We start from the raw sequence: 72,089 nt of genomic DNA on the forward strand, positions 1-72,089 counted from the left end.
GCAGGAAGGGGAAGTACTACTCCTTTTCTCCTCTTTAAATTAAAAAAAAAAGACCCACCAGAACCTCTAGAATTAAACCTTGAAGCATCAGGATGTCGATGACCTAGAGGATGTGCTACGACTTCTGTTCCTAAACAGCTTGTTATCATTTATGGGTGTTAGCGTTTTTTCGTAAGAAGGTCAGTGAGTGTTGGCCTTTGCCGCCCATATCCAGCTCCCACATCCTCCACACAGACCAGACCCGGGGGCTCTGTGCCCCCACGCCGGCTGTCATGGCGGGGGGGAGGGAAGGGGGTGATTTGCACCAGCAGTTGCTGGCCTGCGATGATCCCACCAAGGCAGGCACTCAGACTCCCTTCATTGGAGCTAACAGAACAAAGAGAGTAGTACAGGTAGTGTTACATCCCTTCAGACGCTGGGAACTCCGAGCTGTGCAGCATCGAGTGGGCAGCTGCTGAGCGTGCAGCAGGGCCCGTATGCGGAAAAATTACCCCATTTTGGTCATTCAAGCTATGACAAGATTCTTCTTAAAAGAAAACAGCTCTTTACACCGTTCCTGCTGCAGAACAGAACGGATGTTCAGGCCGGGCCTGCTCCCCGCGACTCCCCTGTCTGCAACGCTCTTCCAGCCCGGATCGCTACCGGCGGGGGTGAGGAGGGAGGCGGGCAGCGGCCCCAGCGATGCCGCCTCCCCTCGGCCCCGGCCCGCTCCCGCCCCGCCTGTGCTGCCGGGGGCGCCGCCGGGCGGGGCGGGCCCGGCGTCCGCCGTCTCCTGGCAACAGCGCGAGTCGCGCGCTGGCGTCACCGAGCCGCGCCGGGCGCCACCGCCCCTGCGCCTGCGCCGCTGGCCGACTGCCGGGGCGAGGCCTCGCTCCGGTCCCCGTCGGGAGGCGGCGGCAGCAAGCAGGATGCCGGGGCGCTGGGGTGAGGTCGCTGGTGGGGCCCCTCCGTCCGCGGCTCCTCGGGGGTTGCCGCGCGGCCCGCAGTCACGGCGCCCTATGAGGGGCGCAAGGCCCGGGCCCGCGCCGGGGCAGGCCGTTGGGTGCGGGCGCCATGAGCAAAGCCCGGCCGCCCCGCCTTGAGCCGCGTCCGTCGGGGCGGGAAGGGTCGAGCGGCGCTTACCCGCAAGCACGGCGGCCTCGGGGAAGGGCGTGGGGAGCGGGCCCCGCCCCGCTACCCCCCCACCCCCTCCGCGCCGGGCGGTGCGGGCGTGACGCAGCCGGGCTGGTGCGTGCGGCCTATCTCGAGCCCGGCCGTTAAACGGCCGAGTGAGAGCGGGTGCCGTGCCCCGGCCCTCAGGGGCTGGCGGCCGCGCCGCCTCGGCTCGTTTCGGAGAGGCCGGGAAGGGAGAAGGGTCGTGGTGTACCCGACCCGTCTGTGTCAGATCGCCAAGAACATACGAACGGAAACATTTCTGCAGGCGTCGCTGCAGGGTTGTTTTTTGTTTGCTTGGGTTTTTGTGTCCAAACTTCTCTGTGATGTGATCTTACGTTGGCGGTTCAGTAGGGTCACGCCCTGAGGCCCCTGCGCCCTCAGGAAGGCTGCTATTTTACACACTGAAAATGGAAGATGTGGAATGAGCAGTGTTCGAAGGGTGGAGGGTTGTGCTGTGGGGAGTTTGTGCTTCAAGTGTATCTTCTGGGCGTGTGCTCACCAAACACAAGGTCTAGATAGCAGGAGAGGAGGTGATTGGAGGGTAATTTGGAAGGAGAAAAGTGACTTGGGTGGGAACACATCTGTCTAAGAATAGAAATTGGTGAAAAGTCAAACATTAAATTGGAAGTTTACTGTCTTGTGTGAAATACCAGAGTAGTTCATATAATGCTCTGATATGAACTCGCTTTCTGTGTGCTGTGTTTTTCTTACACCGTGGCAAGATCTTGACAGCTGTGAACTGTGTTCCTGAACAGTTTTATGCCCAAAGGCGGCTATGTGTACATGCAGGATGAAGTTCTGTTTTGCTGCGATGTCTCTCATAAGGTGTTTGTAATACACCTAGATTCAGGTTATTACATATTTAAGTTAAGGTTGATATTGTGTAATTAGCTCGCCATTGCAGACCCCTATCTGTAGAAGTGTTAAAAAAAGGTGCAGGACTACTGGTTTGCATTACGTGTGACAAAGTCTGTACAGATAGAAATAATTTGCATGCCTCTGCTATTTCAAGACGTGTAGAGCAAAGAGAAATTTTGGGAGAATGGCAAATAAGAGGGATCAAGGGGAGGAGATGATTGAAGACTCAGAAATCAGAAGGCATAGACATCGGGTAGACTCAGAAGGCACAGAGCAGATCCTTTGGGTAGATCCTTACCTTTTGGGGAAAAAGATACGAGTGCAAAGGAAAGGTGAAGTAAGTTGAAGTTGGAAAGGTTTGAACAAGTCAGTTCTGTAACACATCCTGAAGTTTAGTGTTTTGTGCAGATAGGGAGACTTCTAAATTAGTTTATACTGACGTGGATTTCTTGGCTTACCAGTTTAAGAATGCAGTGGGAGTTCTTTTGACCTGCCAACGTCAGTCTGATGTAAGAAAGCGAATTTCTAATGTAATGTCTGTGTATAGACATACATTGATATGCTTATTTGTAGACATTCTGACTTTCATATGCACAAATATTTAGGAAAAACAAAGATTTTCATAAATTGTCATCTTATGATTTTCTTTTCCATTCCATTGGATGTATTTATATGTGTGTGCTGGAGCTGCTAAAATATCTGCCTGGAAAATTATCTCTATTTAATACAAGTATTGCTGTAAGCAAAATAATACGTTTTTCATAAGTTGTTAATGCCACATTCCAGTCTCTTTTAAGTGTTCTGCTTTGTTTCTGATTTGACTGTTTGTGTTACTGTAGAATAATTAGACTGGTTAGTGGGCAGCTAAACTCTTACGCTAAAAAATGAGGGAGTAGCCATTCACAGACAACATGTAACTCTCAAATATTTTTAGCAGAGCCTCTACAAGTGAATGAGAACTTCTTTCTATGGAACTGAGGTGAAGAACTTCAGCATGGGTCAACAAATTTCAAACCACACACAAACTGTAATTAACAAGTTGCCAGAAAAAGTAGCAAAGCATGCCTCTTTGGTTCAAGAAAGTGGTTTCCTAACGTATGAAGAGTTTCTGGGAAGAGTAGCTGAACTTAATGATGTGTAAGCCTTACTTTGTTTCCTTCTTTTTTTCATGTTTTACAGAGACCTTGTATGCAATATATTCTCCTGTGCTGGCTAAGCCAGAACTAGCCATCTGGTTTTGAAATGTTTCCTTCGGTTCTTAAAACTTTTATAATGGTTGTAATTACACTTCAAAACCAAAGCCATTTTTTTTCCTTAAATTCACTTTTCTCCAATACGCTTTTTCCAGCAAGTGTTGCTTCTTTCTTAGATGTTCACAAGAGGTAGGTGTTTAGCAGTATCTTTTTGTTAGTGTTACCTGTCTCCCTTACTCTTACGCCTTCCACCAGCCACCTATAGATGCAGTACTGCTTCCTCTCTGCCCATCACTTTTGGTAAGAGGCGGCAATACGAGCCCTGTAAAGACGGTACAGCAACACTAGGAAGGTAGTACCTGAGACAGAACCATTTGTGATCCTCTCTCCCGCTTCTGTGGACATGCAGCGCTGTTCCTCATTAAACATGAGATATGCCTTGCTATCTGAAACCAGTGACCAAGATAATCCCAATCAAAAGGCTGCAAAACTAAAACTTTTCATAGCCTGCCTTCTGTTTGACTGATACATTGATGGTAAAAGAAATGAACGAAAAAGGAGAGTTGTCATTTTTACCCAATATTTGTAGTATAAAATGATATGAAGTGGAAATGTATGTGCTGAAAAGGGTCTTTGTAGTGTGTGGCTTTTGGTAGTGTTTGATGTTTAACAATAATGTGAATTTGTATTCCGTTTAGAAATTGTCTTGTACAGTGCCATACTTTTTTGAATGACCTTCAAGAACAAGCTGTTTTCTGGGTAGACATATAAATAGATTTTGAAGAACACTACTTTGTGTTTTGCCTGAGCTTCTAAGCATTTCTTGGTATAATTAGCTCCAAAAGAGCATTGTTATTCAAGTGCTTTTCTTTACAGTGTTTACTTCAACTTGATTGTAACATAGCTTGTTCTGATTCTTACGGAGTAGACCTTTGTGTCAGTGTTCCATTAAAAAAATTACAACCCCCCCAAAATCTCAGGGTTACCTGAAGCTTTCACCTGACTGCTTCATTATTAATATATGCTAACAAAAATACACCTCATTTGCACGTGTTGGTACTTGCATGCTTTTTTTTTTGCATACATGGTAAGGAAATAAGCTTTTTAGATTGGACCACAAGATTGTATGATTCTTGTAACAAACAGTGAAAGTATATATAAATTAAAATATCTAAAGGACACTTGCTGATGCTGGAACAAAAGACTTGCACATAATTTTCTGAAATTTACTGTGCAATTTAAAGTGAAATGAACTGTATTTTATATTTAATGACATGCTATGTTCATTACTCTTTAGTTTCATGTCTCCGGGTAGTATTGATAAAATCTTAAGGATAAAGAGCACATAGGTGAACAATAAATAATACCGCAGTGGCTGAGGTTGCTGATATTTGCCTGTCTAACACATGATGTAAAACTGATGTTTCTTTATTTCAGTACTGCAAAATTGGCTTCTGGACAAGACAAACATCTGTTATTTGAAGTGCAGCCTGGTTCTGATTCTTCTGCTTTCTGGAAGGTGGTCGTTCGGATAATATGTACTAAAGTAAGATTGTTGAAAATTTTAATTTGGTGGGGGTTTTGTGTACAGATATTTGAGTACTGTCACTTTTACTGGTAAAATCCAACACCTGCTGCATATATTTTGAGTATATATTTTGATATAGATGATGTATTCAAGGATACTATTTGAGATAAATTTTCTAAATTCTAAGTTTTTGCAAAAAGCAGGTTAACAAAAAACATTTTCATAACTAAATCTAAAGGAATGATATTTTCCAATGGAGCGCTTACAACCCATTAGTTATGAATTCAGATGGTTTGTGAGGTCAAGTCGCGCTAATCAAATAGTACAACAAACTGGGAACTATATAGTTTGATAGTAGTAGAAGTCAGTCAGCAATGCCAAGCATTATTAGTTCAGCTAGTGTAACTGTAAATATTCCTTAGAAAACCAATCTAAAAGTTAAATGTTTAACTTAGTTTAAAGACCATGACAAAAGTTACTAAGTTTGCTCTTTCTGATGAGATTTTTCCCCTCTGTATCCTATCAAGTAACATCCTTAAATGGTCGGGAATCCACTGAGCAATCTTAACATGCAGTTTCAGTCAAGCCTACTCTTAAACTTTGTTTGAAACTAACAGTTTGTAATTTTCTGTTCGCTCTTGGTTTTCATTAAGGCAGCCATCATTGTAGGCTATTTTAAGTTCAAATATGAAATGACTGATTATTCCTTTCTTTGTTCTAAGTTTAGGCCAGTTTTTTAGGCATTAGATTGGTACTCACAACTTAATCCATTTGAGTAGTGATGGTAGTTGTCTTGCCCTAAAAATGTAGTCCTAACTGTGGTATTCCTTATGATGAAACAGCTGTGTTTGAAGGTCTTAACTCTTATTGAAGCAGGCTGCAATTTGCTAATACTGTGATGGACACTGGGGAAGGTGGCTACTGCTATGAGAATTGCAGTGCATTAAAAGAGTTTTGAGCAATGTCAAGTAAAAATCTGATACATAATTGTAAACAATTCTTATATCTTAAAGATAAATAAAACAAGTGGCATCGTGGAAGCTTCCAGAATCTTGAACTTGTATCAATTCATTCAACTTTATAAAGACATCACCAGTCAAGCAGCAGGAGTTCTTGCACAGAGTGGTACTTCTGAAGAAGCTGATGAGAGTTTGATGTCTGTGTCATCTTGTCAGGCCAGCTTGTGGATGGGAAGGTATTTTGATATACTCTAGCTTCTGACCACAGCTACAACATAAATATTTTGGAAGTTGTGTGTAAAACCCGAACTGCAAGCACCTAATGATCAAAACTGTACGCTCTTGGCAGATGCAGACTTTGTATCATCACAAACATGAATAGCATGCCTTCTCTTGTACCAAGAGAGCTATGGTATACTTGGGTGAAATTCTGTTGGTGCTAACATACCTTAGCTTCAACACAATTGTTGTGATGGTCAGTTATAATATAAACATGGTATATGTGGAATCTCCTGAATAAGGAAACAGGAGGAAATGGAATCAGCTGCCGCTACAAATCTAGGGGTTTTGACAGTGTTTGTTTAAACAGGTCTTGTTATTGTTCCACTTAAACTTTCTCTTCCTCTTTTACATTTTGGCACGTGAAGGTTCCCATCTGTTGCCACTAGAAACTCATCAATTATGGAAATAATTTAACTTGTAAGACTGGAAAAATGTGAACTGTCTCACACATGTTGACATCCTGCTTTGTTAATTAGAGGAAAAGCAAAAGACTGAGGTCAACACCTGCAATAACTTCAGTTCAAACGGAATGTAACAGCAAGGAGCTTTCCCTATGTGGAAATGTTGCTACTAGTAATTCCTTACTTTTAACTTTCTGAATTAGTTCAGAGTTCTAACTTGGTTTTAAGCGAGGTAGAGATAGGGTTTACAAGAAAAAGTAGTAGGTAGTATAATTCTCTCTATCAACCAGTGAAGAGCTGGTAGCCGGGTGTTTTATCAAACAAGTTGCTGAGCTAGTTAACTGTGTTTAGAATGTCGCAGTCCAGCTGTTAGAATGAGAAAGGGGACGGCTATGTTGTCATTCTACACGTAGAGCCCTTTTTTTTTTTTTTTTTAAGTCAATGGATTGCATAATATATTCTTTTCATTTAATTTCCTATTTCTGTTGTTTGGGAACAAATAATCTTAAATTACTGGCCATTGTGAGTTAGCAAATTGTGAACATGTTTAGGAAAGCATATTTTCCTGCTCTTTCTCAAAGATATATGGTTATGCTGCAACACACGTATATCTGGAAATGGCCTCTTACTTCAAACAAACAAAACAAAAAAACCCTCCAGATGCTTAGCAAAACAACTTCATATATTGCTAAAGTCAATGAGTAGATACAAGGTTTCCTAGGTGAATTTCTTTTTCAGTTTTCACACTTTGAGATGGGGGTGATGAGCATCCTTGGTGTTTGTAAACTTCATTGCTTGAGGTAGTATTAGTGACAAATAACAACAACAAAGTATACTTTTCTAATATGCTGGTAGTGTGCTGGAATTTAGTAAGCTTGTATCTTATCCAAGTTTTTCAAGTCATTATGGAAAATACAGGCTGAAGCACCTTCAAGTATTTTACACTGAATAAATCTTCCGTTTTTTTTTCTGTTATATCCTCCCATTTGCCTAAATTCTTCTCACCTTTAGACATTTCTCAGCTGAGCTGTCACTGTCCAAAAATAGCAAATATTATCTGTTTCATTCTTCTTCTTATCTTAACTTCTTCCACTGGAGTAACACCCCCTTTCTCCAGAACATCCACTTCCTTTTTGGAGCATTCCAAAATATCTGTAAGTGTTTTATGCTTTCTGATAAAGAAGAGACAAGCATTTCCTTAGTTTGTCACTCTTGTATTTTACCATTTCTTCAGAAACTTAGTCCTATGGCTAAATCTTAGGTTCCAGAAACTTTATAAATAGGGCATCCGTTTTAAATATAATTGGTTGTATGTACACCAGCAAATCTCAAAAATTGAAGTGTTATCAAAGGTTAGTACTCAGAGTTGCATGGGGAAGGGGAATGAAAGGGAGCAGGTCCAAAGAACATAGCTAATCAAAAGATAGGGTTTTTTTGGAAACTGTTGTCCTCACTGTGTGCAAATCACCATCTGTAATCCTACAAAAATAATCTAACATTCTAAAGTAATTTCTCAAAAAGCAAATTGAAAAGAAAATCCCAAGGACCTACCGAAGAATAAAACAGTGTGCTAATTGCTGTTTATTAGCTGGCTAATCTGTACAGTTAAAAAAATTACTCTCTATTTGACAAGCTCCCAAGATACCTAAGCAAAACCAGGCTGGTCAATAGTCATTAAGGTGGGCTGTCTCCTGAGAAGCCATTCTTTCTAGAATGCTTCCTCTGGGCCCCAAGTCACAGAAGAGATTCCCAAGTCAGGACTTTTGGAAAACCTAAAAATTTCAGAACACTTAGTTGGCTGTCTTGGAAGCGAGCCATGACTATAAAATTAGGGAACTTGACATGTCTAGTTAGAGCAGTGAAAGCTGAGGATTCTTCGTGCCTTTTCACATTTGAGAAGTCTTGCTAATGCAAATATTTGAGACACTACTGTTAGGAACTTTAGATACAGATATCTATTATTTGGGGAAAAGAATGAAGACACATAAAATGAAAATGTCTGTCCTGGGGGTGGTCTAATTTTTAATCTCTTTCTTTTTTTTTTTTCTTTCTTTCTTTCTTTCTTTTTTTTTTTTTTTAACCCCAACAAGAACACCCATAAGCTTAATGGGAAAAGCTGTGGTAACCGTCAATTTGAGGGAGAGTCTTAATTTGGAGGAACAATCATGAGGAGTGTATTGCAAGCCAGAACCGGCCTTTTCAATCTAATGAGCAGTTTAGCTCTTGGCATTTTGATGGCATGTGAAATTAGTGAACATGCATTCTTGTAGTGATCCTCTCAACGTGCATGTTTTTATCTAGGATATAAGCCAGTACACAGAAGTTTGACAAAGTTCATTATGTAATAGTTCAGACTGACACTCTGAAAAGAAGGCAGATTCTTCTCCTGCATTTATTTTAAACAGTGTTTCTGTTCTTTTTGCCCAGTCATGTGAACAGTTACAACTTCTTTCACTTCCTTGTTGGTACGAAAAAGGATTTGCATAACCCTTTGCAACACCAAAAGCACCACATGACACAAAAAATAAATGCATATTCTAACTTAGTTTAGTTCACTTACTGCTGTTTGTTGGTGGCTTGAAGTTATATCTGCTGACATAGGCTGGGAGGATGTAATTAGTCCGTTCACAAAATTACATGTTCCTTGCAGATAAGCACAGGCACTTCTTTCTATCCATCACTAATTAACACGAAAAATGTAGTAACTAGTGTGGTTACTAGGGCATAAATATAAAACTTAGTAGTTATCTGGAAGAAAATACTGTCTTCTCTTCTGCAGGGTTAAGCAGTTGACAGATGAAGAAGAATGTTGCATCTGCATGGATGGGCGTGCTGATTTAATCTTGCCGTGTGCTCACAGTTTCTGCCAGAAATGCATTGATAAATGGTAATACATATTAAAGGATATTCGTTATTTTATAGTATGTACTGTTTACCTAACATGTTTCAGTGTGGTCTGACAGATTCCTTAGTTCCCGTATAAGTTAATGTCTGAAGATATTTGCAACCTAATGTACATATGGTACATAACAAGCTTGAATAAAATCAGACTGCAGCAGAAGGAAAGAAGGATTTCAGAATTTGTAAACATTTTAGAAAGAATTTAATTTTGGAAAATGTTGTGTGAAAGTGCTTTTCAGCATTTGTTTTGTAATTTCTTATCTCTGTTCTTGTAAAATTAAATTATTCTTGCTCCAAAACTAGAGAAGACAGGGTGTGTGCTAATGTTGGCACGCTATGCTTCACGAAATCTCACGAAAAGCTTCTTTTTAAGGAAAAAATCAATAGTTTGTAAGACTATGCAAATACGAAGACAAGTTGGACTGTCTTATCACTAATTTGGGAAATAACTAACGCAGGGATTTTTTTCCATATATTATGCTTTCACTTGAAATAAATAGCATACAATTTACTAATTTAAATATATTAGATTTTTCCAGGAAAAGATTTCTTCTCAGTAGCAACACCTTCAAATTTATGTAGAATGTATCTTACAATATATGTTCAGCTTCATAGTGAACTGAACAGCTTTGCAGCTTCTGCATCTGCCTGATACACCATTTGTTAGAAAACTGAGAGAGAAAAATTGCTTTGTGGAGGGAGCGTAGCTCTTCTCTGACCATGCAGAAGACCTACAAGGATTGGGCAGGTGTTCGGGCAGTCTAGCATTAGGTGATACTGATATTCTCAGTTAAAAGCTTTTTTTGACTAGTTAATACAAATGATTTTACATCTAAGTCGCATAATTTGTGCATAAGAATTTGTTTTGTGGCTTCTTCAAAGCCTTATCAAGGAAGTTACTCTTAGAACACCATGCTCCCACAAGGAAAAACACCTAGTAAAAATCACTTGATCTCAGAGTATAACCAGCCATCTCTTTTCTGGGAATATATTTTAACATCTGTCAGCAATTCAGGGCTTAGTTTAGCGTCTGCTGGAGAGTGGATTATATTCTGCTTTGGTTAATGAATCAGCTGAAATCTTAACTATGTTCCAGTTGTACCATTCTTTTTTTGGTATTCAATTTTTAAGGTTCATCTCTTCTTAACCTAGACATAAAATAGAGGCTCCCAGCTCAGAAGCATAATTGTTTGGAACCATTGAGTTAGTTGGTGGAGGGGGATGGGGCCCTGAGGGACCAATTCTAAACTTCAATGGGCTCAATGACGCAGGAAAGGGGTTCTTTTTTCTCTCTATACAGGAAGCTTATGGGGACTGGTTTCTGAAATATCTCAGCTGAGTATCTGAAGATAGGAAGAATTAGACCATGGGTTTCCATTTAAACTTTCTGGACAGGTAGCTAGGTGCATTCTCTTTAACCTGAGAAAACTTGATTATAAGGAACATGTTGCCAAATTTATTACTCGAAGAATGGAGCTGCATTCAGAATTGTTGGCCAATCTTCCTCACAAAGAAAAGTTTTTAAACAAACCATAACCTTCTGGAGAAGCACCTGATTTTTCTACATGGAACTAGCTGAACATTTAAAAGACAGGAGCCCTCCCAGGCGGCCTGAATTATTATTTTATGAGTACACATCTGCCAGCCACCTTTAACATGTCCTTGTTACGTGTTACTCTGACAGTTTTTGACTTGTATTTGTCAAATATATAGGTGGTCTAATCCAGTTAACCTGATCATTCTTGAAGTTCTCACTGGGTTGTTTGTTGGTTTTGTTTTTGTTTTTTTTTTTTTCTATTTGGGGGCTCTTTTGGCTTTTTTTTTTTGGCCAGGAAGAGATCGTCAATGAAAACTATTCATTTCTCTGGCTTCCTAACAGGAGTGATCGTCACAGAAGCTGTCCTGTCTGCCGTCGGCAAGTGACTGGGGCAAGTGATTCTTGGGTGGTCTCAGAGGCACCTACAGAAGATGATATTGCTACTTATATATTTAACATGGTAGATGAGGTGGGCCAGCCTCACAGACCCTGACACTGGCCAATAAGCTGGTAACACCAGAAGCACTTGAAGCTTTCATTTTCACGAACATCTGGTTTTACTTCTCGTCGTTCATCCATGGTCTGTCTTTTACTTCTCTTCTTGGCTGCTGTGAATCTACGCTGCTCTTATAAAACACCGGGTGTATGAGACAGTGTGTGTGCAGTCTTAATTATTAATCTGTACTTTCAGTAAACTCTTTGATTATTAACAAAGTTTATTTTAACAACAACTTTTGATACTAATTAACAGTTCGACTACACGTAATTTATAACAGCACAACTGCTAACTGCTGTTTGAACATCACAGTGCACTGCTACAGAAGATGAACCATGTCAGATGGCTTGACCTCACAGTGCTTATCTTTAAAAGTAATCTCTTTTAGTTTTATGACAAATGTGAATAAAGTTGATTTAGCACTAGGGATTATTTTTGTAATTTTACTGCTGAAACTTGAAGATGTCCTACTGCCTGTTCTTCAGTAGCCAGTTATTGCTGCTTTTAGTGTTTACAGATACTGATTTCAATCTGATCTGTTAGGAGTTTTAGTATTAATTATTTTAAATCTGTTTTGGAGAGTGTAGGCAGCTCTGTAAATGTACTTGTGCACTTCCCTTTCTTCTTCTAACAAGATTAACTTTTAGAATATTTTTTTTTAAATATGATATTTAGAACAGTCTTATTAGCTTGGAAACATTAAACAGTTTCATACACAATCCTAAAAAAAGTAAATCAGTTTCTTTGTAGTTTTTTGATCAAATTATTTTTAAACATCTGAAGAGAATTACTTTATTTGAGTTAGCAGTTAAGGTGTAGGTTAGCCTGATGCTGTGGTTTTATCTGCTTCCCTTGAGTTTTTGAAGTGATGAAATCAGAAGTATAAGGTATATGAAGAGTTATAAGGTGATAATCTAAGTCAGGGTGCTGTGCTTTATATCTACAAGTGCAATATGCTTTTATGTAGCAGAGAGAAACTTCTACTTTAATAATAATGTTGCTTGCAGTGAGATGTGCATGTGACAACTTGGGAAAAGGAGTATCACAACTGGAGGGCAACAGTACATTTTTGTGTCTAGCAGAGTAAAATCTTCGAAGAACTGAGTTTAGACAGTCTAAAATAAATTGTTCATATTCAGGAAACCCATCTTAAGCCTCCTTTGCATAAATAGTTTTATGGAAATCAACTGCTATTGTAGAGAATCAATTAAGGATTTTTTTTTAATATATATTAACAACTACTACTCTTTTAACTTGAGGCTACTGAGTGAGAAATACTCAAGTGTAGCAGTCAAGGGAATATCAGCATCAATCTTGCTTACTGCATTTTTAATTACCATACTTGTTAAGATTCGATGATGCTATAAGGCTAAGGCCTTTTATCACACACAGGTTCTGAACTAAAAGACATGCACATGTAGATATGCACATTTGGGTTATTTTTCTTAATTGGCTCCAAAATAATTTAACTACACCGGGGACCGGATCTTGGGAATTTCTCTTTTATACTTATATTTGTTAAGGAATGTGCATAGCATATGGCACCCATTTGAGCTTGACTTATGGCACAGTTGTCAAATTTATCATAGACATTATGACAGGTAAGCAACATACTCTCCTGGAGTGTATCATCTAAAAACCAGTATGGCTTAGTGTGTAAATCTGTATTTAACAATTGAAAAAAACATTTATGAATGTATATAGCTTAGAACTAATTTTTTCCCTTTGTTAATCCTTTGATATCAATGAGAGATTCTTCAGAAAATATATGGACTGTTTGATTGCATAAAGGCAATTATTATTTGGGCTGAAAATTGTTACTGGTCCAGGATTTTCCATTAAAATATTTGCAAATATTTCTAATCACACACCAGTTTAGTTTCTGTTTGCTTTTTGAGCTTGCATCGCTCCATGTTCAGAACTTTAAAATAACCTCTGAATTTTTTAAACTTTTTGTATCACTGGAACAGAAGGAGCGTCTAAATTAAAGCTTCAAGCTAACTTTATTTTTCAAGTATTTCAAGAATTATACTTCTGAACTGAGATTTTATAAGTTGACTTTCTGCTGAGCACTTACATGAACTTCTTTAAATGTAATTTTGTAATGATGCAAACAGGTTGTTAATTGCAGCATAATGACACTTGCAATTACAATATAAACTAAGGCAAAAATTATTTAAACGGTGAAAAAGTAAACTTTGTATTATTCTGTACAGCTTTTTTTAATTAAGTTGCTGTAATTCACACTGCTGTGATGTAGGTACTGTAATGTGTGCCTTGTAAAATATATGTACTGTATGTTATATGGCATAATAGATACATTAACACTAAAAATCTAGTAATTTGGTACTGGTTGGTATTACCTAGTCTGAAGTGCTACATTTAGCAAACAGTTTTGGAAAAGGAAAAGAAATCGCACTGGCAGGGACATGGCAATGAGTTCCAGAAGCTAGACCTTGAAAATGTGAATTACTACGAATAGCTGTCGGTGGGGGGCATTAGAACAAACTAAACTTTCTTGCATTAAGTGAAGATTTCTTACAGGTTTAATGTGAAATTGCAATTTAAACATTATAGATTGTATTAATAGCTAAGGACATTCCAGTATATTAAATTTTGTGTATGAATTGTGCAATAAAGTTACTTTGGAAGAAATGTCAAAGTTGTTTTAAGCTTAAGGAATCTCTTGGCTTTAATACCACAAAAGTCTGAAAACTGAATTTTAATCTAAATATAATTCATTTGTATGGGTGGTGTGGTTCAAGGTATGCCATTATGAGCCTGATGTCTCTTAAGCTTTGAAGTCTGATATTACCAAGGTAGCTTAAATGCAGTCCTGCAAAAAAGACTCACTCTGATTCTTCTATATTTCTTTTGTTAAAACAAATAAATTGGAACATTTTGCAATGATGGGAAAAATTAAACAGACAACTGTACTTAAAAGGACAGTATTGAGGAACAGGTTTCTTTGGGGAAAGAATTTTTTTTTGTTGTTTTCTAAAGAACTGTTATTTACTTTTTCCCCAAGTTATTCCATCATGTTCCTGATAGTATTTTAAAGCTTAAGAATGCTAAGGTTTGGAGTATTCTCAGAGTTTTCCTGTTTAATAAGAATTGAAATATATAATTAATGTAACTGTTTCCTCTGTCTAGTTACTTGGTTTATCTGTTTGGATCTTTTGAAGCCAAGTGAGAAATGGGAGAGGAATTCAGTAGCAGATCAGGAAATTGAAATTGGAAAATTTGCCAGTTGACAGACACACCAGGAGGTAGGTGTACTTGAGGAATTCACAGATGTTTATATTTACTAAGTTTCAGGTTTAGACACCATATTAATGTAATGTGCATGTTTCTTTTTTTAGTGGGAATTGGTGTGTTTAACTTGTATATCTTTCCTTTGAAGAGAATTCTGTGTATAATTATAGAGGTTTTCTAATCCATACTCATTCCAGTTCTGGAAACACAAGGCAGTCAGTGAGATCTCTTGTGCTGTAGGTTTGAGCTGAAGTGTTAAATGCCATCCCTGTGTAGCTGTGTGTGCCAGATGCATTATTTTTAGAAGGAACATCTTAGTTGTGGTTCTTTGTGCTTTGTGTCCTGCTGAATCGTGGAACAGTAGCCTCCTCAGGGAACCTTAAAGATGCTTAATGTAGGTGGGAGCTGTATGTTCACCTGTCTGGCCTTAATTCTTGACACTGCATATACATAATTCTTTAATTTTGTATCCACCAAATACACATGCTCTGTAATGGAAGTAATATTGTGACTAATATCACAGTGGTGAATTAGGTTTTTTGTTTTTCTGTTGTTAAAACATTCTTGAAGATAACTTACCACAAAGTTTTATCCTCACCTGTTTTAAGTGGGTGAATGGAATTCTGCTTTCTTGTGTGTCTCAAAAATCAGTAATTTCAAAACTGAATTTTAATTGTCATTTCTTCAGATGTTTGGTTCTAAGTCCTAGAATTTATCATACAGTAACATGCTCTAAAGACTGAACATTCTTTTTCTGTTGCTATGTGTAGCACGGAACAGTGTTCTTTTCCGGTAACTGCAGTCTATGCTCACCAGATAATGTGTTTTGTGGTGAACCAGCTGTGTTCCAATGAATGCTATATCTGTTACAGATCTAACAACACATTCTGCTTTTGTATCTGAGCTGTCAAGATGTTAATTAGCAGATGATTGATGACCTATTGCTTACATCACTAACCTAACTATCGCGGTTAAAATATTAAACACTGGGCATGGGTTTTATAGGCCTGAAAAAAAAGTACCAGTTTTGTGAACTTGGATGGAACTTTACCCAGTGTGAGTCGGGTGGAATGAAGAATAGTATCCAACAGGTAATAAAATAAGCACTCTTCTCTGGCTCAAATTGCTATTTAAAAATACAAGGTGTTTTTATGAATTAGGCTTAAATTAGCTAGAAACCTGTCCTTCTGAAATTTGATTGCATGTGGAACAAGGTAGGGTTTTGATACAACAGTCTCTGCTTCCATACTAATGTGATTCCAACCCACATTAATAGACCTAACAAAAAATACTTTTTATGTGAGATGGTACCCATTAGTCATGGTGAATGAGCTACCGGTGTTGGTGTTTCACTAGTATATATACTATTTTCTATGCTGCTTAACATTTATATTTAGTGCTTTGAGAGGTATGGGAGGCAAATACTTGTTCTTCAGGTACAGATTCACCTGTACTCTTGTGCTTCATGAGTGCTGCTCGCAAACAGAAATAAAAGCTTTGTGTACAGAAAGACACACACATTTTAATCTTCATCTAAAAATCTTTATTACATTTCCTACTGAAGAAAGTAATTTGTGTTAAACTTTTTCCTCAAAAAGGAAATACATCTTGACTGTCTATGTTGATACTATTTATTTCAATTTGACAGTTGTTGGCTTCTTAGCTGTGTTCTTTTTGGCTGTTCTATGTATTACTTAAATTGTTTTAACTGTGTGTGTCAGAACTGCTTTCCTGCTCCCAAATTCAGGTATTTTGACTTTTCAGTTTAATATCAAGATGAGACTCCAGGAGCAGGTGCCATGCACTGTACCCTGATGCCCAGTTTGGGTGAGCAGGGAACCAGGGCACCAAGAGACAGCGGGGGCAGCCCTGCAATACAGTTTCACATCAGGACTTAATGCCAGGTGCTCTGGCCTTAACAAACAAATCAGAACAGTTGGTTTTCATTAACACTGAATTGCTCTAAGGCAGCTAGGCTTTTAGCTCCTTCTCCTAAATCTTATTGTCTGGCTCTGGCTCTGCTGGTTTGGCTTTTTTTTCCATTTTCATGCTGTGGTAGTCCTTAATTTTGGTATAGGCGTCTGTACTGCTAACAGTTTAATTGCATAGGTTTTTAGTTCTATTTAAATGTGGAGATTTTGAGCAGTTACAATTTTATTGAAAGATATACACGCGCAAAAACCCTAACAGTATTTGTTTATAATTTATTTATTATTGTAATGTTTAATGCTTCTACAAGAGGCAAAAGATAAACATCATTTAACCCAGGCACAGAAAGAAAAAGCAGTTTTTACAGATATCCCTCCCTCCACCCACCTTTTTCAGACTAAGATTTTAACTAGGCAAGCAGAACAGAAAGGTTTAGCCACAAGTAAAGAACAATGATATGAGAAGATAAGGTAGCTCTGGGGTGAGAAAAAAATTGTATTATCCAGTGTCAAAGCAAATGCCTTAGGTTTGCTAACGTAACATAACAGCATGGAAAAGCATCACTAGAAATTGTTCAGATAGATACGTTGTAAACATTACATAACCATAATTAACCATTTTAGGTGAAAGTATAAAATGCTCAGATTTAAGGAAGTCTTGAATAATGCTTGAACCTCAACACCAATGAAGTGATGACAAAATATGGGATATTCTCCCATTCTGAAGCAGCACCTGCCCCAGTCACCACCCACAATGATGTTCTAGTCCCTTTCTCTTTGAGTAAGACACAAGCTGTGGTGTAACTAGGTTTGATCTCAACAGTGGTAGGGGGGATCAGCAACTGCCTTGTTTTGCATTTGAGTGAGTGTGTACAACAGGAATTTGGATGTCAGTAACACTTCAACACTGGGTCTGCCCTTCATTACATACATAGCCTAAGACTACAAGGTTATTTTGAACAGCCATACATTAGAACAAAAGTGCAACTTTAAACAAAACAACAACAAAAACACAAACCAAAACCAAAACAAAGCTGAAGTTTAAGAACTGAACTTGAGAATAAATTTTGCCTAATTAAAAGATGACCAAAACAGATGTAGGAGTGGAAGCTTGAAAGGATGCTGTTTTCCCTAAATTGTAACACTTTTAGCAGCACACAGGGAAGCACAGAAAGTAGAACTTGTGGTCACAGCCACTTGTGTGTTATTGTTGTTATTGTCAAAATCCTGATTACTGTCCAGTAACTGAATATTCAAATCCAGGTGGGATTTTTTCTTTAATATGAGCTATAGACATATTAGAACCTGATGTGTTTGAGGTAAAGAAAGCTTGAAAGGTATGAAACATACATGAATTTGGTATAACATTAAGAAAACTAAAAAATCTAAGTAACAGCAAAAGCAGCACTAATAGCACTCTTCAGGTGAAACAACCCAGGTAAAACAATGTTTATCAGATGACAATACTTCCAATTTAAATTCTTCAAACCAAGCATGTTGCTTATTTAGCCTGGACGCAGATGCTTTTCTCAGGTAAATAATACTGTGTTGATAATAACTTATTAGTAAGTTGTACTAATGAAAACAAGGTGTCTGCATTTTATGCAGCTAAAATGCTGGACCCACCCTTTTCAGACTTCATCCTAAGAAAATTACACTTGCCAATTCTGATAGTACATTATATGAGCCACTAAAGTTTCTAACAGTGAGACCAATAGGCATTGCTGGCTAAGAACTTTGGACAATTTTATTACCATACAGTTGAGCAGTGTAGCATGGTTTCACACAATTTTTAGCTGCACAAGGAATACAAAATCTGGCAGTAGTTGAACACTGCAGACTTTAGGCTAGGTCACTGGAGAGCTAAAGTAAAGTCTCCCACCACCTGTCTGTAACCATATTTTGGATGAAGAACATCTGCAATCACTGCAGCTTCCTATGCATGACACTGGCTAACTGTAACGGAGACTGGATGGCCAGAACTCCTCCCATGCCTCAGTTTCCCTCGGAGCAGCCTTACTTCCAGGCTGCTGTAGGATTAATGTCTTATAGGGCTGCACAGCTATAGGAGGTGATAGGGAATTCCTTCTTCCCTTACTTCGGTGCCATTTCCCTGCAATCACCATTCTGGACAGCAGGTCCATCAAAAAAGCATCCTTGTAGGTATTGCTTTGAACTGCCACAGCCTGAGGAGAGAGTGTATGTCTTCAATGCATATATACATTTATGCCATTAATGAGTTGTTGGGTACTGGTGATGTCACCACTACTACTTCTGGCTGCATTTACAAGGGAAAGTGAGACCTGATCAGCTCTTGAAAGGAAGGGTGTAGGTGCCCAAGTCCCAGGAGAAGGGCCTGGCCTAAGAAAAACAAGTGGCACAAGATGTCTGATGTAGTAAAACATGCAGGGTTCTAGGTCTAGTGAGGCTTGATTGGCAAGTATTGATTATTTGCTTTTTATGCATTAATTTTGAATTACTGATGCCTAACCTCCCTTTGCATGTTAGATACCCAGATCTCCAACCATAGGGTCACGATCCTAGCTTAGGGGACTACGGGCCTTCAAATTAAGTAGTGTAATGTTGGAGTTAAAGGCATCAACATCCTCTGCTGCCCCTTGCCTTAAGTTTTTTTTGATGTGAAACTACATGCAGGTTCTACAACACATAGATGCTATCATGTTACTACCTTTAATCCTTTCTGAATAAGTGGTACTGTCTTAAGAAGGATGATCAAAAAGAAAAAAAATTGAAAGTGATAGATAATTCCAGTAGCTATATTTTACTAGCTACTCCATCATAATAAATAAAGAGTTTAACATAACATGATTTGAAATGACATATTTCAAGTGGGCTAGCTTCTGTATAAATAGACAGTTTGACTTCTCATTCAACTCTAATTGACTAAAATACAAACTAACACATATGTGTAAAAATATGTCAGAAGTAGGACCAGAACCTAGGTCTGGAGTTTCTACCGCTGATTCATAAGAACACTTCCTTTGTTCAAGTAAAAAATTTCTCTTTACATGCAACCAGAATTATCTGCATAAATTTCACGGAATCACAGAATTTTCAGAGTTGGAAGGGACCTCTAGAGATCATCCAGTCCAACTCCCCTGCTAAAGCAGGATTGCCAAGAGCACATTATTCAGGACTGCATCCAGGCGGGTCTTGAAAATCTCCAGAGAAGGGGACTCCACAACCTCCCTGGGCAGCCTGGTCCAGTGCTCTGTCAAAGTAATTACTCTTTCTTTGTAATTACTACAAAGTAATTACAGAGTAATTACTCTTTCCGAGTAATTTGAACCGGCATAGCCACATATTCCCATTACAAAGCAATAAAAAAGTGTTCTCAACTTTCAAGGCAAAGTTTTCATGATATTATTAGACTCTATTACAGTGTACAGTGGTGATGATTTTGACACAATGTTTTCTACTTACTAGATTAAAAAGCATTAATCTGCTGTTCTTCACAAACATCCTACATGACACCAGGAAGGAATTAATTAGTCATTAAGCAAGACTACAGGATTTTGTTTTTTCTTGTTTTCCAGTATAACTGCTGAAACATTAAGATAAAAACTGTCAGAACTCCTTCCAGAATGAAAGGGTAGCCTCAAAATTATGCACCTCATACAAACAGCTAATGAATAAAGGGTTAAACTTACAAGTGCTAAATGCCATGACTGCTACTGAGAGGAGCGGGACAAAAACAGGTGCATGGCTACTGTCAGCATCTGCAGGATCCTACAGTGCGTATCACAGATGCGCTATGAATATTCTCTGTTGTTTTCCAAACTACAATATAGTGCACAGTTAAGACAGTATGAAACAAATATTACATGATTCCGAATTGGCATTTAATATTTACAGCAATCTTACAAAGCCTAATGTTTGTAGAAACTGAAATTTTTGCAATGAGAACAATGCAATAAAAGATAACAGCAAACGCTGTTTACCTTCCATAGATACTCTATTTTTCAGTGTACTGTTCAGTTATGTCTTGGTAGCATCAAAGACAGACGATTCAATATTAATTAGCATCTTATGCTGCTTAGGAGTGAAATGTTCTGGTTTCTTTGAGTTTGCAACTACTTTGACAGAGTAGAAATCTCTTCTGTTCTCATAGCATCAGACAGGAAACTAAGTTCATTGCACAGTGTTTCATACCTGAAGGCCATCCGGATCTGTGCAACGTTTGTCTTTCGAATGTCATTTCCCTCAGGCCCTTCTTTACAGTAATTCACCCCTAAGAATTTCTGTTTTTCCTGTGAATGGGATTAAACGTAAGAAGGAAGAAGTCAGTTCAACTGCTTTGATTTATTGTATAACTAAGGATTTGTTAGTTGAATGACTCCAGTGCAAGTGAAAAGAGCAGCTTCAAACAGCTGGCCAGCTGAGTCATAAACAGATTTGTAGATTTTAAGGCCAAAGTTTATATTTATAATAAATGTACTCAGCAGTGCACTCAGTCTGGCTTGCTAAAACCCTTTGTGCTAGTATTCGGTCTTCTGCATCTTTCATGTGAGAGGTCAAGAAGAGGTGTAGGTTTCTTTTGTTAGTTAATGTTGCACAAGAGGAAAATTAGTAGTTGTCACTAGAGAATACTGGAAGGAGCAATGAAATATACTTGTAAAGCCCCCTTGTATACCAGCTCCTTGAGAGGAACATTTGAAAATGACACTGAAGAGACGATGCTCTAAAATAAATCCTAGAGAAAGCCATGGATGTATAGAATTTTAAAGCCAAAAGTGAATTTAATCTAATCTGACTGCCTATCCAAACCAGCATATTTTCTGTAGTACTCCCTTCTAAGCAAAAACATGACTTGCTTATGATAGGCGGTTTGTTTTTACTCAATGCAAGACATGATGTATAAAATTCCTGGCAAAGGGATATCACCCAAATAATTAAAAGTTTGGGACTGGAGGCAGAACTGAGTATAAACAGGCACCTGGTCTCTGCATGTTTTGGGAATGCCAAAACAAAGCTAATGAAGAAAAATGTAACATTAATACTGTTATTAATATAAGACTGCATAGCAGGTAGTTTGTGAATATTTCTGGAAAAGAGGATAGGGATGTGCACAAATACATCACACAAGCTACTTACTATTCAATTTTTAGACTATTGACTTCGCAGTTCCTACATGCCCTAATATTCACAAAAGAGATTTTTTCAGCCGTCATTACCTTATCTGACAATCCACTCTGTAGTACGCTGTTTCTTGCTATTTCACATAAATCACAGGTACTTAGTTTCCACACCTGGGCTGCAATAGCATATTCTTCCATGAGAGCTTCCTGTGTCACCAAAATATGTTTAATAATAAATTATATGTAAATAAGATGTAAATGGCAATATGTACTCATTACTAATTAAGGCTCTTACACATGCTCTTTAGATAGCTGTGAAAAATTAGAGGTTTAAGACTTTAACATCACAATTACTAACGAACAGAATTGTTTATTTCAAATTTCCCAAGGGCAACTGTTAAATAACTAATAGGCACCGGGTATCCAGTTATCTTAGTCTAAGAAATCGCAGCCTGCAGTCCAGATCCTTAGAGGCATTTATTAGGCAATTTCAAATGAGATCTCCGGGTATATAAACACCTTGGAGGATCTAGTAATAAATTTTTAATGATTATGTACATGGACAGATAGCAGGGCAATTTCTCATTTCTGACCTTCCGCACATGGAGGTTGGGTCTGACTCTAGTGGGCTGTCACAGCTGAGGAGCTTCACACTATGTGTAACTCAGCTGGTGCTGCATTACAGCTGTGCAGAAAGCCCCCACAAAAGCTCTGTCTTTTCTAGCAAAGCCATGTCATGGGCCAGAAGCAAGCCCGGGTGAAGCCCACCAGAGCTCAGCTTGTCTTCAGAACACAGACAATTGAGCAATGGACAGGCCACTCTAGGGCACAGCATGACTCAAGTCAGTGCCAACTGCAAAACTGGGGCATGAAAACCAGTGACCAGTCATTTCTGTCCTGCCAGGCCACCCGAGGGCAAGAATCAGTTTCAGTTCACTGAGCAAACAGCTCATACGTCATCTCAGAGATTGCACATTGTGTTTTTTAATGTACTTCCCCAGATTTATTAGTAAGGAAACTGGACTTTCCTGGCACTCTAGAGGATTGTTTATGAAGGCTCAAACCTCCCTTCAGCCTCATCCTTCATTCTATACTTCAACAGCCAACACTAGAGAGGCAAGAGTACAAAAGAAACATAATTAGGAAATCAGACATTTCCCTCTGAAACCTAACAGTGAGTAGTAGACTGAGAATGAAGAAGAATAATGAATGAAGTGACTGAAAGACATGAAACTCTATTATCCTAAGCAATGATATAAAATAGCTTTCAGGTCATTCTGCACCTATGTGGTACTGTTGCCAAATTTAAAGACAAGTGCTTTTTGCAATTCTTACCTTTGTATAATGAAACTGCATAGGGTCATCTGTGGAGAGTGAGACATGAAGTCCCTTATGTAGAAATTCGCGGAGTGGATTTTTTGAGTACTCCAGGAATAGGCTGTTGTTACTAAGTGGAGACATAGCAATGGGTATTTGTGCAAGATAATACAGATACTGGAGGACAGGACTCTGCAAAACAAAACACGGTCGGCATTTAATGGTACTATGGGATAATGAAAAAAACAAGGATTTCCCTTGGATAAAATGGAAACAGCATTACAGAGGGAGGACTAAGACCAAAAAAAATTTGGGTTGAGACTAAACTCTGACTTCTTTAGAAAATATTTAAAAGTCTGAATTTTAAATGTTGCTGATCTTTATAAAAATAATTTATATCCTTCAACACATATGTCAACTTATTTTAAAAATATGGTAAATACTACTGTAGATTAGTAAATACATACGACTGTTAAGGGCACTGCATTTGATACTAACTGCATACCTTCCCCCAAAACCTGAAAGTCACAGATAACAGATGTGCAAGAACTGCTAAGCAATTTTTTATTTTCAAAAGTGCAGTCCAATAGGTACATTTTAGGACCAGAAGAAGTTTTAATTCGTAAGACATCATCTGTTGCTATTGCACATAATATAAATAATCTGTGGTCACCCCATCTTTATTACTATTTTTGGCTTAACCAACCTGTGAACAAGTGCCATTAATAATAATTATAATAAATAATAAATTATAATAATAAATAATAATATCATCATCATCCTCCTATGCTATTCCAGCTTATCCTACCAGGCTAAGCAGGAGAGAGTGAAAAGAATACTTTGGTCACATACAACCTTAGTACTACTCTGTGCCTAATTTTAGGAATTACTGATTCTGAGCATAACATCAGACATGATTTTAGGCAAAATTTTTCTCTGTTCTTGGATATGTTGAAAAATACAGAGAGAATTTTCCAGTATTAACCAGAAAATCCAACTTATAAGAGAAGTCTTTCCAAAATACTTCAATAAACTCAGGTCAAGTCTGCCACCCACTGACCAATTATTTTAATTACAAAACAGTGGCCTGGGGATGAGTTGTGCAAGTTTTATTAACTGATACGCCAGGAATGATAACATTTGTCCTGTCATAACAATCAAGTTGTATATAAAATATTGCTGTGTTACATGGATTTGTTAAATTTCTTGATCAAGTGATCCCAGTTACTGTAGACAGAAGTAAACTTCTGAATGAACCTTGAAGTACAGGGTTCTGGCCAGGGGAAATGACCTTTGTCCCTGTACAGAAGAAACTACGCTTTCCTTAAATTCTTCAGGGACCTAAACCAGGGAGTAGGAAAAAACTGCTTAGGCTTGTTACATGTAATTTTATCTCTCCTTGGAGTAACCAAAAACAGGTGCCGCCGAGTCCTTGGCACATCTGAACAGTTGATCTTCCCTATAAAGACACAGCTTTAAAGTATTCACTTAGGAAAAGCTGTATTTTTGTAGCTTAAATAAAAAATAGGAAGTTCAGCTGAGCTTATTTATTTCTGAACAAAGTGAAGAATTACTTGTGCCTTACTACAAAAATGAATTTGGGGCTGCCCAGATAAAGTCACTTTGGCGACTGCTGTTTGAACCAGTGATTGATGGCTAAGCAGATAGTGACTAGTTTAGGTGAGCAACCAAGCGATACCTTCTTCAAGAGCAGTCCGTGAGAGATGTTGTCTGCTGTCAGAAAGGCAGATACAAGGTGCGTGATAGACCCAGCTTCTCCACAGTGAGGTCGGAACAGAAAAGTACACATGCCTCTTTCCCTGAGGAGATTAAAAGCAAGTTCCACTAACAAAAACCACACTATTCTTCATCTGTTTTGTATACAATTATCATTAATATGGGAATTAGGAAATAAAAAAGTTATACATTCTCATACAGTTTGATGTGACATCTAATCAGGCCTACCTGTGGGCTGCGGTTAAAAGGGGCAGGTCCCTCTACGCAAGCCCCTTCCACTACCTGGCATATTTGTGTCTTCCTTCTTCTTTCCTTCCCTAGTTACATCTCATTTAGGAATTATTTAGCTACTGGGTGAACAGTTATTTCACTGATTTCATTTGAGGAAACCGGCAGGTGGAAAGCTCAGTGAACTGATGCAACCTGTGGCTGCGAAATTCCTAGATTCAAAGCAAGGGAAGAAGTGGAAGCACATTGCCAAGAGTTAGTTAGCACTACCTAGTGGGATGACAACCTGCCATCTCACCAGGTTAAGTGCAGCATAAAACCACACCCTCAGTAGCACAGAGATGATCTAAGAGTGTTAGTTATTACACTAGATTTCACACTGTCATTTCTAGAATTATTTTATCATCTATATTAAAAATGATGCTGGGGTTTAGGTTATAATGGAGCCTGTTCTTCAGTGCAGACAAATGTCCCCTAAGTATCTGGAGATGCTCAAAACAAAGAATTTCAACAAGGAGTGCTAGCATGTAAGGCAGTTCTAGGATGGATGCTTAGTAATGTTTCTTCTGAAAATAGATGTGAGGATGTAATCCATCCTTGCTGAGTTCACTAATACTACCAAGAGTATAAAAAAGTCTTGTGGTGCCTCAAATACTCAGTATGTTTAACAGGGTGAACAGTCTTACTGACTCATTGATGAGTTGTGCCATTATCTCACCTAGCTGTAAGAATATTTAATGATTATCTAGGGAGATTTTCAAACAGTAGTTAAAATGATCTTGAGGTAAAAAAAAAAAAAGCATAAATTCTGACAGAATTTCAGTCTTTGGAAAAGAAAAAAAATGTAGATTACAAAGAATGTAAAGGAAGTCAGGAGAAAGGGATGACTTAGATATCTGCTGTACTGTGTCCTTTCCATTATAGAACTAAAAGTAACAAGTAGGCCTGTTTTTTGCAGGTACAAGGTAATCTAAGCTGAATGTTTTTATTTTGAGTTTTGGTTATATAGGGCGGTAGAGAAAGAAACGCTTGAGGTAGCAGTGGGAGAGAAAAATTAACATTTTGAATGTTAATTTGGATAAGACCTGTTAAAATGACAAATCTGTGTACCTCCTATAAGAAAATCCCAACACGTTTTATAAGTAATAACGAACCAAATCCTTGCAAAGTAAGTCATGACACCATAATACCAATGGATGACCTCACTGTGCCTCAATTTGAGTCAGTTGTACAGATCACTTAGTGAGTCAGCCATGAAGTCAGGAACATAACCTCACATTGAATTTCAGGCTTTACTGAGCCTGATACCAAAATCTGCTTTTACAGTCAGGATATTACATTCAGTATCATAACTCCCTGCATTACTTGCCAGCCATCGGTCTCAAAATCAGTAAAACTGAATGAGTCAGCAAGCATGTTAAGTTAGTAAGTTAGCTAGATATGCAGTTCATAATTATGTCCTCCTTTGTCTATCTTTGATAACAGCAGCAGCCCTTAAACCAATATTTCACCACGTAACTTTATATCTCTTAAATTACCAGGAGACAGCAAGCTACCAAGTGGTATATTATATTTGGAAATCCACTGTGAATCCAAGCAAAGGTCAACAAGTCAATTTTGTGGGGTTTCTTCTTTTGTTTGATATATTCAGGTTTAAGGAATTCACAGAACAAAAATACACACAAATGTCAAAGAAAGATACTAGCCTGATGCCTTTACAATTTCTGAATATTTCATTTTAATTCATTTTGCAGTTAGTGCTTTCAGAATATCTCACGTAGTCCTCTTGGACTCTTTAAAATAATTCAAGATAACCTTTGCTTCAAAAGATACATGATCTAGACTCTAACTTAGATTGAGACCAAGATTATTGATTTTTCTTTCTGGAAGCTTGTAAAAGAGAAAAATGACTACTTACTTCCTAAGGTTGTTTAGCAACATGATGTTCACATACATATAGTACAAATAATAGCTATATGGGGGATTCTTCTCACTGGTCCAGAGGTCAGGGTTAAGGCTCTTGTCAGAGAACATATGTCCACTATGTTTGGATTCATCATCAACACTGTCAAAGCCAGTCACCTGTTGGGAGAAGAGAGTCACAGAAATCAGTGTTTTCAAGAAGCAAACTTCAACATTACTTACTCTTGCTTCAGGACTTGCTTTTACAAAGCATCTAGTCTTTAATTTCCCTCCTTACGCTAGTAGTCCTGCTGCTCTGCTCTCCTACCATAGCATGCAGACAGCAGGAATAATGTGTTTTCTCAGAGGAAGTTTCACCCATTTTTTTATTCTGAGACAAATAGGAGGCCCAAGTGCTCAAAAGTCTTCAGACTGCTGGGGGGGGCAGATGGGGCATAAGCCTGTTAAGACTCCCTCAGATCCAGATCATAATCCTTGAAACTCATCTGCTTTGTTATTTGAAAAGCAGCTGAAGGCCAGAGGCTCCCAGGAATCCTCAGAGTTCTGGTTTGGGGCATACTCAGAAATATCTCTTTTAATCATGTCCCACCAGCTACATCCCCACCTCTCTCCTGAGTCCCATCATGATCTACACAATGTTTCCTTTCAGTTGCCTCCTTTTTGGAGGCCAGTCCCAGGGGCAATCTTAAAGTACACTTCCTGGATTATGATGTTCCCTCTGCACGAGAGCACGTCAACATTTTTTGGTCATTCTTTATAGAGAGGATTACTGAGAGGACAAATAAATAGCTGTTGAGCTGCTTCAGAGGAAATAAATGGCAACTATTTGACAACAGGACCTTACCCAGGCTTTTATTAAATTGTGTGTCAGGGCTTTCAAACAATAATACAAGTAATATATGGAGAGGGAAGCTTTTTTAATGTCTGCAAACAGCTGTAGACAAACAAAATTTATGAGTAGGAGACGATCCATTTCATGTGAGACAGAAAATCCAAACATACTTACATATTTGAGGAAAAGGTGCAATTCTTTGTGGTCTTTGGGATTGATTGTTGCTTCAAACAAAGGTACAAAAATGTTCTCCAACATCTTCCCAAAACTAGGCAGAATATTTTTTGACCTAAATATGTCACTGAAGGGGAAAAAATATACAAAGTTGTGACCATTCCTAAATCAGCTTATATTTTTCCTCACTTTCCTATTTTCTGTTATTTGTGCATATTCTACAGCTTCAGTTCTACCAGGATTCGGAAATTCAAAGCTTATGTCAGGGCAGGGATCATCTCTGTGCTGTTTCCTGCACTGCCCAGCACTTTGCTTCATCCAGGTTCTGCTGAAGCTCCCAAGTGCTCCAAAATTATAGACAATATATGCAGGGATAGATGCTGTCTCAAGAACAGCAACCCTTTCCCTTACAGCAATCCAAGTACTAATAGGGGAGATAAGGAATTACCTCTTGTGAAAGATTCTGTTTTCCAAAGTTATAACCACTCCAAATGAAAGAATGTTCTGCTTTAGTGAGTCTCTCAGAAAAGAGGGATAGTACTGCAGTGTGTCATTAAATGCATGACTTAATGAAAGTGTTGATTCCACTATGTACACAAGAAATTGCTGTGTAAGAAATTAAAGGAGAGGAACTTCCTCCCTAATGAGAAACACACTCTGGGGGATATATGTGACCATGACAGCCCCTTCTCTACTCATACTGCAACTGTGCAATTTCAAAACATGAAGCTCAGCTATTAAGGGTGAAAAAATTATCATGGGAGACTGTATTACAATATACAGTCTTAGAAACAAAGAACCATTTAATAAAGTCCCAAAGGATGCTTAAAATCTAAGAAAAACTGTTACTTGATACTGATTTAAGCTTGCAAATCAGCAATCTGGGTTTCCTTTCCAAGTTCACTGCCATTTAGTCACTAATCTTGAGGAAGTTTGACGATAACAGTTTTACAGAGCATTTTCTACTCCTTTATATGGAATTCAAGAGTCGATTTATTTTCATTACTAAATTATATTTTAAATTGCCTTTGACTGCAGCTTAATTTTACCCAGTTGTCATTTTTGGGTTTAGTATCTTCAGACTTACAAATAATACACAGTAGTTTTGAGTAACCTCATAAAGAGTAGATCAAACCCCACCTCCTGTCTTCCACCCCCAGACTGTCAGGGAAACTGCAGCAATGGCCAAGAATAAATTTCCCAGGCTGCTGCTTATAAAGAGAACTACAGGACAGCTCATAAACCATCTAAAAAATATCAGAAATTAAAACAAATGATTGCTATGGTTTCAAACCATTAAAATTACCAAGAGTTCCTGAATACTTACTAGATTCTGGGAACCTGAATTATCCAGCGCATATTAGGGGAATAAACTTTATGCTTAATGAACCATTTTGCCAAGTTCAGCCATTCATCTGGAGACCGTCCATAAATGGATAAGCGGGGTTCTGTGTACTGGTACTTACTTTCTTCTAGTTCACGGGCTACTTCCTATTAAGTAATAAATATATTTGCATTAATAAGGACACTGAAGATTGTTTACAGCTAGTAGTATATTTATTATTGTATTTTCCTCAGACCAGACACCCTTTAAAGATAAAGGGAATCTCTTGTCTATTAATCCACTATTTTATTTTAGACATCCACATATTCTACTAGCAAGCCATCTCAGGTATCATTTGAGTATAACCAACTGTAACACCTAGATTTAGAGGACAATATTCTTGTGCAGTTATTACTAACACCTTCATAAGACATATGTTTAAAATTGGTAAATCAGAATTATACAATTTAAACTGTAGTAAATGACTAGATAAAACATGCAGACCAATGGAGAAGCTGACCCAGAATCAGTGGTAGTAAGCAATTTTAAGGCTATTAATTTTAGACAAGCACTTCTCTACATCTAAGAAGACCTGACATCTAGATCATGAAAACTACTAATTCTTTTGTTGTGAGAAATTAATTTGAAGCCTGTGCATGCACGTGCAAAGATAGATTTATACAGAGGCGCTTCCCTAGCAGCCACCACTAACCAACTACATCCTAACAAAATATTAAGCCAGTGAACTGACACATGGCTGCTCTCCATTAGTTTGAAACTGCACACAACTCTACTTTGAATTCATACACAGGTTATGCGTATGAGTTTCTAACTCATAAAATTATTTAGAAAGCAGCAGTGGCTGACTTAGCAGAGGTCTTTCTCTGATGAATTGCTAGAGCAAGCCCAATACTGGGAATCACTTAACCATAGCGTTAGCTCTAGATATAATTATGGCATTACAAATCTTCTACAAACCTTCATTACTCTACAGCTGGAAAAGCTTGAAACTTATTTACCTTGACCATACGAGCAAAATATTCACCACCAATGTAGTTCTCAGTTTTCAAATACAAGTCCCTCAGCTCACTGGCACCAACTGGATTGTACTTGGAATTGAATTTGTCAAATCGATGAAACGTTTGACGACCCTGGAGAAGGAAAAAACCCAAATAACCATGGTTTTAAGTACATACCATAGTTTATAAAATAAATTGCCTCACAATAAAAGGCACAGAAAAGAAAAAGCCTATGCTAACTTCCTTCAAACATGCAAAGTAATACACGAGTTCAAACTCCAATTTAATAAGTTATCATGCAAAACTGCAGAAATCAGAATTTCACACTTAGGAAACTTAGCTTTTTCTCGTTTCTCATTTTAATAGACTTACTGCATGGACATCTAAAGAGTCTACAGTGAGGTCATAAGGGTCCATGTGAAGGCTTTCAAAGACTTGCTTTAAAGTCATCTTCTTGCCTTTTTTCTCTGCAACAATCCTGTCGGGCTCCGTTTGATATGTGTGCTTAATAAACCTCAGTAAGTGTTTCTGGTTCATGCAAGCAGCAGCATGGATATGAGTATCAACCTGAAATCAAAAGGTTATTCGTGCTCATCATCCATATAGATATACATAAATTAGCAAAGTATCTATATTAGTGACAACAATGACTAAAGCCTCCTAAAATATTCCTTAAGTATCAGATGGATTAGTGCCTAAGTAAGTCGAAATGTTTCAGAACCCTGAGATTTTGCTTTTGGAGGAATTATTCAATAAGCAGAACTACAAATAAAATAGCTATCAATTAATACTTTCCTATTTAAATAAGAACCTTTTCAACAAGTTAAGATACATAAGTGCAAATCACAGGACCTGGGTTCAGATTAAATTTGCTACTTCCTTAAAGGACACTCTAACCGTTTAGTATCCTTATATTTCATCCAGGAATCGATGATGCGTTGCTAGTTATAGACTGTAGTTAGAACCATCCTCTCTGATTGAAAGGGCCTGGAATTCTCAGCCATTTCCAAAAGCATAATTCATTTTTGTATTTCAACCACATGGAACATCTTTGGTCACTAGAACTGCAAAACATACATCTGAGAGATTTCATTACTACTTTTTCCAAATTTAACTATAATACAGCAACTCATAATGCTGACAGATTTTTCAGTTTCTTCAGATCTCTTTACACGTTAAGGGAAGTGCAAGCTTCACAGAAGGGCTGAGAGTACTCCTTCAGTTTTTTGCTGAAGTCCCATTTAAAAAAAAAAATTGACAAGAACCAGATGGTTGCCACAGGTATGCTTTCCTTTTGCTCAGAAGCTTGCACTGCTATTTGAGCAGCCTGTATTAGAACACAATCCAAAGAAACAACTGATGAGATTTGGGGGTTGGTTTGTAGATTCAGGTTTTCCCTTCAGTATGTGTAATTCCTTAGGTGCCTCCAGGAGGTATGTAAAATGAATCCCTTGCAGTTCCTTGCAGTCAAGAGTTTACTATCTTAACTACACTGATAAAGAATAGAAGAAAACCAGGTATATTCCCCAACTAATTGTTTGAAAAGGCAGGTAATACTAATTGCAGTTCCTAACGACCAAGTACCTGAAAAGGAAGAACAGGTCTTGGCTTGGGTAACAGCACGGCATAGCAATATCCAGTGTGTGGAGCTGCTGCTCCAGGGTCCGTTTGCTTGAATTTCCTTAAGAAATCCTGATTGAACAACAAAACAGCCTAATGCATGTCCTAGGCAAAACAATGAAACTACTCTACCAACAAATTCCTATCAATTTAAAACCAAACCAAACCAAATCACTGTTTTGATTAGATTCCACAGTTGACATATAATGAGCACAATGGCCCTGGGGACAGTGTGACAGACTCTGAAAGTGCCTTCAAGTCCAGACTGCCAAATCCTAGCAGAAGCAGTTTCAGCCCACCCAGAAGCCACAGTGCTGCAGCCCATCTGCTAAGCTTCCCATTTCCCTCCAGCCCAGGCCCTACCTGGACACAGATGGCCGTGAGCACAGGCACGTGGTCAGAAGCAATCGCCAACTTTCACTATTTTCAACATCTACCTTGTGCACCAGCTGCCTTGTACTGGAGACAAGTCTTACAAGACCAACTGGCAGAACGGTTCTGCAGAAGGAGTAGGAAGCAAGATAGTTTGTAATACAAGTTTCAAGATGATATATAACAGGGACAGGACGGTTCAGATAAGTCTGAAAAGCACCACGCAGTACTGTCCTATATATCGGTAGGAGATGGTTTGGAATCATTATGAGTAACACTTTACCATGAAGTCTTATGTGAAACTGTAGTGGGAAGGGCTGCTCTGACTCCTCATACAGAGTAAGAAAAGAGCTTCACAGCAGAAATAAAACATATTCTTGCTTCTGCACAACACTGGTAATACAGCTGTCAGAATGCACCCAGTTTTGCTGTCTACATTTAAAGGTTTAAATAAACCAAATACCAACAACATTCCCAAGAAATGTCACAAGAGGAAATAGGAGCTGGAAAACCCACAGTGCCGTGTGACTGTAAAAATGAAACTTATTTGGCTTTCAAGGTGCAATTTGAGTTAATTTGATCAACTGTATGCAAGTATTTGTACCTCCAAAAGAGACAACGAGGCAGAGGGGTCTTTTCAATCTCACGAGCAATGATGTAACAAGATCCAAAGGCTGGATGCTGACATTAGATACAAGTTCCTAAAGATACTGATTACATTGGAACAGTTTGAACCCACTGCACTGTGCTTTTTAAAATGCGAGTAACTGGCATTCCCAGGGTCACATTCCCAACAAGAGCCGTGTAGCCTGTATTCTGGAAGTCACACTACTAGGAATTCTCAGATAAACCAGCTATAAGGAGTCACTGAACCTCCATCTCTGCAAGGACTCTTGTGTCCTGGAAACTGCAAACATGGACACATACAACATGAGACCAGCATGCTCCCCTTTGCGTAGTGACTATGTCTGCAGCTTTCAGATTCCACCAACAGAAGTAGTTGACATCCTGATCTGCTTTTAAGGATCAGTAGGAAACAGATCACAGATCACCTGAATAAGCGCAATGTAAACCTCAGCTTATGCTATGACATACAGTCCACAGAAACACCACTGTTTTACTTGGCACATGTAGTCATTTAATTTGCAGTTTATACACACAGAAGCTGTTGCAGCCTTCTAAGGGTAAATCTATCTCCATGTGAATGTTAATAGCATGACTAAAGACCAGGATATAAACATTAACACTTAATTGTTAATCGCTGCCTAGCTCAAATGTGCTACAGGCTTTAAAGCTAAATGAAAAAGCAAGAAATGTATTACTGTTTTGAAGTACACAACATGAAGTACATTACTAATGCACAGTAAACAATGCTGTGTCTAAAATAGTAAAAACAGCTCCACTTAACATATTATTACACTCCTCAGCGTAGTTGTATAGACATTTGAACCCAAGTGCATTACATATATGCTTACTCAGTTTAATAAAGGTCTTCTGTTTTAGAAACAAATATTGTTTACTATAAACTCTTCCTGGACCAGTGAAATACTACAAACCACTAGGCTTGATCAACTTCAATGGGAGAATGACATAACAGTTAATAGATGCCCTATAAGGTCTAAACATTCATGAAAAGCAAGTCATAAGCATAGAATACCGGGTGTAGGGAACCTAAGTAAGTGTAGTTTATTGAATTTCAGAATGCAGTAGTTCCAGTGATGGCTCGGCTACGGGAATTAATGAGTTTTGGAAAAAACAAAACAAAACAAAACCACTTCCTCTTTATTTAAATCAACATGAATTGACTACTGTTAGGAGAGCAAGGACAAAAAGCAAGGAGACGTGTTTCTTTTGTTTGCTTGTATGCAAGGATCACATGACACAGTAGTAACCACATTTCTTTTGAAGTCCTGCTTCCCTTTGAGAAGTAATTCTCTCAAGTGTGCTTCTGCAATTCAGTAAGCTCCTGTGAAATCTCTTCCAGTGCCCACAAGCATGTCACACACATAGCTCTATAGCTGAGCTAACCACATCAGGCTTATTCTCTGAGAACCAAGATTTTACTTTTTTTTTCCCCCCTTCTCCCTCTCCCTAAATATATTTATCTCTCAACAGTAAAAAGACTTTCCTGGAGTGTCTTTCATACTTTTTCCAGAGAATATGCAGTACTTTGGCTACCTTTTTTAACTACCCGGTATATTTTGACTTTTAGAAGAACAGCGACTTCAGTAACAACAAAACTCTCAGAGTATCACACAGCTTTTTCTTCATTGTTCCTTAGAAGCAATGCAACGTTTTGGAAGGTTTTAATGACTTGAGCTTTGACCTACCCTAGCACATAGTTAATTAGTGTGTAGGCTTTTGTGCATTTTCACAATTCAGGCTGCAATCCTATCTAAATGAAGCATCTAAACACAGAATTCTTAGACATGGCTTATATGGTCTGATTTGATTAGGGATTTTTTTATTATTACTACTACTTTTATTTGCTAAGAAATTGTTACTAATTTCATTGTTATTATGAAAGTAATCTACTAAAAGAATTTGAACAGACTAAGTTCATATAAGGCTGACAAATGCCCCCTTTGCCTCCTCCCTGCCACCAAAAAAAACAAAACCAGTACCATTTGAAGCTGTTTTTATTTTGTTCTTCATACAATACATGAAGTAAGCTGAGGCTTTTCTGGGCCACACATAACAAGCCTTTACCACAAGGTCTATTTGCTTCTATTTGCAAACATTCTGTTTGCATTTCCAAATTTGTTACAATGCCTCTCCAGCCCAGTTTCCCCTTAGTGGAAAACCACCTTGGTTGCATGCCCTTAGCCAAATTTCCTGGTGCAGTTCTTATTCTCCCCTCCCCCCAGGAGGAAACCTTTTACTCAAGGTCACATTAATCTTCCATGAAAAGAAGAAACACAATAACTGACAGAAGCCTATCTTGGAACATATAATATGCCTTCAGTGAACCCACCTTTTTAACAAATAAAAAGAATTGTTAACACAAAGGTTTCCTTAATTCTTTTCATTCCATCATCTCATTCAAGCAATGGTGGACATCAGTTTTCTTGCAATTAAAGGACGGTAAAATTCCTTTCACTTAGCAATTCTCCATGTAATGAAGCCAGCCTGTCCTCCTCTGCACCTTCTCAGTTTAAGCTAGCCCTTTCCTTTCCTTATTGAACCTGACTGCCCATGCCATTCTGCCTGCAGGCTTTGTAGATGAAAATGCTTGTGCTTCTTAGTCAAGATAGTTACACCTGTGTACAACTTACAACTGGAAGGAATTCCCGTGGCCCTCAAAAGCACATCTCACCAGCACCAACTTCCCTAAACCACTCTGGCTACCTCACATTCCTGCATTGCTTCTCTTTCCTTCCACTGTCTCTCAAATCTCCACAAAACATCCATCACAGATCTATTTTATGGATGCTTATCTGTGCATATCAGAAATAGAGTGATGCGCTGAATTAGGCATGTGCTCTAGATTCAGAGTGATAACTGGTAAATACAGCAAAAACAAATGCCAAGGTGTTGTGGTTTGGGCAACCCTTTTAATGATAGTGAACTTTTCCAGTGCATAGATTAGTAGTATCCACAGCTGCAAAGTACCTGATTTTCTAAACACATGCACTTTAACTTGCAAATACTTCTACCCCAATAGCTATGGGCTTCATGAACTCAACACTGAATCCTCTGTAACCTTTACATCAATGCTGGATTGAAGGGAAATAATTCCACACCCCGCTGCTAGACTCCCTGCTCACCAAACTGCATTAGCTCTTCAGCTAGGATGCAACAGCTTTATACAATGAGCTTGATTCTTTCCTTGCAGCTCTGTAATAGGCATGAGAGGCAGAATACACAAAATACTCTTGCCCTAGGGTAGCACAGTAATGCTCCTGGCAGCTGAAATAATCCCTAGAGCTGGGCAGAGCCCCTGAGGAGCTTGTCTAAATCATACTTCTGCTGTTCAGAGCAACCCAGAAACCGGGAGAGACAGAAGATACGAATCCCTGTGTCTCCAGCTTCTTGTTTAGCTGTACTCATTGCAAAACGCACAGAATCAAGCCCTATAATGTCTGTATTTACACAAATACAGAAACACACTGCTGTGAAGAGAAACAAATTTTTCTGTTCTTCTAATTACTAAAAGAAAGGACAGAAGAAAAGCTTTCTTTATGGTCGCTGCAGAATTTTTGCATTATAATGGTTGATGGCTTTCCACCTGATCGTTTTGTGCTCACTTGCAAGACTGAGGGTAGACACAAGCATTTACCTCAGCATCTCTGCAAGACAGGAGGGGAGAAGTAGTATGCACAGTGCGTTCAAAGCACAAAATACAGCTTTACAGCCAGTTAACAGTGGTAAGGCACCAGTGGCAATGGTAACAGAGGTAACGCTAAGAGAGGTGCACAGAGGCATTCCTGTCCTTTGAATCTGATGTTAACCCCTAAGTCTTCCCATTCATTATCACTTTTGGTTCATCACCAAAGTCAGTAAGTAGCTACTGGGGGGGAGGGGGAAGAAAAAGCAACCTCAGAATGAATCAATGTTCGGGAAGTTAAGGTACAGATTCACTGTTCACTCATGAGGCTTTTAATCATACATTTAAAAAGCAAACATCTGTTAATTTCATTCGGTATTTTCTGAGATCTATAGAATTTAGAAGTATATGAACCCACTCTAACTTCCTTTCTTAGAAGTAAGAAGTGGTATTTCAACCCTGCGGTCACAAACAAAAGCTAGAATTTACTTCCTTTTTGTCTAACCAATACCTTTTAAAAAGAAAAAAAACAAAACAGTTGCAACGACCTGGACCAAATGATATGTCATGGCAGCAACCAGCTATTGCAACACAGAATTCAGCAGGGCTGTCTAAGCCACTCTAGAAACTGCATTCTTCCATGCCCAGCTACCCTGGCCTGAGCCAAAGCTGCCACATGAGGCTGGGCATGTGAGCTAGTGAGTGGGTAGGCAGAAGAATATGATGTGTAAAAGTCACTGCTATGACATATCCTCAGGTTTGGTTGGCTGACGCACTGAAATAATGGGTAAAGAGACAAAGAGTACGGAAGGAGGCTTAGGCTGTCACTTTTTCATCTGTAGAAAACTATATCAAAGCTATTTGCAGTGAAAGACACCTGCTAATGCAGTACATAGATATACATCATAAAGGTAGCAAATACATGTTAGGCAAACAAATATCTTGGCTTCACTTTAAAAAACAACAACAAAACAAAACAAGGCAGCAACTTCCTCCCTAGAAAGAACAATAGAGACAAACTAAAGTTCCTAATAACAAGAACAGCTCCAAGACCAAGAAAGAAAGTAAATGCCTCCTGCAATTAGCAACATTTTAATAAAAGTAAAATAATATTCAGGTGTAGGTCCTTTGCTATGAAGGTGTATTTCAGCTAGAAGACTGAACTATCAGTTCTGAATTATCTGAGGCTGTTGGGCACAGTGGTCTATTGGAAAACGCGCTCAAAAAACCTCACATACTTGCTTTGGAAGGCAAGACACCCTAGTACACAAAGGCTAAACCTCAGTTCTGATTGTGTGTGCTGTAGAGCTAAGCTCATATTACTTCATTTCATCCTTAATGAAGGCAACCCAGAAGTTATGCAGAGAATCTGTGTTGACTGTGCTTTGCTATGCATGAGCTGGAGAACATGGGAGAGCCCTGCTGATGGCAGACTCAGACTTGCCTCCTGTGGGGAGCCAAGTGGAGCCAGCCACACTGTCTTACCACCTATGGATTCTTGCCTGTCTAGAGAAATGTTTCTGGTTATTAAAGGGCAATTTTCCAATTCCAGCACGATCAGTGCAAAACATATCTTTGGACGCATTCTGGTTAAGTCCAATACATAAGTTATATACATACATTTCCCTTATTTAATAGAATCCCTGTCTTAGGATTTATTAAATAGATGAGCTCACTGGAGGAGAACTCCTATTACACCAGGAAAAAAAGAGGGGAAGGGGGCAGGGAGAAGGGGAATAAAACCCCAGTAACCTTTGATTGTCATGCCAGCAAATAATGCTGGGCAGCTTTCTACCGTACCTTTCTAAATGCAGTAATACATGTTCACTGATTGACCTTGTCACTACATTCATAACTGTTTTAATTTTGGCATTTTCCATCAGTTACTTTGCCTTTTTTATATAAGCAAACAGATTGTACCAGGATCTCCACACTAGTGTCTGAGGGATGTAATAGACAACTTCACTAACAGCTTTTTTGGGAGGTGAATCTTATTTCTTGCTTTTCTTATGAGCAGTACACACTGTGTAAGATTGACCAACAGGGAGACATCCTGAAAATACAGGCCCTAGAAGTGTCTGTTTCATATTGTAAGTTTCAGTGCTGATACTGTTGTTAGGGAGGAAGCACTTCAGGGAGCTTACAGATTCAAACATTACTTGGGTTAGCAAGACAAAATCTTGTTGGAAAACAAGATTATTTGCGGACTTACAGGAACTCTATCTACAATGCAGTTTACTTTCCATAGAGAATGATTCATAAAAATACTACTTGAAAGCTCGCTTCATAAAAATACTACTTTAAGCAAGATTAACACTATGCAGCAATAATTTTTAAAGCAATAGCTAGCAGTAGGAAAGATCCTTGCCAGAGAAGAGCAAGCTTATTCCTGCTGTCCTAAATTTGTGTCTTGTCAGAGGGGAAGTGATGCACATTTTTGGCTTTTGAACAACATTAATCCATTTGTAGACTGGCTTATTTAATAGCAGATAATTAGAAAATAATGAAGACATGCCCAGAGACATTAAACATTTGCTTTTAAATCAAAAGCTGAACTTGGCAAGTACAATCCCATTAATTACAGCTTCTCAGTAATCAAATTGATTGTCTAGGCAGCTACCCGATCCACACCTCTGTCCTTCGCACCTCTCAGTCCCCATGTTTTATTATTTATGTCTCTGTCAGCCAGTGAAGTGTTTTATCTGAATGTGGCATGGAGTAAATATCTTGTCCCAGGTTATGCGAGAAAACTGTCAAGTTAGGAGTTGAGTCTCTGCCACTTGAGTCCTGCTCAAGTCAATTAGCTAATAGATCTTCCCATCCATATACTTAACAGATGGAAGTGTGAAATTCATTAGAATTTACCTAACAACCCATCTGCTTCTAGCCTTATGATAGACAGGGGTACATTCATCAAACACTTTTGTTTAGCAGATTTTGTATTTGACAGTTTATTACCACAACAGTAAAAAGCATTCAGTAGCCAGCACACTGGACACTATAGGGAAAAGCCAAAAGGACTTTCTGATATACTAGCGCCAACCAAAACATAACAAGAAGAATTGAAGTATTAATCTAAACCCTGACGCTACAAAATAAGGGCTACTTCTTCCGGTTGCATATAGAAACAATGCAGAATAGACCTGAAGTGGTTAAAAACACCAGCAACAATTACTGCTTTGTGAAGAAATCTCACCTATCAAACTGAAGCATTATCTCTCCAGTAACTTCCTCTTAAGTTCAGGAAACAGAAGCAAACGAACCAGCTTAACACTGTTGCTTCCATGCTTTGAAGAGAATGCAGCTCCCTTGGGTGTCAATATGTCAGGAAACAAAACCAGCTCCTTGATTCCCCTACCTGTCTCCTAATTACATACCAGTACCTCAGAGGCAGCTAAGGATATAACTCAAATAACGATCTTTTTACTTAATATTTCACAAACATTTTTTTACCAGATACTGATGGTAGCATGAACCCTCAGTTCAGTTTCTATGGGAGGTCTTTCTTCTTTTGACGTGTATTTAAACACCTATTTTCAATATGAAGAGAAATTTTTATCTAAAATCTATACAGCTGTTCCTACTACAGTCTTGTACGACTTACCTACATGAAAGCAGGAAAATGCACTTGTATTTAAGCAAATTAATTAAGCTTCCATGTGGATATTTTTATTCATAATCTAAGTAAGCTTCATTTGATTAACTCTGTTCCACTCCTTTAAAGCAATCTACATACAATTAAACCCCTTTGATTCTGAATAAGTAAACAGATGAGTTTAGCATAATCCATTTAACCCACTTACATTCAAGTTAATTTTCCAGGAGTGTGAGCGTAATTCAATGGAGTGGTACGCACACACCACTTCATGCATATCACCTACACCTCACACAAGAAAAGTAAAATTGCTGGAAATTCTATTAAAAACAATGTCATGCCTTTAATCCTTTTCACACTTACCTTTCTCACATTATAAAAGTCTCGATGGGGATTACTCTTTAGTTCTTTAAATTCTGACATTTCATTTAACATCTCATGTAAACTAAATTTAGATTCTAAAAAGTTAAGCCTCCGATGACAGTATGTTTTTCTGTAAAAGAAAACACAGAAATTAACTGTAGCTTCAAACTATTTGTATTTCAAGTTCAGAAAGACCTTGAAAGTTTTCACAGTAAAAACAATTTTTTTTTGTGATGACCAAGACAAATCCATTCTTATCCTACTTGTTAACAAATATATAAGTCAATATCCAATATTATTTCAGACCAAAGTTATTAGTGAAACCTCAAACAGAACTTTACATAACGGTGTTATGCCCTTTAAGTTGTCCAAGTATTGTTATCACTGTATCTGTGCATAAACTGCAGTTCCTTTAGTAATAATGACCAGAGAAAGCATAAAACCTATAACAAAATGTGATGTCAATTGCTACTACTCTAAAACTATACCTCCAATAAAGCAGATTACCTCATCTATAACAGAAACAACCTGTAATCCAGACTTAGTTACTATGGAAATAACTTAAAAAAAAAAAAAAAAAAAGCTCCAAAGTTTATTTGCTTTTTCAATGTGAATATAAGAAGCCAAGGTAAGATCCAATATACTTTCAATTCTTACGCCTTAAAAACACATATATTGTGTAGAAATACCTTTTTCCAAAATAATTTATTATGCTCTTCTTAGAAAAATCATGCTTTTTTTTGTTCCTGTTTGCCTACTCCTCTGTCTTCACTTTCAACTTATGTTTCTCATTCTATTTTTAACCAGTGACATGTTTTTTCTCTTCACCATCTGTCAATTCTTATTGAATCTACAATATTTTTGTAGTACTATTAATGTAATAGCCTTCTTTTTTCTGATTTATTGTTGACATTCTCTCCTCAGAGAAACACAAATCCCATTATAGATTTGAAGTCCAATTCAAACACAGTCTCACTCTATCTGATACTAATCAAGAGCCATTTGCCCGCTATGGGCAGTCTTTGTTGGGTTATACTAGTATTCAAGAGACCGGAAGACCGAGGAGTAGGGGTGAGATTTCACCAGTTTAAGAACAGCAAAGATTAAAGAACAATGGGTTCTTGATCTCCAAGCAGCCCCATGCATGATAGACATAAAGGACAGGAAAGCACTTGCTGCAAACAGGGAAACAATACCGTATGAAGAGTTTGTGCAACAGAATTAGCGAAAAGACTTTTTCCTTTCGGTTTGTGTATATTTATCAGGGAGTGTGAATGAGCTTGCAAAGGCTTAATCTGAAGAACTGAAAGGAGCAGATGATTGCTCCTACATTCACAAAGGTGCTGAGTGTTCTAACATGTCCCACCAAGGCCCTTCTTAAGGCTTCCTGATAAAGACTGTTAACAAAAGCTGAAGAAAGAAGGGGCTTCAGTATGACTTTTGTTTCAAGTTTTTACTCCTTATCCTTTAATCTTCTCAATATCTGCCTCTTGGAACATGGAGAATGAAACTGGAAATGCATTTACCCACTGCATTCTGTAAACAAGCATACACAAGCCAGCTTTGATCTGGAGCAGGAGTGCTGATAATGCTGGCAGAAGCATAGGTGTTTGCTCCTGAAAAAGTGCTTAGGGAATGGGACAGTTCTGTTCAGCCCACCTGTTTTGCCACTATCAATGCACAAGGCAGACAGATTACACTGCAGGTGCCAGACACAGACTCAAAGGCGAAAGAATGCATCAGGTGTGACTAACTTGTCATATTTTAAGTGATGATCTCTCAAAGGCAGGAGGACTAGGAATGCAGTGCTGGCAGACAGGGCAAATAGTTCGGAAGATCAGTCCAGGTTCCACCTTTGTTCTATTCTAGGTGGAATCTTTTCCTGGTGTTGAGGCCATGAGAAACCTTGACATTTCCAGTCCTCAGCTGGGAAGTAAGTAAACTTAAAAACTGCATGCACGTGTTTTTGTTATGCACTAGGCAAGAACATTGCTCTGCCATGACCGTGTCAGTTACTGTACTAGAGTTGCTACATTTCTGTTTTTTAGAGATTTTCCAGGAGTTTGATGGTTCTGGGAAGTTTCAGATCTAGTTTGATTGTGCATGCATGGATCAGTTTTGCAGTACACGAGCAGTTAATTCACATCTGGAACAAATCAGACTTATTTATGTTGCTGACCTGTTCTGTACACTCTACATATGCAGAGTTTCTCTTCATGCAGCAAGAGCAAAACAGACATTATGGAATTCCAGACAACTGTTTGAAAACCTCAAATTCAGTATAGACCAAAACAAAATAAAAAAGGTGAGGTTCAAGTTTCAGTACCCATGCCTCAAGAAGTTTGGGTCAGATTTGACTTGAATGGGAACACTTTGCCATTTTCTTGCTTTTCTATTAACTGCTTCTCATTTTGCCATGGTTGATGCAAAGAAATGAAAGAAATTAAATCTAGCTGTATGTGGGTTTGGGTTTTTTCCCCCCTTTTAAGTCTTTCCATGATGCATTAATGCTTGAGAAGGGTAAAACCAAACATTACTGTAGAATGAGTACATTGAGGAATTAAATACCACAAAAGCGAGTAGTATTAAACTAAAGGTAACAGCAGCCTAAAGGGGCAGAGAAGAAAGAGAAACATACGTTGGACCATCTGCAATTAGAGCAAGAACATGGCTCAGGTCAAGGGTATAGGTCTCCAGGTCAGGATATGGCAGACTCCGAGGCTCGTTGAGTTCCATCATTTCTTTGTTGTCATAAACAAAGGGAATGCCACCTTTTATCTTGACAACATAATCTAGATTGTCTGGAGTATCATCAAGATTGTAAGGATCTTCGTTTTCTTCTGGGGGTGAATGGAAATCTGGAAATAAATTTACATTACATTTAGAAGAAATAACTTACACAAAAGGCAAAATAATTACAAAGAGGACTTTCTGCTTCTATAATGCTTCATTTCTAACAGATCTTAATACTTTTATAGTAACTGAAAATGTGATTTTAATGAAAGATCTGTTGTTACAACACAGCTTTATTCTGACAGGCTGTAATTGCAGTCCTTCCCTCTCTAAGCTAAGTGCCTACCTTAATTCAAATATTATACATCATTAGAGTTCTCTACACCAAAGTATAAATAGATTTAATACTATTCTTCATTAATGTACGATGGCACGAGTTTCAGAATAAGTTTCCAGAAGTATGCAAATTAAGATGGTTTAAAGTACAGTTGAGATTTTTGAACAATAAGACAGTTGTTGACTTCATACCCACCTTCATTATTTTCTTTTCACTGACTCACTGCAGTAATTTTGGGAGTTTGTATTTAAGCACACAGTAATGCAGCTGTTTTCATAGTGAAACACCAGTCAGAAAAGAACAGGCAGTGCATTACTTCTTCACCTCTGCCCTTCCCACAAATTAATGAGCTAAACCAGTGCATACACACTAGGACTGTTTCCTCTTTCTCTCAACTATTAGTGAATACACTTCAACTCATGGTAGAGCAGGAAATAATTTAAGACTCAGTGCTTCTCACTCTGAACAAGGCAGTAGTTGGTCTGAAGGTTTTTCGAGGGGTTGGTTTGGTTGGTTTTGTTGTGTTTTGATTGTTTGGTTTTTTTTTTTTTTGTTTGTGGGGTTGTTTTGTTTGGTTGTGTTTTGTTTGGTTGGTGGGATTTTTGTAAATAAAATTCCTTATTGTTATGTTTAATTGCTTCAATTTACAATGTAGATGAGCTCATAACCCCTTTTATTTCAGCATGCCAAAATCAGGAGGAATGACTTTTCACTTTAAACCATACCCATGTATCTTTTTCCTGGAGGAACATAAGTGCACTATTTACCATCCCATTTGCTGCCAAAAAAAAAAAAAACCCAAAAAAAACCACAATGAGTTTTTTAGCTTTTAACAGCTTCAAAGTTTCAGATTAGACACAGGATTTATAACCTAGGTCCACTGGTGATTCTCCACCACTTACTAACAGAATAAATTACAGAAGCAAAGGCACTCAGAAGAAAGCATCACAAAAATCCAACTTACCATTACTGCAGCAGGCATGGGTTTAATTCTATATTTTTAAAAGAACAAGAAGGATATTCACCTGGATACACTTCATCTTCAACCTTCCATTTTTCATCTTGCATGCTACACAAATACTGAGAAGTTGTTCTTGGGAAGCGATGGTAGGCAAGACGTGAATACTTTTCTCGAATGAGAAGAGCTTTCACCAGGCTCTTGGCAGCTTGTTCATAATCATCAACTGTAACCTGAAAGGAAAGCCTGGATAAATACTGACAAAAATAAAGCAGCAGTTTTAGCAACAAACTGAATCCACACTGGTAACAAGGAGACTGAATTTCCAGAAATGTAAGTGTATGTGGCTTGACCATAAGGATCTTACCCAAGGTCTCAGGAAGCCAGTGACAGAAGCAGAGTCCAAATACAATGCACGAGACACATACACACAATTTTTTTTCTCCTACCCATTTATTTAATGCCTGATTATGTTTTTATCTATTTAATTTATTTTTTGTGATAAAAAGTATAAAACAGCCTGATCTTGACTTCAACTGTTTTACAAATCAATACGTTCACAAAGCAATTTACAGTTTGTTGCAGAGAGCCACAATATAATGGCATTTCATACTTTATATACATTAGCTGCTTGTAGTTTGGGATTTTTTCCCCCCTAGATACAGAAAGGAGAAAAAAAAGGTTTCTTACCCCTGCACAGTAGTCCCCACTAATTGAAACTCTCTGAAACTCTGGTACATCATATGGCACTTGGACTGGCAGAAAAGCACTTGGAAGAACTGGCGTTGCAGGAGACAGAACAGGATTGGCTGATGGTGCTTTCCATTCCTGAGATGGAATTTGTAATGACAAAGACTGGGATCGAATCATCTTGAAACTTTTCTTCCTACAAATTCATAGCATAAAGCATAAAATAAGCCATAGTATAAAATATTAAATACACTGGAAAACTGATTACAGCAAAGAAATCACTCTCTAAGAGATTTTACAAATGAAATCTCTCATACCACAGGAAAAATGCTGGTCACAAAATATTTGTGCTTTTAGATTTTTTTCTATTGACATTTGACATGATATATGCTACACACAATTCGACTTACCCTTCACACAAATACAATATACCATAATTTATTTACAATCACTGTAAGATGCCCTAAGGTTTATTTTATTTCACTTCTTACAAATTCAGTTTCAGTAAGTCACTGTACAGAAGGAAAATGCCATCACAGTGCTTACTTTAGGAGTTGATTCTTAGAGACTTGTAGCATCAGATTTCACAGAGTATCAGACCGAAACAAGTGAATGTTACCTACGGTAAGTTGTTATAAGTTATCATGCTATTACACACACTTTTCATTCTTCCCAGACATGCAGGATTTAAATATTCATCTAGTTGTCAGACAAAACTTCACATATAGTCATTCAGTTAAATTTATAAGAAAAAGGATGAGCACATAGAGTTATTCCTTAGGCAAGTGTTCGATAAGTCTTGAGCAAAAGGCTAATGTTGGTTAGAATAATAACAGCATGGCTTTGATAAGCAAGTCCATTCCTCCCCTCAGAGCACTAAATGGCTCACCCCCATAGATTTAAAAACTTTTGCCCTTTCTCAGCAAAATTGTGATAGGTGTGTACCTTAGACAAATCAGCTAAAAAAGAATGCTGTATTTTTCCATGAAGCAATGGTAATACCTCAAGTGAAGCTTTGGAATATCTCTAAAGATTTAATTAATTTTCCTTACTCGGTGTCATGGTTTAAACATGTTTAAATGTATTTTAAATATTCATATAATAAATAAATATGTTATAAACTACCTGTGATATCATGTTCTTTGCAATGTGAAAATAATCCCTCATTCCATAAACTAACTGCCAAAAGCTTAAAATGTTAGTAAGGACCACTAACAAAGAAAAAGGAATACTGGAATACTCTCTGGAAGTTGCATATTACTTCTGTGACATTTTGAAGAATAAGAACATGCAGTGATGGTACGATTAATACCCTATGACCAAATTCCATCCTCTTTTAAGTACTTGTAGCCATGTTTGACATCAGTATGAAAGTCTTGAAAGGCAGTGTTGGATCAACTGCAACTGAAGACAACAGAAGTTTTAGTCATGTAACTGTCCTTGAAGTACACTTCAGTCCTGTAGGACAGGGATGAATACTTGTTCTGTTCCCACATGTAAAAATAATACATACAATATCCCACTCCCCACAGATAAACTTGCAGAAAATTTGACATACAGTTTGACAGAACATATTTCTATAAGAAAATTTCCCAAATTAAAAATGAAACTTACTAGTTCAGGAAGAAAGATATACCAAATAGTTGTTTGAATAAAAACATGTAGTTTTCCCTTCTGCTTGTTTATGTCTATGAACGGGCTAACTGGGAAACCCACTTGCACAATTCAAAACCAGAAGTCCCAGCCTGTATCACCAGTGCGTCATACCTTAATTTAACTACATCTACTCTTCTCCCTTCTGTTCTGAAATATGATGCCAAGCATTGCCCAACTGATTGTCTGCAGCTAACCGGGTACATGTGTTTAGCCACTGCTTTCAAAGGCTTCCTTGTTTGCCCACTTTTTGATGAGTCTGTACACATCCAAGCCATTTGGTGTTAGACTGCTAAGCTCACGTGACTCTAGGAAATTGTCTACCCAGTCCACTGAAGTTAAAACACTGGAACAGCCTGATATCAGGGTAAGGCTACCTCTCTCACAGAAGAAAATCATAAACCAAATCAAGTTTGGCTTCATTAGATTCATGGGTGATTCAACGGCGGATTGTACTTTTTTTTTTTTTTTTTTTTTAGAGAAAACTCAAAATGTGCACTTTTATGGTTAAAGAAACCTACTAATAACATCTTTATGCCAAAATCACTTTTTACTTTCTCCCTTGATGTTAAATGTCTACATGTCAAGTCTTTGCTTTCATATGTTTATACAGACCAAAAGAAGTATCATACCACTGTTGTTTTCTCTGTATTACAGTTTTCCATTTCTCTGAATTAAACTAGAATAAAGGGGGAGGGGGACGGTGGGGGGGAGGGGGGGGGAGGAAGTGTTTCTTTTTCTGACTCTTTTTACATTAAGGAGTCTTAGGGTTGTGTTCACTTCTACCCAGCTATCCTGTTTGTTAAACTTGCATATGCAATATCTATGCTATTGCTAGAAACGCAGCTGAGACCACCTCACCAATCCAAGCTCCCTAGAGCCCATCCCCACACCTTCTGCACAGCATGGAAGGACACCACACAGTTGCCCTTGGTACCTGCTGTTGACCTTTCTGCTGAAGCAGTAAGAGGCAGAATGTTATTTGCCAGATATTTTAATATTAACTCAAACACATTTAAAAGACTATTTTCCACTAAGAAAGCAACTACTGAACAAACCTTTTAGCTGTTTCCAAAGACTGTTGTTCTGCCAGTTCCTTCTGCAGTTCCCTTTCCTTGGCCTCTTTCTGCCCAATAGGGCAGTCTTCAGGCACAGTGAATAGTGACAAGGCATCTTTGCTGTCTTCTTCTCGGAGAACTTTAGCAAATACCTTCTCTGCTAGAAGTCGCACATGCTCATCAACCTCAGAGATGTTCAGCTTTGGAAACTGTCTGGGCATCTCGGCTAATAAGGAAGACAGTTGACAGAGTTATAACCACAAGAAGAAAAAAGATATGTGAGAGTGGTTGTTTTTTTTTTTTTCATGGTATGCCTATTAAAATTAAGATCTTAGAGCAAAAGCAGAATAAAGTAGAACAGATACGCAGAATTTAAACACAGTACACAAGAATCACAGGTATGCGCTGAGCATCTTTACTTGTGGAGGTATGACAATTTGTGAATTAGGAACTTCCTGGTATAGTCACAAAAATTCCTAAGATATGTATGTAGAGATTTGCAGTAGATTCCGCTTACTTGCATAATCAGATAGACTATTATTTGCGATATAATGTATACTTAGCTGTATGTACTTGCACCGAAGTTGGAAATCACATTCACTCAGTTGCCTGCCTTCTTCCCTGCTCAGTGACTTCAAACGAATTTTAGAACCACAAGCAAGTTGGAAAAGAATGTTGCACATTTCTAGCTCACCCCATTGTTTCCCCAAATAAGAAAGTCATGGAGCTGCTGTGAAGTAAAACAGTTGTACAACAGGAGCAAATACGCTGTAGTTTACTCAGTAACTTTCCCCCCCACACCTCCCATTTGTTTTGGGTGGTTCATATCCTGCTTTTGAATTCTAAGTGGGAAGGAGATAGGATATGGACTTTAATTTCTACTTGGCATTTAAATATTATTTTTCTAAAATATGTGTTATATTTTTATTTAAATATCCTTTCATCACAAAATATTTCCATGTTGTTATAGCAGCAGTACTGAAAATACCATCTTTAGTGTTTCTTCTGTAGTTTCATGGCTTTATTTATATTTCATTCTCATGCAATCCAAAATGTGAATTTTGACATATCTGGTAGCATTCCGGAGGAGAAAAAAATACAAAGCTTGTAAGCTACAGACCAGCATTATTTATTATGTACTATAAAGCTTTTTGAATGCCTTCGGTATGATGGAGTTTGTAACAAATAAGATTAAATTCTTATTACATAAGTTAAAAATAGCATTGAACATGTCACAACAAATGGATCCAAGCACTCCCAGAATGTGAAGTCCGGGTCCAAAATTGGCATTTCAGGATCCTTTTTGGTTACAAAAACACAAACATATTTTATAAGATAGTACTCATTTAAATAATGATGTATGCTGAAAGTCAGCATGGAGCATGGCAGTTTTTAATCACTCCAGGCATAATTTATCAGGGCGCCCATTACAGTATTTCTGTAGGCATGCTGCAAGTTTCACATGTTGATATGCGATCCTTTCGATATGTGATCCTGTTGTTTTCAGCCTAAAAGATTCTAATTAATATCCACCTGTTTTCACAGTTGCTTTGAGAACACTTTTGCTTTTATTCTAAAAGCAAATATGGTATGCACAGTTGATGAGAGAGACTGGACCATAACATGGCAATTTAGTGATCATCTGCATTATTCTGCATTCTTATTTTATAAGAACCAATTCACAGCCCAGTGGAAAAACATCATTGGTTTTAAAGAACCGTGGATCTGACTCTATGCAGTTTTTCTGCCTGGAGAGTATTTGTTTTGCAATTAGTATCAAGTCTTCATAAAAATCAAGTCTGACTATTTAAGAAATATAAAAATACATACACATTTAGCTGAATGATTCAACAACAACGCACTATGATGTCTTAGAAGCATCCAAACTTAGATTCAGTTTCTCAATTTCAAACCTCAGTGAAGTCATGGGAGTCTTTCCACTGACCCCAGTGAACACAGTTGTCAGCAACAGTAACTGCCATACATGCAGCTGCCAGCAACAAGGGCCTTTTGGGCCACTTCAGCCAGGCAGTAACAGTCTTCATAGTTACCCAACTACAGTAAGAATGCTAGCAATAATAGGAAAATGTGGAATGTTTCTTCTGCTGCTAAATCGGCAATTAAATTATTTTCAGTACTAGCTGACTGGGACAGGAAAAAAATCAATTGGTTATGTGTTTATCATTGGCTGAGCATTTTCCTAGTATAAATGAACTTTTTCTTAGAGAATTGTGATCACAAACAGAAATGCAGTAGGAAACACACTGTGTAAGAAACCACACTGTATTTTAAATCATTACAATACAATAGTGAAGAGTCATAATTTATAGATACAAGTACAATCCTCCACTGAGACTTGTCTTTCTTACAGAACCTGATCTTATGCTCCCCACTCAAGCAAATCAGAGACTAAGGCGTAGAAGACTTTGAGAGGTAGGTTCACCCACATCACTGCTAGCTGATGTCACTGAAATGAGTTTAATAAACCTAAAATAGTCATGGGGCACTTCATGCAAGCTTTGCCACCCTGAACTGGAATAGGGATGAGGATCTTGTATCCAGTATCCTTCTTATAGAAGTGCTGTCCTTTACCCAAGGTAAGCGACTGGGAGAGCGATAACTAGACCTCCTAATGGGATGGAGAGGGGGTATGAATGCCAGCCAGCACCCAGCAAACGCTCTTTTCCTAAAGATACCTCTCACACAGAAAGGCTGCTTTGGTCGCTCCGTAGGTCTGCGCCTTTGTAGAAGACAAGGGAGCTATTTCTCTTGAAACATGCTGCATAAAGAATGATGGAATGATTATTTAAAAAGCACTTATTGATCAGGGATTTAATGGGCTTGAATATGTAATGTGCATACGCCATGAAAACAACAACAACCGCCGCCGCCGCCTCCAAACCCCCGCGGACGGTCGCTGGCAGCACGGGGTGCCGCATCCCGCCGCCGCGGGCAGGTGGGGCAGGGCAGGGCCAGGCGCGGGGCCCGGCCGGCGGGCGCTCCCCGCCGCGGGAGCCCAAGACACGGCCGCCCAGGGCCCGTCCCCGCCGGGGCGGCGGCCAAGGTCACCACCACACCGGGCCAGCCCGGCACGGCGCTGCCTCCTGCCTCGGGACTTACCTAACGCCCCGGGGAAAGCCATGCTGGGGCAGGGCCGGGCCCCGCCACCGGCGCTCCCGCCGGCTGGAAAGACTCTGTCAGAAGCCGCCGGCGGAGGAGGAGGTGGCGGAGGGAGGGAGGAGCCCCTCCCTCCAGATGCCGCCGCTCCCCTCTGCCGCATTCACCCGCGGGCCGGCCGCCCCAGTACCGCAGTGCCGCGCCGCCCCTTCCCCGGCCCTTTATGGCCGCCGCGGCCCGCGGGCGGAGGAGCCCGCTTGCCGCGCCCCCGGCCCCGCCGGGGCGGCCAGCTGCCTCCTGGGCGGCAGCATCGCGGCCCGGGGCGGCTCCGCAGCAGGTGGGGCCGGCGGAAGGAGGGCGCTGGAGGCGGGGGAAGAGAAGGAGGGGAGCGGCGGGCACAGGCTAGCAGGCTCCGGGCGAAGGGCCAGCGAGAGAGGGGACCCCCGCCGCCCTGCCCCGCGCGGGTCGGGGGGGCTGCCCCGCCCCGCTCCGCCCAGCCCTGTGGCGGGGGGCGAGCTGCGCGGGGGGCCGTTAACGGTCGCCCGGGCGGGATGGGGCGGGGCGGGACGAGGAGGGGCGCGCGCCCTATCCGTACCTCTGTGAGGAGACCGCCGCGCGGGGCGGCGGGGGTTGTTCCTCTCGGGAGGAGGTGGCCGTTCCGGGCACCGCACCTGCGGGACCGCGGCCTCAGTGGGAGCCGGAGAATCGGAGGGAAAGCCTTTCTCCCCCGCGCCGCGGCGGTCCCTTCCCCTTTGGAGGTTTCACGACCGAAGTCAAGCTGTCACATGTCTCTTCGCCGGCGTGGGAGGGAGCTACCCGGGGCGCGCCGCCTTGGCCCGGCCCCGACCCACCTCAGCCCGCCTGAGGTCGCCGCCGTGAGTGCCGCCTTCGCAAACGCTTATTTCAAAACTTCTCCTGAAAAAGCGCTTTAGTGTAGAAAACTTTGGTTGGGGACCAGAACGTCGTGAGGCTGGTACAAAGATGACACCCGATGAGTAAGTTTGCTGACGGTGTATCCCTGTCAGAAGTGTTTTCAACAATGTCCGTCCTTCAGTGTAGCGACACTGTTCAGGTGCTTGCGTGTATTAAAAAAAAAAAATTAAAATAAACAAATAAACTTTCCGGGTAAAGAGCCCAAGATAAATAAGTGAAGGTCAAAATAAGTATGACTCAGCAGGAATGAGGATCTTAATATGTAAAATAATTTGACCTTATTTTGAGAGATTCCGGTCCCTGAAGCTGAAAGGTTTAGGTACATTTGTGGTAAGTTTGGGTTCCTATACTTGGAGTCTCATCTGAAGACATTTAAATATAAAAGTATCTTTACAGTGCAGGGAAGGTAGCGACTGAAGAACAAGGTCCTTTATGTAGAAAGGCAAGCAGGGTAAAAGGTAGATGTCCCAAAACATGTGAGGGATCAGGTAGTTCTGTGGCAAGTGTGCCGTCCCCTTTATGTCCTCCCAACTTGGTAAATAAAGACGTGCTACATTCATAAACCTCAGGGGTTTTTGGCTTCAGAACTACCTTTACTTCACACACCTACTGAAGAAATTGAAGTGAAAAGAAAGTAGGTGACCATACAAAGTTTGAGTTGCAAAGAAGAGTTGCAAATGTTTGCAAAGTCTGAGTTACAAAGAAGGCCAGATAGTTTGACTCTTACATTAATATCAACACAATCACTTTCATGTGCTCATAAAAAAGCTAAGAATTATGGCCACAGCTGTTGTATGAGACATGTACCAATCCAAAGCATTTGCAAATGACTCAGCCATTCAAAATCATTAAAAAGAATATTTTAAAATAATAATAATAATACTAAAATAAGTAGGCATTGTTTCTTAGCTTGGAAAAAAGGCTTATGCTGCATGTGCACGTTTCTCCCACAGTAACTCTGAATGTCTTCATCAGCTGCTGCCAGGCTACACCCAGACAAGCCATCTGCCACCCAGGAAACTACATACTGTAAGTGTCTGTAAGTCTGACTCACAGTTGCCCTGCCCACATGATATATGAGTAAAAGACACCTGTTGCTGCTGGCCATTCAGCGCACCCGTTGATTGCTGATCTGTTAGTCTTGCTTCCTTTCTCCTGTTCCCCAAGTCCTTCTCCCAACCACCTGCCTCAACTTGCCCAAACTTGGGCAAGCTTGGGAAGCATCATTTGCCTTGCAGTTTGGGCTCCTTAGTGGCCCTCTAATCACAGTTGTGCCCCACCTGCTGGACTCAGGTATCCCATGGCTTCTTGGATTCCTCTTCTCAGCTTGGCAAATGGGTTTTGACTCCACACTTGATTTAATCTCTCTTCTAACCATGGGATGCAAGAGCCTGGAAGAGTTCCCTCTTGTGCTATTGCTGGCTTTCTACCAACTGCAATGAAAAAATAACGGTCTCAAAGATAACTGAGTTTCTACAGTTTTATTTAATGGAAACAGGCAGCTCTGTATCCACCAAGTGAAGAATACGTTGCATGTGAGATCACATTTTATGAAGGCCAGAGAATGCACACAGAAGGGAGACCTAAAAATTGCCTTAACAAAGAAAAAGCTTGTATGAGGACTGAAGTACAAATCCATAAGGACATAGGACACTTATTCTAGGTGACCATGGCTATTTAAATGAGCTTTCCTATTGTGAGAAGTTCGAAACCTTTAGAGGCAAACTGAGATAACTTAGTAAATGCATCTGTAGTAATTGGAGCATTAAGAAAATACTATTGCAAGATCTGTAATAACATCAGAATGGATTGTAAGAATAGTGTAAAGGTAAAAAATTAAAAAGAAAATACTTCAAGTCCTCTCACATTTTGCAGAAGCCATTATTATGATCAGTTATTTTACAAACTGTGTTGAGAACATGCATTTGACTAGTGGGTCCATTTTCATGTCCCATCTCTACTCTCTTCCCCATCTGTGGGAAATGGAAGTAACACTAAGCTGACAACAATGAAATAGCATATTTTCAACAGTAGATGTTGTATGCGTCTATGAGCACTTGCAAAGTGTAAAGCATTAAACTTTGCATACAGACTTGGAACACCCCGGTGATGTCAGTCAACACCTTGTTAGACGCTTGCCATCTGGCCCTTGAAGGAGTCTTTCTGCCAGGGCAGTTTGTGAGTAGATTATACTTTTATGCACTGTATTGAAAGTAGTGCACCTGTCTCCAGAGTGATTATAAATGTTTTTATTCCTGTTATAAGGTGTCAGTACTTTCTGAAGCCATCTGGGTTTTGGTTCACTTCTTTTGTGTAGCAAGCAGTAATTCTGTCAGGTAAATTTTGCACTGTGTAAAAAATGTATTTATTCTTACCTTTTTTATCTTGTTATACAAGAAAAGGTTATTCCCTTCCTTTTACCACAAAGTTACAACTGATAACATTTCTTTATATTATTTTTTCAGTACTGTATTTCTATTATGCGTTCAACTCACTTTAAACCCTACTGTAGAGATTATTCTTTTGGTGACAGCAGTAAGTTCATTATTATTCTAGTGTACATGGTATTTGGACTGCTCTTTCACAGTCAGTCTATCTTAACACAAGGGAATGCAGTAAAACTTTTAAAGATTTGCTTGCATGTCAACATCTACTGAGGAATGGAGGGAAATAAAGAAAGCTCTAAATATACATCTGTATTATTAATACTTATTTTTAGAAATAGACAAATCTTGTCTGGGAGGTGATTAAAGCTGGAATGCATATTCATCAACATTAGGCAATGGTCTCTCATACTCACTTGACATTGTTTCAGTTGTTATAAATGTGCTGCTTTCATCTGAAGAGTGTCTTAAAAGCTAATGGACTTTGAATTCATTGTTTTAAAATAGATTCATATTACTGACTGTGATATTCATAACAAAACAACTAATGGATCAAATGAAATACTTCAATCTATAATGTACCCTTTAGTGGCATCCCAGCAATATTAGACCTAGTACTTGCTTTTCTGATCTTTAATCAGTTCAGTTAATGATATGCTTCGCACACATGCATTTACTTACTGAAGAGTAACTGATATGCCAACGGCTTTTTTGCTGTTAGATAAACGGTTAAATAAAGTAATCTCCAAAAGCTGGGGGGGAGGTTTGTGCCAAAATGTGCAACATAATTGTCAAATACTCTTTACTAGAGAAGAAGGATGATTCAACTTTTTAAAGAAAACGATAGATGAAAATTGTAATCATTCAAAAAGGGAGAAAATTATTCCACTGAGTGATTGAAATGATACAAAGCAAATCATATCTGTCTCTTTTATAAAGTCAGCGAATCAAAAAGCATCATCTTTCTTATCCACTGCTTTTCAAAAAGCTTGTAGAAATTAATCGGACATATGAGTGTTCAGTCCTGTATTTGAATTAGACCTAGTTAAGAACTCCTGATACGGGTGATTGGGTCTTTCTCAGTATTGAGTTAAGCTAGAATGTAAAAGTTTGATTCCTACTCTAAATATAAGCAGCAAATTTTCTGTGTTTTGGAGACTGCGCAAGACCATTCCATAAAGTATGTGAGACAGACAACAAGGAGGAGAAACTTTGATTAGGCCAATTTTTTTAAAAACTCCATCTTGGATAGTTGTGGTGTTCGGAATATGTACATGCAAGATACAATAATGTGTATATAAAATGCAAAATATTTTGAAAATTACTTCCACTGACATTAGAACTGGTAGTAGGTTTGGAATCTTGTTTTTTGTTTGTTTCAGTCAAATTACATTCTCCTTTCTGAAAGGATACCTGCAAGTATAATTGTCCTGTAGTGTATTATTGTAAAAGAAAGTACATGTAGTGTGCAAATACATATCTGATTGTTGAAAAACTGAAATGGCAGTGGGAAATATAGAAATTACAAAAGGATATGACTGTTCAGTCACCGCTTTAAAAATAACCTAGGAAAGTATCTGCACTGTCCTAATAATCCGAGTCTGAAATAACATAACAGAAGTTTTCCATGAGTTTATAAATGGAATATACTGTAATACTTTGTTGCACAAGAAAGGTTTACGAGCAAGATGAGATGCTTTGGTGTGTTTGGAATTGTAAGCTGTCATTCAGATATTTGGAAAGCTTGCTTTCCAGCCAGTTGGCAAATTCTTTGCTGGCCTCTACTAACTGCCTTGCTTTGGTCACAAGAGCCATATAAAAATGGTAGCTTAAAACCAGTTTATCTCAAACATACTTAGCTTGGACTTTGCAAGTATTTACCCTTGATGGAAGGCTACTTTGCTCTGACATTATACATCATTTATCTGAAATTCTGGAACTGTCCTAAGAAAGAGACATCTGACTGTATTAGACAAACCTGTATGTGGAGCTAAAAGACCTTTAATCTGATTTATAAAAAGGAGAATTTTCTGAAAGTTACATTTCACATGTTATGTGATATGCAGATGAAATACTTTTTAACCACCATTCTGATGTACAGTGCTGTTTTACTCAGCTTTGTTTTAAGAGGAATTTTATTCACTCAGAATACACATAAAATAAATTATTCAGCAAGTAAGTCTAATAAATTAGACACTGCCAGTGTGTGATAAACAATGAAACTGTCATTACAGTTCACAAAGGGGAACTTGGTGGTCTATTTGGGAAACCCCAGAAATAAAGAATATTCTGAAGTATTTGATTTCTGAAAATTCAGTACTGGAATCTAAAGTGTATTTTTTTTAATTGGTTTGCATAGTATGTTTGCAGTCGAAATGCAAATAGTTCCCTTAAGTTATAGTCAGTTCTGTATTTGTATTACTTTTCGATGACCATTAAAGTTTTCGTGATGATCTGTGACAAGGGTTTACATCTGGGTTTTCTGGCCCTCCATCTGGGTTTTCTGGCCCTCAAGTCAGAAGTTTCATTCCCGCATAACAGATATCTGTGCGATGCAGGTGGAGCACGCAACTCTGCCCAGAAACTGGGAAATGCAAGATACTGTTTAGACATAACCTTACACAAACATTATATAGCTTTAAATGAACTCAGAGCTAGGTGTTGCTACTGCAATCTTCCCTGTCCCCAGTATATCCCCTGTCCTTCTCTTTGTTTTACAAGTGTATTTTCCAAGTCTCTCCTTTTACAAGCGTGAGTGAAACTCTGCAGCCTCCACAGCCAGGAGTTCATTTGTACACGGGGATTCCTTGTGGCCTTTTAAAGCCCAAATAAACCTTCTCTGTATTGCTTGTGGAGTGCTAAGTAGGCATAGTTGGCAAGAAATCCAACCCAAAATGTTCTTACTTTCATGCAGAAACTTAAAACTTTCACCTGGCGGTGAATTGCTTTATGATGTTTATCCAACTTGCCTGAGTAAAAAATGCTATGTCTGAGAAAGCCCCTGTTTTCTTTCCATAAAGCTCAACTGAAATGTTAGGTGTGGGAATATACGGCTTGTGAAATTTTCCACCATTTTTTCCTACCCTCTAGATATAGGGAAAAATAACGTATTTTATTTTTTGTAACGGCGGTTCGCCAGAGGCACCGCCAGCCAGCCGCTGTCACGCAGCAGGACGCGCCCGCCGCGCCGCGCCGCTCTGCTCCGCTCCCGCCGGGCGGGCCGAGGGCGAGCTCTGTCGCCCTCCCTGCCGCCTCGGCCCGCCCCGGCCCGCCCCGGCCTTATGGCAACAGCAGTGACGCAAGGAACGCAGATTTCACCTTACATAACAGTTCATTCCTGTCAGAGACTTCTTTATTTGTGCCATTAGTGTGTATAAATTAAAAGGAGGGAAAAGCAGTGTCTGGATCTCCGGAGAGATCTCCTCTCTCCGGTTCCAAAGTGACTCGGTGACCTGTTTGCTGCTGTGGTACTTTTCACTCAGGCGATTTCATGAAACTCCTGTCACTTTCTTAACCTGGAGGAAATTCCCATCTATTCAAAAAAACAGCACACACACCTGTCATATTTGTGCCCTTGTCTGAGGGTCTCAGACTTTACTGATTCATAGTTATTGCACAGAGGGAACATAATCCATTATGGACAAAGGGAAATAAAGTTCTGTGCATCTCAAGCTTTACGTTTCAGCTGCTGTCGCAATAAGAGGACCTGATTCCAACATCTGTGTGCAAAGATAGATTTCCAAGTCACTTAAGTGCCATCAAGGCTAGACAAAAGAGTCCTGTGCTCAGTACTGTGTCTCTAGCAGATACTAGGAGAGATCCCAGAGACGGTGGGGCCTGTTTCTGTTCCCCTGTCCTCTTGTGTGCAGGCAGAGCATTGTCAGGTGGTGTACGCTTGGGATACTTTCACGGAGTAGTAGGTGCTGTCAGGGATTCTATGCTTGATGCCTTGCTCAATTCCCTCTATACTAATTGTTGATCCTGCAACTCTTACAGTCCTTCCCTTTTTGATTTAGTGCCCCTGATAAGTTGGGAGGGGTTTGTGTGGGGTTTGTTTGGGGGTTTTTGTTTGTTTGGGTTTATGTTGAGTTTTTCCCCCCCTTCTCATTAGCCTTTTTTCTCCCTGGAAAGACCTTCAATTCCATGGATAACTTGAAGGATTGCTTTACAGGGGTGCTCTGTTCAGGGTTTTGCTCTGGTTCTGTACTTATATATTTTTGACCATACACCTTCCTATCCCTTTCCTTTTTCATTTGTTGCTAATGCCCAGCTAGCCCTATAAGGAAAATCCAGTATGAACAGAAACATTAGTAGATAGTTAGATGGCATTAAAGACAGAGCAATCCTTTTCCTGTTTTGCCTCACCTGTATAATCTTTATGAACAGGAGGTGGAATCTGGACTATCCTAACTGATTGTCATCAGTCAGTGAATGTCTTCCAAGAATGAGTCCAGTTCCATTTTTAACCATGTCTATTTTGGTGTCCGCAACATCGTATGGTAGTGAGCTTGTTGCCTGCTTCATTGTGCACTGTGAGCCAGGGGGATGTGAGCCAGCTTTGATCCAAAAATTGTATGACCAGATATAGCTCTTTGAGCTCCCAGCTTTTGCTGGTTAAGACTACAGCCAGCGTAAGCTCATGTCTGCTCCCAGTACGCTGCAAAGACATCCTCTAACTGATGCTTAAGACAGGTCACAACAATGCACTATTAAGCCAAAGGAATGTGACAGATTACCACTCTCAGGCATATTGTGCTACCATGGAAAGACAAAGAATCTGTGGGGAGGGTCTCTGTATGTAATAAACTCTTTGCTAGATCATGCAGCTGAAAAGAAGTGATTTCCACAGGGAGTAGCTCAAATGTGGACAAATCTCTTTGAGACTCAGGCAGCCAACAGAGACTGGAGCAGGTGAAAGAAAGTATGAAATGAAAGGTGACCTGCTAGATTAGTCAGCTATTTGAATGGCTTCTACCTGTCATCTCCTGTAAAATCCAGTGGCCATAGGCAGAGAATAGAGGAACAGCCAGTATTCTCAGATCTAGACAAAAGTGGAAGAAAAAAAAGAGCTGTTAAACTCATTGTCTGGCTTCCCTAATAATTAGTTTCTGAATTTTGGCAACCTTTTGTTTACAAAACAGAAATATCAGAGGAATTTAGAACTTAAATTAGTAGATAATTAACAAAGAGAGCATCACATTGATATTTCTTCAACTTTTCTTTTAATTCAATTTAGTCTTTCTTCAAAACTCGGATTGTGTTGTTGTTTCATATAAATTAAATATAAATTTTAAACTGTTATATATATGCTACCCCAAAATGATGGGGAAAGGTAAATGCGCTATATGCAAACATTCATTTAGTAATCTGGTACTGAAACTGGATATTTGGTAAAAGAGCAAGAGTAAACTTCACATACATTCTGTATATTTGCTTTTCCAGATATGCTTTAGCAGTTCATAATGTACTCAATCTGTTCCTACAAAATATAGCTGTTGTTGATTGCCAGAATACTCTGCAAGGACTACTCCAGTGATGAATTCAATGGGTGAAAACAGTACACCAAGGAAGAACAAAAAGTTCTAAATGTGTAACTGTTACGGCCCAGTCCAGGGTGATAGTTGCAAGGTTGATAAGAAAAAAATGCATCCTTTTCTTTTTTGACATGAGGAAGTATGCTACTTGTGGCTAAAAACTAGAGAAGAAAGGATTGCGGATCTGTTAACACCTCTGAAAGACATATAAAATGTTTTTACAGTCCCAAATAAAATTAGTTATTAATTTTGCTGATTGATAGTGTTGAATCAGTTTTCCCCCAAATTAAGGCTGGTTTGGGTCCCTTGTTCTGAAAATAAGCTATCTGACTGCCAGTCAGCCCAGAGAGCTCTGGAGTGATCTTTGGAAGAATGGAATCCAAGGATAATCCCTCAGGACAATTTTTCAGCATTTTGCAGCATTGTGGGAAGGAAGGGGTACTTACATGATTTAGGGATCCATAGCTGCCTTAGCACAGCCTTAAGTTACTTGTAACCAGCTCAAGACAAAAAGTTTTTCTTGTGCCAGTAGGACACAAATGGGTGCAAAGTAGTTCAAGAAGTGGAAGAGCACATCAACAGCTTGAAACCACTTTTGCCAACTGTCTCCATGCATAGGCCCAGAATCCATAGCCTTCATTTTCCCATCCTTAATCACCGCACAGGCATCCCGTGGACACAATTAACTGTGAAAATTTGGTAAAACACAGGGGAGAAACTGAAAGCCCCCTTTTTGCCCCTTGAGCTGGCTATCAGTTCCAAGTTGGTCAAAGGCTGAAGACAATTATTATTTTTTTTAATAGTAGCTATGTTTCCTTGTGATCATTCACAATAGGGGCTTTTCTAGAAAAAGTTACATAGTCCATAATGACTTTCAATGGACTTTCTCTGAGCCGTATCTACTTTTCAAAACTCGTGCAGGCTTGGGAAATGCTGTACTTTAAAAAGCCAACAGAGCCACCTAGTGTTTAAATTTAAAATATGCAGGTTTGTGTGTTTTGGACTTCTGTGTGCAAGAGCAGGATCTAGGTGCTATCTCAACGGTTAGAGAGGGAAAACAGCTCCTGGTCTTTCATATTAATCCCTGACAGGTCCTGTTTCTTACAAACTGTACACTTATTGGTGCTAGAATTAACAGTGTTAAAATTGGACATGGAGATTTCAATTACTTCACTAGAGACACCCAAGACTAGTCAAAAAGTTTTCTCTGATAATTAGCCTCAGCCACTTTCATATTATCATTTTTAGTTACACATTTTCATTTCTTTTTGGTATTTAAACTCTTCAGATACCTGTCTTCCTTTGTTGCCTGCTGCTTCAGGGGTACATATTTAATCAGCTTTTTTCTGTAGTGTGGCCTTCCTTCTGTGAACTGTCTGACAGCCTGGCATATCGAATTCGATGCAGTGCTCTGGCATTGGTCAGAAAGCAGAGAAGAGACCACATTGCAGGTTTCTTACTTTTTTGCTCAAAGCGCTGCAACAAGCTTCAGTGGCTGTTATCTTCCTTCCCAGTAATCAACATGCATGCCTGCACATGACAGACATGCACACAAATCACACTAATTTTTTACTTACCATTTCTCACAGTGATCTTCAGATATAATTGCTCAACATTTGTCATCCACAGTCATTTCCATTATTACATATTCACATTGTCATTTTCTGCTTCTATGAATAACTTCTAGAGAAAAAGAAACATGATTTTTATAGTTATTGTCCAAATAGTTGGGCTGGCTTTGTTCTAATATAAGCTAAGAAGGTGAGTGCAGATCAACTAATGACTACTCAACAAACAGGCAAAACAGAATTTTGCTGCCCTATAGAGAAACGACTGGGCTCAAAGCAGAGCTGGGACCATGACTGAGCCAACCTAACAACTTCTGCTGCCATGGGAGATGTAGGACAGAGGACAAAAGAGGTCACACCAGGAAAAGCCACTGATATTTCTGAGACAAACCACCTCTTCTGGGTCCATGTCAGAAGTCATTGTCCCATAATCATTCTCCTTGGGTTTTTTTCTTTCTTTTTTTTTTTCTGTCCAAATCTAGCCTAATAGTATGGTTTTGTTAGGCAGCATGCAGTGATTCATTTAAATCCTAATGTCCATTGCTAAATCTAGCATATGTGTAATTCAAAGGTAGGACATGCTTTGGGCATGGGAATTTATCTAACCTAACTTTAGATGTTTGAAAGATAGTTGTCTAAATCTAAGCTGGTGTTCTAAGATTCTTTACAACCCATGAGAAGAAGCAGACAATGTCAAAAAAATATTTTCTTTTGATCTTCACATAGGTGTCTAAGAATGCTGGAGTCAATCATTCTCAAGAGTTGACTCCCATGTGGCCAACAGTAACTACTAAAAATCAATCGCTTACCAGGAATCTCAAAGTGAGACAGAATTATATTAGTTATTTTGGAAGCTACTTCTGGATGGCCCTCTTAGACAGGAGGGACTATGTAATAAGAATGCTGTCCTTTAAAGGTATCACTTAACAGCGCTACTCCTTTTTTGTAATTTCCCAGTGTGCTCAAGAAAGGGAACTGAGTGAGTCTTGTGCTTCATAAACCTATTTTGTTTATTATTGGTGGTTCATCTGCCCACTATATATTTAAAGTTTTTAAAAACAGTTAGGGTTTCTTCAGTGATAATGTTGCCAAAAGTCAAAATTAAGGTCCTGAAAATATCACTATGCATTACTGCTGTATTCTGTTTACTGAATCCCTTCAAAGGGACTATCGTATTATCACTATGACCTCAAAAAAATGTTAGTCTTGTTTAATCGTTAGAACAAAGAGCTGGAGACCAGAAAGATCATAATACAACAATTAGGGACAGAGAAAAGCCAACAATGTGGTTCAAAGAAAACAGAGACAAGAAAAGACCTATCTGAGTCTGTGGAGTGTTTCCATTTTCCCCAGCTGATATACTGCACAAACCTGTGATATATCCAGTTTCTCCAGAATTTAAGTTTACATTGAAGTAGATCATGTGCCAAGCCATCCTGTTTACAAAAGCTTTTGTCTACACAAGGAAATTGACTGATACAGCTCTCATGGCATAAGCTATTTCTGATCTATTCTAAAAACTGCAACTAGTTATTTAAGAGCAACTATTGTGGAATAGCTTATGCTACAGTGGTTACACTCATCACTTTCCCTGGAGAGAAGAAAATCCATTACAATATTCTAAATGTGAACTCATTGTAAACTTTTGCAGCATTTTCTTCAGAACTCTACAAATAGGCAACTTGAAATAATATTCTGAATGATGTTAATTATCTTTGAACAGTTAACTCTAAATTTAATGGCCTGACTTGGAATGCTTAGCAAAACTTTTTGATTGGAGAAAATTAGAATTAAGCATGAGAAGAAAGAGCAATTTTACAGGGAGGAAAACTCCGAGGGAAGGGAAGAGAAAAAAAACAAAAAACAAAAAACAAAAAACAGAAAAGGGGACTGAAAGGGAATGAATAGGAGCAAAAGAAAAACAGTAAAGAAGAAAATCAAAGTGCAGAAATAACAGTGAAAGTCAAGATGGGACTGTTTCCTCGAGAGAGGAGAAACAACCGTGGTAGTAAGCCTAAGGAGGCTACCGCAGTACAAAAGGATACTTTATCCCTTTGATCTTAATGCCAGTACCCCACTGATATCAGTGTGCATCTTGCTGTAGATTAAGTGTATCTTATAGTCCTAAATTTGGACAAGCAGTCATTAAACATGGAATTTGGCCTTCTCTGCAGAATGACTTTGCACATCCCTCACATAGGTCCCAATGCCAAGACAATATTTTCTCCATTGCATGTCCATGTTTATTCTGCCAGCCTTTTAATTACTTGCTTCATTTACTCACAATATGTCAAAGCCCGACTCCATGACATTTCAGTCTGAGTATCTTTTAAAAGAACTGTTTTTTCTATCTGCTTTGAACAGTACAAAGCAACTTGCCATTTGTTTCCCTCCTTGTGGCAGACGCTTCTGTCTTTCTAGCAGACTTAAATACTGTGATAGATTGAAGGAATAGTATGTTTTTTCCACACGTATGGCACAAGCTGTTAAGCGGGTGAAATGACAACGACCCATGCTGTGCAACAAAAGCCAATAAGGACAGAATAGGGGAGCAGAGCCACCTCTGTCAGACCTGCCCTGAGGTACTGACTGAGATGGTGTGCCCGTTGTCTGTCAGCTTCCCACACAATTCATGGACAGGTTTTACACATCCTTGCAGGATCAGAAGCTAAAGTGATTTTACAGAAGCGTTGCTTCTTTTATTTTCATAATTCAGGACCTGATAAAAGATTACCTTGATCAAAAAATATGATCAATCATAGTTGTGATAATTGGGGGAATGTTATCTATGTAATGGAAACTTTTGCCTGTTTTTTAATATTTAGGTGTGTATTTAATGCCTGTGTATGAATGTATATCCGCATTTGCTAAGAAAGCCTTTCTATCTGAGATTAGGAATAAAAGGGAGTCCTTTGTTTTAAATCTTACAATTTGACCAAACAATGTCAAGGAGGTTAGCTGAACCTTTTACGCCAAATGTTTCTTCAGCGGAATGAAAGTTCAACAAAAAAACCCAAAGAAGCCAGGTGCTATAAATGGGTATATAAAGTAGAAAAGGCTCAAGCACGTAAAAGTGCTAGAGAATAGTACCCTGCACTGCTCAGAGGGGAGGAGGTAGAGAAATGGGGAGTAAAGTTAAAGCCAGGATTTGAGTTGCATGTTATGGGAATTACTATAGCAGAAACCCCTTGTTGCTAGCCGGGCTAGGAGCAAGGGGAGGAATTCATTGCAATATTAAACCCTACAACCTGGCCCAAAGGGACCAGGTGTGGAGATTGTAGTGGATATACCTTTAAATTGCTGTAACCCATGATCTGAGTTACATGTTATAGGAATTGCTGTAGCAGGAACCACCTGAACCAATGGAGAACAAGCCTTACAAGAAGCAGTGCAAGCACAGCAGTGATCCGACTTGAGCTGGCTTTGGTGCCCAGTAACTCCACTCAACACACCATCTCTCCTGTCCTGGGTGACAGCTGTGGCAGATAGAGCCCAGGGTCATGGACTGAATGAACTCAATGGACGTTTTGTGGACATTTATGGGCATTTATGGACATTTTACAGACATTTCACAGGGGTGGTCCATGGACTAAGGGAATGATATATGTGTATTATATCAAAGGATAGGAAGGGTGGTGGTGGTTAATGAAGATGTATTGGATAGTGTGGGACCTGAGCATGACGTAAATGATATGGAATAAGAGGTGGAGAATGTCATTGTTTCAGCTGGGATGGAGTTAACTTTCTTGCTAGCAGCTGGTGTAGGGCTGTGTTTTGGATTTGGGATGCAAGTAGTGTTGATAGCGCACTGGTGGTTTTAGTTGTTGTTAAGCAGTCAAAGACTTTTTTACTCCTTACACCACCCCACCAGCGGGTAGGCTGGGAGGGTACAAGAAGTTGTGAGGAGACACAGCCGGGACAACTGACCCCAACTGACCAAAAGAATATTCCATGCCATATGACATCATGCTCAGTATTTAAAGCTGTGGAAAGAAGAAGGGGAGAACATTCAGAGTTATGGCATTTGTCTTCCCAAGTAACCGTTATGGGTAATGGAGCCCTGCTTTCCCAGAGATGGCAGAACACCTGCCTGCCAATGGGAAGCAGTGAATGAATTCCTTAGTTTGCTTTGCTGGTTTGCGTGGCTTTTGCGCTACCTATGAAACTGCCTTTATCTCAACTCACAAGTTTTTTCTCACTTTTATTCTTCCAATTCTCTCCCTCATCCTGTCTAGGGAAGTGAGTGAGCAGCTGCGTGGTCCCAGTTGCTGGCTGGGGTTAAACCATGACAGAAAAAAATTGAAGGATTTTATATAGGATGGAACTGAAAACATGGGACAGGAGGTCTGAGTTAGCTGCAGGAAGTGAGATCTGAGGAAGTGAGCTGGACAGGAGAGACTCTGGCTGGAGCTTTCAGAGAAGTGTTCTAGATAATTCCGGATGATATGGTATCTAATTGTAATAAGTTACTTAGGATGCGTCAAGTATACACATTGTATTTCTTGGGTTATCCAAATGAAGAGCAGTAATGTTTTAAAAATACATGCAACGGGTGTTATAGAGTGTATAGGTATAGGTACTTCCTAAGGTGTAAAATGTAATTCCCACTATAGTTTTGCAGAGAGTGCTTTGGGGTTCCCTTGGGATTCTGAAAACTGGATACAGATGGATTGCTGGCTGTATTTCAGTGAAGGGGGAACAGAGAACCTGTGTCCACAAAATGTATGTACTGTGGAGGCTGATGGAAGAGGTAATTCTGTAGCCTACTAGGCAAAACTTAGTGCTACAAAGTGGAATGAAAGCCAGCACAGCAGTTTGGGGAGCATATATTGGTGCAGTTTGAACAGGTCTGTAGACCAAGGGTGAGTAGATGAGTTCACAAATAACTTCTCTGTGTGAAGTTACCAGGGACGTAAGGGCTCTATAATATTGTAGAAAGAGGGGAAAGTGAGAACCAAAGGCAGTAAGGTGAAGCCAGCAAATTCAAATGAGAAGTTAGGCATGCTCTTTAACAGTGTGTATGATTAATCATGTTGGGAAGTTGTTGATTTTCTACCTCATGATTTTCTCACTTCAAAGCAGTGTACTTTTCTGGAAGCAATACTTCAGTTGAACAGAGTTGTGAATCTCAATATTGTAATAAATGGGTAAAATGTAATGGCCTTGACAAACAGGAGTCAGACTAAGAGATCTATTGGTTCATCCTGGCCTTAGGTTTTCTGAATCTGTGAAATTTCTTAGACAGCTTTGACTTCCTCATCCTAGATTTCATAATGCTTCTTTCTGCCTTCAGTTTAGTGATTTAAATACATGCCTGAAGGCCAGAGGTGCTTTTTTTGTTGTTATTTAAACACTAACTGGAGGCTGAAAACGTTACTGTTTGTCCAAATCTGGAAAAATGCGGAATGATTGTATTACCAAAGGGAGAGAAAAAAAAAAAAGAAGAAGGAATACTGTGTACCCAACAAAACAGAGGCAAGAATGAAGGAATGTAAATGTGTTACAGGCTGTTATTAGGATTTTGGATGCAAAAATAAAAGTTAGAAAAGACTGAGTAGTTGAAAAGGCATAACATGATCCAATGTATTTAGACTAGAAATTGCCTTCCCTAGATTGCTAAGGTGACAGGAAAAAATTATGAAAAGAAGGTAATCGTGTTTGGTTTAAGTTTGGCAGTTTCCACTGAAATGCCTGTCTCGCTATAATAGTTTTTTTGAAGAAAGTGCCTTGGGGAATTACTAGAAAAATGATCTTTATTAAGTGTTCATGGCCATCTGAACTACCCACCCATCCAGTATAAATGTGTTCTGGCAAAACAAGTGTTTGTGTTGCCATGGCCTTTCCCATGATGTTATTTTCTTAAGCAAAAGCATTTTTCTAGCTGAGATCTTAACAAGGACACAGGCAGGGCGCCATGATTCAGTCCTTGAAGAGAAAAATAATGATTTGGAGGGAATGGTGAAGGAAAGAGACAATCTCAGAGGGAGTAGAACAGAGGACTGACTGAGATATCTGGTGGCTCTTTTGCCCAATAGAAGCAGTGATCCCTTCCACTGATCACTCCAGTTCTGTGGGATACTAGTGCAGCCTCCACTAGCCCTGCAGAAATGCTGATAGGCCCAGTGCTAAGACTGTCCTGTAGCATCCTCATTATGGGGAAAATCTCTCTTAAAAATAGCAGCTCAATTGTTATTTGCTGAGAAAATCACACACCTCAGATACAGGCTTCCTCAAATCAGGTCATAGGGCTCTGTGCTGTGCACAAGTACACAAAAATGTGTCCCCAAGGTCTATGTGGATCCATGTGATATATCTGCAAGATGTGAACTGTTCTATATACTGTTGGTTTTTTTTCCTTCGTTCGCCCTGCAAAATCACTTAGGGAAGGTCCTGCCTAAGGGTTTCACATTGGTTTCTATCCTCCAGTGAATACTTCTGCAAGTGAAAATGGTTGTGAATTTTACATTGTTTACTGATTTATACTCTGGCTTTAGATTAATATAAAAGTGTTTTATCATAAAAACTAGTGAGCTGGTCACATAAGCATTGAACAGCATTATTATATAGTTAGTGTACATCACAGCGACTAAAGCAAAACTAATGGGTGCTTACATAAAGTGCACAAGAACGAGGCATGTATTGAGTCACCCTTTCCCAAATTCCACTAATCATCAGTTTATAAGGTAGAGGTCATATCTGAATCCTTCTGCTTCCCATCCACCAAGGGGCCGCAAATTCCTTTCTGAAGGAATGAAAAAAAAAAAAAAAAAGAACAGTGGGACCAAAATCTGGGGCTCAACTTTCATAGGGTTTTGATGAGATCTGGGCATTTTCCTTCCTTCAGCTCCTGTGAGACAACTCTTCTCTCTCAAACTGCTTTCATACCCATGTAGCTCTGTGAACAACAGCAGAACATTGATCTCACCAGAGAAAGTAAAGGCAATAAAGTCCACGAATGCTAAATGTAGGTCCAAATCCAGTTAAGTATCAATTTGTAGGAGAGAACGCATTACAAAAAAAAACAAGTAATGAAAAATAAAAATAGAATCACAGAATCACGGAGTTTTCAGAGTTGGAAGGGACCTCTAGAGATCATCTAGTCCAACTCCCCTGCTAAAGCAGGATTGCCTAGAGCACATTACTCAGGACTGCATCCAGGCGGGTCTTGAAAGTCTCCAGAGAAGGAGACTCCACAACCTCCCTGGGCAGCCTGTGCCAGTACTCTGTCACCCTCACCGTAAAGAAGTTTTTCCGTGTATTTGAACGGAACTTCCTATGTTCTAACTTGTGCCCATTACCTCTCGTCCTGTTACTGGGAACCATTGAAAAGAGCCTGGCTCCATCCTCCTTCAACCCACCCTTTAGATACTTGTATGCCATAACAAGGTCTCCTCTCAGCCTTCTCTTCTCCAGGCTAAAGAGTCCCGGCTCTTTCAGCCTTTCTTCATAAGGCAGATGCTCCAAGCCCTTAATCATCTTAGTTGCCCTTCGCTGGACTCGCTGCAGCAGTTCCCTGTCCCTCTTGAACTAGGGAGCCCAAAACTGGACACAGTATTCCAGTTGTGGCCTCACCAGTGCAGAGTAGAGGGGGAGAATGACCTCGCTCGACCTACTGGCCACACTCTTCCCTATGCAGCCCAGGATTCCATTGGCCTTTTTGGCAACAAGGGCACATTGCTGGGCCATGGATAATTTACTGTCTACTAGGACCCCCAGATCCTTCTCCTCCGAGCTACTTCCCAGCAGGTCCGCCCCTAACCTATACTGGTGCTTTGCATTCTTCTTCCCCACGTGCAGGACCTTGCACTTGCTTTTGTTGAACCTCATTAGGTTCTTCTCTGCCCAGCTCTCCAGCCTGTCCAGGTCACGCTGGATGGCAGCACAGCCCTCTGGAGTGTCAGCCACCCCACCCAGTTTGGTATCATCAGCGAACTTGCTGAGGATACACTCTGTCCCCTCATCCAGGTCATTAATGAATATATTAAACAAAATTGGACCAAGTATTGACCCCTGGGGGACACCACTGGTTACAAGCCTCCAACTAGACTCTGTGCCGCTGATCACAACCCTCTGAGTTCTGTCACACAGAATAGGCCTCTTGGGTCATCTTATCCCCCCAAAATTAATTTTCTTCATAACACAAACCATGTCATGAGGTGGTCAGCAGTAGCCCTTCTGTTTGAAGCAATGCAGTCCACATCTCACTGATACCTGAACTCAATACCGTTTTAGCAAACACTACAATAACAGAACTATGGCAAAACAAACAAAGCAACATGGAACATTTTATTTACCTTTAAATAAAATAATTAGCTGGAAACTGAGAGCAAATAACATTTGGTAGAAATAACAGAAAATGCTAGAATTTTACTCCAAAAAGTGTGTAATGTGTTCCCCTAACTGCTGAGACCCATTCAGTCTCATGCTGCTGCATTGAGATTACTTTTAGAACTCCCGGGAACAGAGCTCTACTCAGCCCTCTGGGAAACAATTCCTCAGCCTACCACCTCACGGTAAGTTCTTTCTGCTCAACTCAATATTTACCTGCCACCTCATTGATACTGAAGTATCTTCAGTAGCTGTTACTTGTTGTCTTTCATATTCATACCGTTGGAAAAAAATCACAAGATATCTAATTTAAAGCTAAAAATCCATAGAAAGGAGAACTTTAACTAAATCCAGCTTGCTTTATGCAACTAATTCCAAGGAAATTAAAAGGCTATTTAGGGGAGGGAAGCAAACTTACACCATTACATAACACCAGTCATATTTTTGATCTTTTTTTTAATATGACCTTTTGAAAATGAGATTAGAAAGATAATTCCAAGTTAAAATTGAATCAATTAAGTCTCCTGCTCTTGCAATTCAGGAGGGATGTGTCTGATGCATGAGGCAATACTGGAACTGCATATTGTGGGATGTATCTGACTTGATCCTAAGTGGATTTAGTTGTCACAGCATGATGTAGGGAATTCAGCAAGAAAAGGGTTGACCTGGATGATTCTGGAGCAGAGGGAAATGGAACCAGCTGCAGAGGATGACAAGGCTGCCAGTAGAGCAGCAAGAATTACTCAGAACATAACATCACATAGAGAGAGGCATTTCTAAGTTGATGCTGACAGGAATTTGGAGGTGTGGGGGAACCAAGAGAGATTTAGAGGCGGAGATAGGACTGTAAATTGAGTTACTGGTGCTTATCTGCTGTCACAAACTGTGACAGTAATTTATAGGCATACCTCAGTTGTCAGAATCCCCCCAGGTTGCTTGTGAAAACTCTTGAGAGATGGCCTATTCATATGCATTTCCTCTCTTGGAGTTCTAGGGCAGAAAGCACTTAATGGAGGTAGTGTTCTCTACTTCAGCTACAAATAGGTGTATTAGTGAGAGCTGCTTCTGGTTTTATCTTTGAAAGGATCAGTCTTTAATTTGAGACTGCTGAAAGAGTGGATATGCATTTAATTCAGCCATTTCTACTGTTGGATCCATAAGCCTCATGGCTGGGTTGGGCCAGACCATGTGAAATGGCATTGGCAATGGATACAGTCACTTTTATTGTCTCTTTCTGCAAATGTGAGTAAGCCTCCTTTGAATATGATTGTGGAAGGTAAATTCTCATGACTTCAACATCTAAATAGAAAAAAAATAAGATACATTTATATGTGATAGGAAAAGTAAGCTAAATTAACCTCATTAATAATGAAAGCTTATCAAATAGTCCACCTCCAACAAAATGCTAAAGAACACAATAAAATTACAATTTAGTTCCACGTATGTATTTTTTTATTTTGAAAATTAATAGTATATTTAATTATTATGGTATTATTTGGATTGATATGTTTTACTGAAGAAATAAAGATGAATTCCTGAACATTAGAGGTAAGTTTTGTGATTCCTTTGATAAAATATTTTTAGCTGGATGACATATGAAGGCATTTAGAATTGTCCCAGTTTCTTAATGGAAAATAGTTTCTTTCATGAAATACTTTAAAATTATTCTTACATAACTTGTGGGAAACTTACTGGGCTTTTATTAAGTTGGAATGTTAATCAAGCACACATATTGTCTAATCTCAAAACAAATAGAAATCAGCAGGTATTTTATAACTTTGCAGTGTGTTATGTACTTCCTAATATGCATGTGGGATCAATCAGACTCCCATTTATCTTCAAATTTCCAAATAAGCTGTGTGATTCTAAATTTTGACTAAAGAGAGATCCATAACCTCTTTTATTATGTAAATGAACAGTAAGATAACTCTTCTGCTTAGGACTTGAGGATGGGCAGTGGGGGATGTGGGTTCTAATTCCCAACCTGCCTTATTAATCATGCAAAAGCTGTTAAGACCCAACCATTTCTTTGATGTCTTGACGGTTTGTCTGTCAATTAATTAGCTGTCCATTAAGCTCTACTGTCATGGCCCTACATGGAAATGTAAGTGATAAGTAAAGTGTCCCCTTTATTTCTCTGTTCAGCTTAATCCTACAGGTAAGAGAGGTAAAGCAGGCCCTGCAGAACTGCAAAGGAGGCTTTGGTTCACTTTCCCCAGTCATTTGCTAAGAGCATTGCACTAAAGACACTTCAGTTTCATCTGATGCAAGACTCAAGCAGTTTTCTTAGTTTGAGAACATAGACAACTCCATGCTACTACTTTGTTCAGGGCAGATTATAAAGTGATGATGCAGTCCTAATTTGGGGGGGGAGGGGGGAGGGGCTTTCCATCGTTAAACAAAGTAAGGCTTAACAAAATGTAAAAACTGGAT

General features: G+C 39.2%; 2 protein-coding genes across 4 annotated transcripts; one reads left to right on the plus strand and one right to left on the minus strand.

Annotated features, from left to right (window-relative positions):
- The first annotated feature begins 824 nt into the window (after positions 1 to 824).
- RNF141 (ring finger protein 141) lies at positions 825 to 13,965 on the plus strand. 2 transcript variants are annotated; one of them, XM_082485283.1, is made up of 6 exons: positions 825 to 924; positions 2,951 to 3,150; positions 4,644 to 4,752; positions 5,748 to 5,929; positions 9,156 to 9,263; positions 11,157 to 13,965. In XM_082485283.1, the coding sequence occupies exons 2-6, from the start codon at positions 2,966 to 2,968 to the stop codon at positions 11,305 to 11,307; spliced, it is 735 nt and encodes a 244-aa protein (XP_082341409.1). In that variant the 5' UTR covers positions 825 to 924; positions 2,951 to 2,965; the 3' UTR covers positions 11,308 to 13,965. The 2 variants fall into 2 exon arrangements, with proteins under 2 accessions (XP_082341409.1, XP_082341408.1); XM_082485282.1 differs by having other exon boundaries at positions 854 to 924; positions 2,948 to 3,150.
- Positions 13,966 to 16,555: 2,590 nt separating this feature from the next.
- AMPD3 (adenosine monophosphate deaminase 3) lies at positions 16,556 to 48,014 on the minus strand. Of its 2 annotated transcripts, none has more exons than XM_082485543.1 (14): positions 47,793 to 48,014; positions 45,082 to 45,277; positions 44,459 to 44,624; positions 43,002 to 43,221; positions 40,364 to 40,493; positions 30,519 to 30,713; positions 30,147 to 30,278; positions 29,131 to 29,294; positions 27,804 to 27,930; positions 26,793 to 26,956; positions 24,609 to 24,729; positions 22,928 to 23,101; positions 21,689 to 21,799; positions 16,556 to 20,764 (listed from the first exon to the last, which is right to left on the minus strand). In XM_082485543.1, the coding sequence occupies exons 1-14, from the start codon at positions 48,011 to 48,013 to the stop codon at positions 20,588 to 20,590; spliced, it is 2,298 nt and encodes a 765-aa protein (XP_082341669.1). In that variant the 5' UTR covers position 48,014; the 3' UTR covers positions 16,556 to 20,587. The 2 variants fall into 2 exon arrangements, with proteins under 2 accessions (XP_082341669.1, XP_082341670.1); XM_082485544.1 differs by lacking the exon at positions 47,793 to 48,014 and adding an exon at positions 46,696 to 46,752.
- Between the last annotated feature and the right edge of the window lie 24,075 nt (positions 48,015 to 72,089).

This window comes from Vanellus vanellus (genome assembly GCF_965231255.1).
Source record: "Vanellus vanellus genome assembly, chromosome: 6".
NCBI lineage: Eukaryota > Metazoa > Chordata > Aves > Charadriiformes > Charadriidae > Vanellus > Vanellus vanellus.

Coding starts and splice junctions, on each gene's coding strand:
- RNF141 (XM_082485283.1), top strand. CDS start 2,966: ATGAGAACTTCTTTCTATGGAACTGAGGTGAAGAACTTCAGCATGGGT. Junction 4,753..5,747: donor TTCGGATAATATGTACTAAA/GTAAGATTGTTG, acceptor TATATCTTAAAG/ATAAATAAAACAAGTGGCAT. Junction 9,264..11,156: donor CAGAAATGCATTGATAAATG/GTAATACATATT, acceptor GCTTCCTAACAG/GAGTGATCGTCACAGAAGCT.
- AMPD3 (XM_082485543.1), bottom strand. CDS start 48,013: ATGCCCAGACAGTTTCCAAAGCTGAACATCTCTGAGGTTGATGAGCAT. Junction 30,714..40,363: donor ACTTTTATAATGTGAGAAAG/GTAAGTGTGAAA, acceptor TTTTGATTTCAG/GTTGATACTCATATCCATGC. Junction 24,730..26,792: donor TTGCTAAACAACCTTAGGAA/GTAAGTAGTCAT, acceptor TAATCTCCTCAG/GGAAAGAGGCATGTGTACTT.